The sequence below is a fragment of the Ovis aries genome, chromosome 12 (assembly GCF_016772045.2).
Source record: "Ovis aries strain OAR_USU_Benz2616 breed Rambouillet chromosome 12, ARS-UI_Ramb_v3.0, whole genome shotgun sequence".
NCBI classification, from domain to species: Eukaryota; Metazoa; Chordata; class Mammalia; order Artiodactyla; family Bovidae; genus Ovis; species Ovis aries.
The window spans coordinates 69153205-69225293 of NC_056065.1; the positions used below are offsets into that span (position 1 = coordinate 69153205).

The following is a 72089-nucleotide window of genomic DNA, read 5'->3' on the forward strand; positions in this document are numbered from 1 at the left end:
AAATCAGCTCACACAACGGGTGGTAGCAGAATTTAAAAGGATGCTAATCATCATCATAACTGCAGTGTATTTATTGAGTATCTCCTATGTGCAAGTGTGTGCCTGGCATGCGCAAATGCCTCTTGCATTTACGCTTAATAACCTGGAAGGGTAGATATCATGATCCTCACTTACAAACGAGAAAAATAAGGCACAGGGAACCGAAAGGATCTGAAGGTCACACAGTTAATAAATTATCAGATTTGGGAGGCTACTTTCTTGCCCTAATTCTGAAGTACATAGATTTTCATGATGCTAGCTACTCAATTTTTAGCCAATTTAGTACCAAATTCTCCCATAAGTCAAATATTCTAGTTAACAAAATGTTCTAGACATTCTAAGTATGAATTAGCAGTTTTCATAAAATAGGAATCATTACTCAGTGGTTAAAAAGCAGCCACTATTTAATTTGTATGAGTGATCCGCAAAAGCATTTAGGGTTTATAGTCCTCAAAGCATCTTTATGAACCTCCATTTTTACTGGTCTGAGAATTTGGAAGTACTTGTGTACAGAGGGCTCTGGCTGACAAAATGCTAGTAAAATTGGCTTTTTCTGTAGAAAGGAACTAGCAAAGAAAAGCAGAGAAGCTTCCGTTTCTTTCTGGCTTACTTCTTGGTTTCCACTGGCTCAGGGCCTATTTTTCCTTATGTCCAAAGGAATGGGCCATTTTTAGTCTTTTCCCCAACTTCAGAAAGCCCACCATAATTGTCCTACCACGTGCTTCATCCATTCTCCCCAGGATGTGATGCCTTCGTATGAAACTGCATTTTTAAAGTGTGTTTTGGAGACCTGCGATCTCTCCCCAGGTGGCCCTGCAGGCTGCTGTGTTCCAGGGGTCAAGATGCCTTACCGTCTCGTCCTACATGCTTCTTTCAGTGTCTAGGGGAACACGTGGGTGTCTGAAGGCACCTGGGCCAGGCTGAGGGGCCCAGCCACTAGGTGCCACACTCCTGACTTCTCAAGACAATGACCCTTCAGACCAGGAGCCTGAGAAGCTGAGAATCCAGAGAAACAATTTGGGTGTTTCTTTAAAGAATGAATGTGCTAATTGGAGGGACTGCAAACATAGTGGTCAGAGAGAAAAAAATACATCCTTCCATCTGGCACCAAAACTGGAAACTTGGGTGGGAAAAGCAAGACCCCCATCCTAAGAGGGAAGATAGCCTGTGCTGCTGGTCTTCAGTAAGGTCCGATAAAGTCCAAGGTTGGTACTTTGAAGTTGAAGAGTCCATTTCCAGAGAACAGGAGGCATCAGCTCTGTCCCCTGGGTGTGCAGCCCTTAGGCAGGTGTCTGTGTGACCTGCTGGGCAGAGGGGCGGAGTCCCTGGACCATGTGGGCAAGCAGCAAGTGTCCTGCCTTAGTCACGCAACCGCTTGCCAGTTCTAGCTCTGACCTTCTAGGCTCGGTGACCTTGGACAAATAGAGTTTGATTTATTCATCAGTCTCAGTTTCCTCATCAGGAACATGGGGACAATGATGGTTTGAGGAGTACGAAAAATAGTGAGTGTGTGTAAAGTGCCTGACAACACATGGCCTATGATGTCTTTCCTATAAATTTCTGTCCTGTTATCTTTCTAAATGCCAAATAAAGATTCACCGCACAGCTAATGTGAGCAACTTTGTGTTCTCTATAATCTCTCTGCAGATGGTAAGGAAATAGCATTTCTTGGATGAAGATGTAGTGACTAAATCCCACCCCCTCTTTGGACTTATGATGTGAGAAACTTTTTAGTAATTTACTAATAGATGAAAAATCTTACAAAGCTATACAAGCTAAATGACATTACACTTATTTCTATCCAAACTGCATTCTACGATTTAAAGCAGGGAGAGGGCCTCTGGGCATTTTGACCAGCGACTTCGCGTCATTAATACAGTCTGGGGTTAAAAATCACATGCATTACACTTAGCTGAGTTAAAAGCATAGAGCATTTCATATTTTCAATGTAATCTCTCATCTTGCTCTTACCTCATCTCTCTCTCATAGGGAAGTGAAGAGAGACTTCTTGTTGACAACTAAAGACAGCCCCATCTCTTGTTAACATCAGCCTCTCTGGGGTAGGAGCCCAGTCTTCCTGGCATTCACTTCTTTCCTCCTACTTGTCAGCTGGGTAGGCTCTGGGCCTGGGAGGAGACTTATCTACTCCCACGGGGGTGAGGGTGGGGAAGAGGACCTTGGCTGGGCTTGTTACCTCTGATTCCTGGCTGCTTTTTGCTGTAGGATGACTGGTCCATTTCCTGGGCACCTTGGGCTGGTAGGCCCAGAGGAGTGGCTCCTTCGCCTGGTCTGGGTGAGGGTGGGGAAGGGGACCTTGGCTGGGCTTGTTACCTGGCTGCTTTTTGCTGTAGGATGACTGGTCCATTTCCTGGACACCTTGGGCTGGTAGGCCCAGAGGAGTGGCTCCTTCGCCTGGTCTTCTGGGGTTTGTGTTTAATCCCACCCATGGTCCCGGCCATTGGCCTCTGGAGGTGGAGACCTTGTACTCCGTGGCCGTCTTGTTCTAACTCCAGGCCCCTGCACAACCTCTGCCCTCTCAGTACCATGATATCCTCCCGCTGGAATATATGGAAACTTCCAGATTCCGTGTGTACCAAGTGAAGGCCTTGAGAGGTCAGAAGCTCTACTTTAAAGGCACCTAAACAGCACCCCCAGCCGAGGTGACCTGCCTGGCAATGGTACCATATTGCTGAAGTTTCAATATAAGTGCAGGCTTCTAGAAGGAGGGGCGTTGGGATTGACACCCTCCTGGTACATTCACAGGAAAGCAGAGAGCGAGTCCCACTGCTCTGGGGGACCCCTGGTGTGGGCAGCATGGGTGGGCAGACACACACTTAACTGGCTATTCCTTTTTTCCTTGTTTTTTCCATTTCTTCCTCGTCCTAGTTCCCGGACAACTTTCAACTTTCGCTCCAGACAGGTGAAAATGCCCCTTATGTCATATTCTAAATTCTCTATATGTATAAACTTCTATACAGTCATTCAATGTATTGGTGTACTTACATAAAGAGAAGTTTTGAAGTTTAGAAATCCCTTTTTCTTGAAGCTTAGTTTTCAAGATTAACATTTGATTAAGCCCTCAAAAATAGTAACTTGCTGGTACAAAGCTGAGCAATGACTTCCTTTTTTCCAGCAGATATTTACTCATCACTTGAAGATCGACAGACATTGATTTGATGGATAGAAACCATAAGGACTCACAGTTTAAAGGAAAAGGGAGATTATTTCACTTTAAAAAATGATATCTGTTACGAATAGTTTGGAGATTATGCTACCTTGGTTATAGACTATGTAAGTGGAGTTTATGGATAGCATTGGGGAAGGAAGGTCCTTGGCTGAAGGGCCTGTCAAAGCTATTACTAGTGTATTACCAGTTTGTGCTGAGGCTGGGAAGTGGCACTTAGACTATGCCTATGCTGAAACTTCCAAAGGTGGGACTTTGCTGTGCTGCCTGCCTTTTCTGCTATGTCTCACCTTTAGAAGCATCTGCTAATTTCCTTTCCTTAAGGATTCATATAAACTCATTGTTAGAGTTGATTAGCAGTCTTCTTTGTCTTTGTTTTTAGGAGGTGACTTTCTACTCACTTTGCTTGATTTGAAGAAAACAAGAAGCTACAGTCCCTTGCCAAGTAGAACTTAATCAGTACTTTACTGAATCCAATTCGCAAATATTCATTGGGTGCCTATGTCCCAAACCACCATTCTGGGCACTTGGCATGTCTCTGTTATAGTACCAAGTACAGATGAGTAGAAAAAGAGGACATTGCAGGAGAAGGGGAATAGAAAGTCAGGGATTCATTGCCTTAGAAAAGCACCAAACACACCTTACATCATCAAAATCATGATGATGCACGATTTTGCCTCTCTGCAAAAGTTTCGTGGTTAGTGAAATCTGTTATGCATGCATGCTAAGTCACTTCAGTCGTGTCCATCTATTTGCAGCTCTATGGACTGTAGCCCACCAGGCTCCTCTGTCCATGGGATTCTCCAGGCAAGAATACTGGAGGGGGTTGCCATGCCTTCCACCAGGGGATCTTCCCGACCCAGGGATCGAACCAGCATCTCTTACATTAAACTACATTACCTGCATCTCCTGCATTGGCAGATGAGTTCTTTACAACTAGCACCACCTGGGAACCCCAGAATATGTTAGAGCCATATCCATATCAGTACCCTCTGGAAATACAACAGATCTTCAATAACTGGAATATTGTTCCTTTTAATTCATAAAATGAAGTATCATTTTACTTAGAATGAATTTGTAGCACTGGTGATAAAGTTCATTTATCTTCTTCAATTGCTTTTCTCTCCAGTCTGGCTGATCTCCTCAGCATTTTCTACTTTACCAAGTTTTGTGCTAAAATGTTTCCCCTGCCCTGACCATCTGCAGCTTGGTGTCCTCCAAACTCATGGGGTTACCTTCTTCATAGAGACGTCTTTGGCTCCTCCAGCCAATGCTGACATGAGTTCTCTCTCTGAATCTCTGTCATATCTCTAGTTCAATTCACATAGTTGGCCTCAACACTAGATTGATGGCAGGATCTAGGTCTTAAATTTTCTTTGCGTTTTCTATAATGCCTAGAAAATTATATACAGATCGGCCTAAATAAATGTGTAGGTAGGTATATACTTATTGAGTACTTTTAGGGATGATGGCAAAATAGTTAATACCTAGTACAGCATGAACACTGACCATTGAGAGTACTCTGACCAATTCATATTGTCTGAATATCAGACTCACACACACACACACACGTATATGGAATACTTACAATATTACATGGAGTGCATACATTACCTTTCATTTCATAGAAGAGAGATGAGGGAACCGAGTTTCAGAGAAGCTCAGTACTTGCTCGGGACCCACAACCAATGGAAGACCCTAGGTTTGTTCACCCAGCACCTGCGTTCTTTCCACTGAGCTGCCATGCTGATTACTACTTGGTGGTGGGTCAGGTCCTCTCTCTCCCTGGGCTGAGTTGTGCCTTTCAGAGGAGAGGGAGTTGGGTGACTGTCCAGTCTGCCTAGAGCACACAGATGATCAGCTCACTTAGACTGAGCTGTCGGCACTGTGGGGACCTGCATGGTCATGCTTAACATTTACGGCCAGTTTGCACGCTGTTTTGCCTGTGTTGTGAAGATTTGGTCAGAGGCAGTTATTTTACAAAGCCAGAGATCTGGTGGCTTGTGCAATGATTCTTAGCAGGTCCCTTCAAATCTCTCAGTATTTCCATTTTATCTTGTTTCAGTTCAGTTCAGTTCAGTTGCTCAGTCATGTCCGACTCTTTGCGACCCCATGAATCGCAGCACGCCAGGCCTCCCTGTCCATCACCAGCTCCTGGAGTTCACTCAGACTCATGTCCATCGAGTCGGTGATGCCATCCAGCCATCTCATCCTCTGTCGTCCCCTTCTCCTCCTGCCCCCAATCCCTCCCAGCATCAGAGTCTTTTCCAATGAGTCAACTCTTTGCATGAGATGGCCAAAGTACTGGAGTTTCAGCTTTAGCATCATTCCTTCCAAAGAAATCCCAGGGCTGATCTCTTTCAGAAGGGATTGGTTGGGTCTCCTTTATCTTGTTTAAGTGGTAAAATATTGTACTTGCCCTAAATTTCTCATAAATTATTTTAAAATCTTTAATCTGCATTTTTAATATAAAAATTAAATGTCATTATTATCCAATAATCTAATTGGTGATTAAGAAAACAGGTCATCCCTTCTCAGTTTGGCCAGTCAGTAGTGAAAAGTGAAGTGAATGATACTTTCTATTACAGGATTGAGAGCCATAAGCTCCTCAGTCGCATCCCATTTCCTGTTCCTGAGCACACAGGATCACTTCTCCTTGTTGGCTTGGGGTCATGTGACAGGGCTCTGGCCAAAACAGTTAGGACTGAGGGATATAAGCCACCTCTAGTTCTGCCCCTTAAAAGCATGTTCTGGCTTTTGCGTTCCCATCCACAGTGAGTTTAGATGCCTCTGATTTGTGACTGCAACATCACGAAAGGGAAGGAGTTTGGGTTCCTGAATATCCACTTGGAAGAGAGCCTCCAAAGAGAGCTGCCAGACTTTCCATGGACAGTGACATGAGGGAGAAATACACCTAGCGGTGTGAGACCACTGAGGTAGCAACCGGTATGTGTTGCTCTGATACAGAGATTGGTACTGGAAGTGCGGTACTGGCATAACTAAATTGCATTCCTTGACTGTTACACTAGCCTAAGTGTGTTATCACTCATTTAGGAGTTCAGCAACAGGCTGAAAAGAAGCTAATACCAGAATCTGGAAAGATGGAAATTCAGTTTATGCAGTGATAAATTTGGTAGAGTTATTGCCTCCTATTGATTAGAAGGTAGTCACATCACAGTTTTTATCATGAGGGTAAATGGTTAGAAAACAGAATCCTAGCAGTGTTTCGGGCTTATCTAGACTATATGATGACTCAGGAAAGAATTCATGAGTTTGCTAGCAAAATAGAATCAGTTCAGTTCAGTTCAGTGGCTCAGTTGTGTCTAACTCTCTGCAACCCCATGAATCACAGCACTCCAAGCCTCCCTGTCCATCACCAACTCCCAGAGTTCACTCAGACTCATGTCCATCAAGTCGGCGATACCATCCAGCCATCTCATCCTCGGTCGTCCCCTTTTCCTCCTGCCCCCAATCCCTCCCAGCATCAGGGTCTTTACCAATGAGTCAACTCTTCGCATGAAGTGGCCAAAGTATTGGAGTTTTAGCTTTAGCACCAGTCCTTCCAATGAACACCCAGGACTGATCTCCTTTAGAATAGACTGGTTGGCTCTCCTTGCAGTCCAAGGGACTCTCAAGAGTCTTCTCCAACACCACAGTTCAAAAGCATCAATTCTTCGGCGCTCAGCTTTCTTCACAGTCCAACTCTCACATCCATACATGACCACTGGAAAAACCACAGCCTTGACTAGATGAACCTCTGTTGGCAAAGTAATATGTCTGCTTTTCAATATGCTATCTAAGTTAGTCATAACTTTCCTTCCAAGGAGTAACTGTCTTTTAATTTCATGGCTGCAGTCACCATCTGCAGTGATTTTGAAGCCCGAAAAAATAAAGTCTGCCACTGTTTCCACTGTTTCCCATCTATTTTCCATGAAGTGATGGGACCAGATGCCATGATCTTTGTTTTCTGAATGTTGAGCTTTAAGCCAACTTTTTCTACTCTCCTCTTTCACTTTCTTCAAGAGGCTCTTTAGTTCCTTTTCACTTTCTGCCATAAGGGTGGTGTCATCTGCATATCTGAGGTTATTGATATTTCTCCCGGCAATCTTGATTCCAGCTTGTGCTTCTTCCAGCCCAGCATTTCTCATGATGTACTCTGCCATCGAAGTTAAATAAGCAGGGTGACAATATACAGCCTTGACGTACTCCTTTTCCTATTTGGAACCAGTCTGTTGTTCCATGTCCAGTTCTAACTGTTGCTTCCTGACCTGCATATAGGTTTCTGAAGAGGCAGTTCAGGTGGTCTGGTATTCCCATCTCTTGAAGAATTTTCCACAGTTTATTGTGATCCACACAGTCAAAAATAGAATACAGAGTCCAAAAGTTAGGGCTGTAGGATTAGAAAAAAATAAGCCTACTTTAGATTCCAACAGTATGACATGCTACCAGAATAATGTCTTTTGGTGACAAATATCGAGTAAAAGTTCTCATGTGACGTGTGAATGAAGTTGTTTGAGGCAAAAATAAAATCAGCAGTATGGCCTTCTCACCTATTGTTTTTGATAGCCTCAATGCATTTAGGTAATTATTTTGAGAGAGAAAATGGCATGGAGGGGAAGAAGCAAAAAGAAAAAGAAAAAAAAAGTAATTTGATAACAAGGTTTAAAAAATAACTCTGAGTGTGGTCACTGGCACAAGGACCTGACTGAAGCAAATATATCATATGTTTTCTAAGTTTAAAATTGCATTGCCAAAGAAAGCAGAGGCTTGAACTTGAAACGCTCTTGCCTGTTCAAGATTTAAAGCAATTCTCTAGCTGCCAACCCATTCCAGACTGAGTGGAAGTCAAGCTTTTCAGGTGCACTGTTCGAAAGGGAGGGTGTCCCCACTAAGCCAATTTCAGATGTGTCCAAGAAGAGCAAACAATGGAGTCCTTCCTAGAGCTATTCCGCACACATAGCCACCATGCCCAGAAGGTATGGGCTATACATGCTGACTCAGAGGGGCTCAGCTTGGCCGTGGACCATGATGTGGAGTGTTACCTATTATTTTCGTACATAAACAGATTATTTTCCTGTATTTTCCCCATTATTATAAATGGATTGTGATGATGGGGAAGTAGGGTGCAGATTACTTGTCTTTTTAATATGTAGGCTACCTACATAGGTCCTGCGTGTAGAACCTACCTAGAGGTCCTACATCAGACTTATGGAGAAGATGCTGCCCTCCTCAAGTGTTCTGGACATTGATATGGTGGTGGTGACTGGATGGGACTTTGCATTGTCCCCTGTGGGGTGAGGTGAGTGTGATCTGTGAGTAAGAGGAAAGTAAAATGAATATTCGATGTTCAGAAATTCAGACTATGGTAAAACTTTTAGTGATCATCATTTCTGCGTCTCTTCTTGGACATGTGGGAAGTCTCTTCCGGGCCACCCTGAAGTTAAATGTGCCATGTGATCCCAAGGGCTGGCCAATGGAACGGGAGCAGAAGTGATGACTGTTACTTTAAGGGCAAATGTGTTACAATCTCATGTGTCTTCTTTACATTTTCTCCCATCTAAATAGCTGCAAGCAAAGGACTCTAAGATAAACCTGTCACACGTACACGATGGAAGGAGGCCAACTGACAGCAGAAATTTCTGAGTAAGTAATAACTTTGTATTGAGGATAGCACTTATATTTGGAAATTGTGTTTTATAGCAGCTGCGTTGATCACCTTGACCAATACGCTATTCTAAACTGAAGACTAGATCATAAAGCTGGGAAAGCTCTTTATTTTTCTTGAAAGGAGTGAAATCATCCTCCTGCCCTGTCATCTTCATCACATTTGGTTCAAAAAGTCCTTTTTTAGGATTGTTCTGATAGATAGGAACAAGTCAGGATGTAGAATGTAAGAGAATTGGGACAAGTGGTTCAGAGCTAAAGTTTTCATCAGTGAAGGCATTGAAGGTCCACCCTTCACGGTGGTCCTTTTTCTGTGGCCTGGATAGCACACTGGGGCTTCGCATATCTTTCTATGGCAGGATAGCACATTTTTATACATAGGCATCTAGGACATGACAGCTATATAAAGCTCAGTCAATAACTGAACACCGTTGCCCAGGTCTTGGGATATGAGAACACCAGGTTAAATAAACCCATGGGCAGTTGTTTCTGGCCATACGTCTTCCTCCTCATTTCTGGGTATGGATTGCACTTGAAAACTCCAGCACAGCAATCCCTCTTGACCTATCGGTGACACCCAGCAAGGCCAGGCAGCAAGCGTGTGGATGCTGCTGGCATTCATAACTGGAAATAAGTCCCTAAAACACCCATTTTCTCATGGTGGTCCAGTATAGAACTGTGATCCAGGAATCTCTTTAAAACCCTCTTAAGCCTATTAAGATTATCATAATCTATAACCTTGCAAGGACACAAGTCCTGCATAGTCAGCTACTTTGTAACATGGTATTTCCATGTCTTTGAGATCCTAAACCTGATTCGTCAAAGCGTGACGGCTCCTAGTATTTTGAGATTGGGTAAAGCACTTCATGTTTATCTGCTGAGATCTTAAAAGGCTGTGACTGAGGTCTAGAGCTTTCTCTTTGTCATCTAGGACTATATGACAGTACCTCACCAAGTCACTCCTCACGCATCTAGACAGTAAAGAAGCTCAGGCCAACAATACCCAGCCTAGAGACCTGGAGGACATCACAGCCCATCCAAGCCATCAGTAAATCCTTGAAGCTTTAACCCTGGCCTCCTCCTCCCTCCACTCCCACCCCCAATTTACAATACCCTCTCTTTTAGGAGAAGGGTGGTGGAATTGCTTTGCATTGGAATTATTGGTATAAAGAGCTACCTTCTCATCTGAGTAATGCTAATTCATTCCCATCCATGGTCACTCACTACCTATTAGAAATATCCTGACAGCCTGCATCTCATTACCATCGCAGCAGGTCCAGCTCCCAAGAATAACCTTCTAAGGAGGATGAAATGTACGCCAGTGGCATCTAATACCAGGACATTCACATTCATATTTTTAGCAGCGTATATCAGTTAGCCCAACCTTTAGTGTACTCTATGTACTTTTAATAATCTCCATAAAAGCCTGATTTCCAATCCCTAGGCTCAAGCTGACAGTGTAAATAAAATCACCCAAATCCACAGGGTAAGAGAAATGAAAATGACAAGGATTAAAATTTGGTCAAACCTCTTTCTTTTTAAAAATTCTGCTTCCCTTCCAATTGGATCACGACCCTCTGTGTGCTCAGCTTAAGACCAGACGGTATGCTTTCACTTTTATTCCTCTGCAGCAGGCTTACAGTATTTAGTGAGAGTCTGTGAAGACTGTGTGCTGGGTAGAGAGTTAATACCATAATCCCCTATCGTTGGGGTCAAATGCTGAATAGAGCAAAAGAATTAGAAAACATGTTACATACAATGGCCGGAAAAAACGCATCAGCATGCTGTTCTGCGAACACTAGCATCCTTCACCCCCAGGTAGTGGCCACGAGGTAACAGAGTGGATGAAGAGACGTGTACCTGAAGTCCAGGGTGTACTCAGAAGCAGGGGTGGGAGACCTGAGCACAAGTCTTAATCCCCATATGAAAAGTGAAAGTGAAAGTGAAGTCACTCAGTTGTGCCTGACTCTTTGCGACCCCATGGACTGTAGCCTACCAGGCTCCTCTGTCCATGGGATTTTCTAGGCAATAGTACTGGAGTGGGGTGCCATTGCTGTCTCCAGGGGATCTTCCCAACCCAGGGACTGAACCCAGGTCTCCCGCATTGTAGACAGACGCTTTGCTGTCTGAGCCACCAGGGAGGTCCCTAATCCCCATATACTCTGGGCCACATTTGTCACCGTTTTTAATTGCTTCTATCCCAGTACTTGCTCCGTGGTTAGTTGGTAAGTAACGCATGTGGGCACTAAATTGTTTCCCAGAGCTGAACGCTGATCTCTCCCTTTTCCCTCTTCAGCGGTGGGTGTGAATATTGTTCTCAAAGTGCTGCCATACATCTATCTCTGGAGAATTCTCTCAGTGAACAAGTAGAAATTTGAGGCACCGAAGGCAAAAAGAGTTGGACAGCCACCTTCCATTGTATCTTGGGAAAGTCAACTGAACTTCCTTGGAGTAAGATTACGAGCAAGGAAAAAACTTTATGTGGAAGTTCTATAAAGAGAAGAGAGTATGTGTGTCAGTGGTTTGGCCGTAAAGTGACAAGCTGGATTTATTTGAAACAATGTCCTTTGAAGTAGCAACTATTACAGATTCAGCATTTAAATTTCTAAAGTTTATTTTAAAATTGACATGTAGTCAAATTTGGGGCTGTAGAGTTCTGTAGTGTTGACAAATGCAGAATTGTGTAAGCACTACCACAGTCAAGATACTTACATAAGATACCTAGGACAGTCGAATTCACAGAGTTAGAAAACGCACTGGCAGATGCCAGGGTGGCGGGTGGAGGTGGTCAGAGTTGGGGGGGCGGGGGAGGGGGAGTTCGCGTTTAGTGGGGACAGGGTTTCAGTTTAGGAAGGTGAATAATTCAAGAGATGGGTGATGGTGAGAGTTGCCAGGCAATGTGAATGTACTTAGTGCCACTGAATTGTACAGTTAAATATGGTTAAAATATTGTGTTTTTACATTATGTGACTTGTACCACAATAATTCTTATGCACACAATATCACATATGTACAATGTATACATGTTGTATATGTTGACCAGAATGATAATCCTGATAATCCAGAAGCCATATATGTAACAAAATAACAAAGACAACATCATCTATGCATTGTGAATATACATATATACTTTAACATATATAAATAACTAGAGAGCCAACTTTTGTGCAGTGAGTGTAGAAACAATCACCTAACCTGCTATTGTATCAACATGAACAAAAGAGCTTATTAAACGCACATTGATCTGAATATTAACCTGGCTTCCCTGGTGGCTGACAGTAAAGAATATGCTCGCAATGTAGGAGACCTGGGTTAGATTCCTGGGTCTGGAAGATCTCCTGGAAAAGGGAATGGACTTGTCTAGAGAATTCCATGGACAGAGGAGCCTGGTGGGTTACAGTCCATGGGGTCGCAAAGAGTCAGACACGGACACGACTGAGTGACTGAAACACAAAACGCACTGGAGATGGAGAAACTTTGACTTAAAATTTTAAAATCTCATGACAACTGTAACTAGAGACACGGCACTCTACGCGTTGCAAGTGTATCTTTAAACTCAAAGAGAGATGAGGTTGTAGGAAGTAGGGAAAAGATTGTGTTTATGCGTGTGTGTACATGTGCATCTGTGAGATTACATTACAAATCCGTTAGCCCCTTAGACGGGGGAAAATTGACTTGTTTTTGCATATGACCAATCCTGTGTGTTTATGCAGAAGATAAGATGGTTAGATAGCATCGCCAACTCAATGGACATGAATCTGAGCAAACCCTGGGAGATAGTGAAGGACAGGGAAGCCTGGCATGCTGCAGCCCATGCGGTTGCAGAGTCGGACATGACTTGGTGACTGAACAACAAATATGACTAAATGAGCAAAAGCTCATGGCCTTAAGGAGAAAACCATTAGAAAAAGTATTGTTATTATGTTTGGCATGTTGTACAGCTTATGGATTCTTAGTTTCCCAATCAGGGATCAAACTTGGGTCCATAGCAGTGAAAGCACCATGTCCTAGTCCCTAGACCACCAGGGAAGTCCCTAGAAAGATGATTAACTAGGGTTTTAGCATTATGTTTGTGAGGACAATCTTTTCTTCACTTAGTAAGATACCATCACTCATATGAAAACATAAGGTTTGATTTCCCCAGGAAGTATAGACATATTATGAGTAATTCAGCATATCATCTCGTTCCTGCAAGGTATACTGACCAAATTACTAAAAGAATCTGATTTCAAGCAAACAAATCACTGTTGTTTAATAAAAGGAATATCCTTAATTTTATGTTTTATCTTTATCCCCACAGTAAGCCTCTGAATCTTCTTTACTGGTTCCTCCTCATCTTTTCCTCATACTTCACTCATATTCACAGAGAAATCATTTATGCCTATGATTGGTCATTGATCTACACCTCCAACCCAGGTTTCCCTCATGAGTTCTGCATGTTCCAGTTTTCTACTTGATCTCTCTCCCTGGATATTCCACAAACCCAAACTTAAATTGTCCAAAATGGACCTCAGTATCTGTCAAACCAAATGGCTCCCCCTCCATAGAATTTTCCATGCACTTCGATGAGCTCTTATCTCACTTCCTGTTTCTTTCACAGGACTGCAGGCAATGAGCATGTGTCTTTTCCCCAGTGCCTGGCATGGTGCCTGGCATCTGGTAGGCATTTATAAATATTTGTGGAAGGCATGAGTGCATATGACACTCATATGCATATAAATAGAAATTTATTTCCACCTCAGACCCCAATGTTTATGAATAGTTTTTAAATGGATGAGTAGCTCTGATACACATATAGATATAAGCATTCATTCCCACACCAACCACCAACTACCGTATCTACATAATGTCTAGAGATCAAATAAAGTCTGCTTTGTGCAGCAAGGAAATTAATTAGCACATTTCAGTTTCTCTCCTATTCTCTTTTCTCATTGAAATCATATTCTTTTTTATTCAACATTATAACATAAGCATTTTTCCGTTTCTTAAAAAGTCTCAGACCTTACTTCCACCAATTGAATTAATACTACCTCAGAAAGAAGTTCTTGCGGTGCACTGGAAGTTCCGTTGGAAGCATCATTTGGAAGCATCAGCACCTGGAAGCGAGCACCTCCTCTAGAAGCAACTCCTCTTCAGCGTCTGTGTTCTACAAAGCGTGGCCCCCGGACCAGCAGCATCGGCCGCATCTAGAAACTTGTTGAAAATTTTTGGTCTCCACCCCCTCGTTTCTGCATCAGAGATGCTGGTGTGGAGCCTGAGATGTGTACTTTAACAGGCTCTCCAGGTGATAGAAGTTTGAGAACTACTGTTAAACACTCTTCTGTGAACCGTATATCCGCAACATGCGAATCTTGCTGCGTGAATTCACTTTCCACTCACCCTCATCAGTTCCATATCATATTCATACGGAAAAAAAAAAAAGCCTTCTATATTTGGCAATAAGTCTTTAAAACAAGGCCTAGTTTCTTGCTGTACATAAAACATAAATAAATAGAAGTACAGTATAAGGCAGTATTTTTTAAACTTAGTTTTAGGAACAGAAATTTGCTTCAAATGAAGTATTGTGCAAAAGTCGTGTGTGTGTGTGTGTGTGTGTGTGTGTGTGTGTGTGTGTAGGGGAGACAACAGAGAATGACTATGTTTGAACGTGGTTGAAGGGGTTGGAAATCAGAATCTGCTCACTGGACTGGGCTTTCTTCCACCCTTTTCTCCAGGATGCCTCCAGGGAACCCAATCTGAAAACCTCCGAGAAGGTGGAAAGGGAGTGAGGTGGGAGTCAGGAGACCTGGTCTCTGTTTTATTTCTTTGGGTCACTCATTAATAATGCATCTCTGAGCTACATGTTCCTTATCTGAAAATAAGTAACCTAAAATTTCTCTTCCAGCTTGGAGTTTCTTCTTTCTCTCACTTATTGGCTAGCTTTTTGTAGAAAAAGATCCGAGCTATTTCGCAAGTTCTCTTTTCCTTGGAGACTCAGGCAGACATGTTGGCTATGCCATTTGCAAGTCCCCTGTCTTTTCTTTCAGTGTCAACCAACAGGCATTAATAAATAGACAGGCACCTGGCCAGGCACACTGGTGCTTTTGAACTGTGGTGTTGGAGAAGACTCTTGAGAGTCCTTTGGACTGCAAGGAGATCCAACCAGTCCATCCTAAAGGAGATCAGTCCCGAATATTCATTGGAAGGACTGATGCTGAAGCTGACGCTGAAGCTCCAATACTTTGGCCACCTGATGCAAAGAACTGACTCATTGGAAAAGACCCTGATGTTGGGAAAGACTGAAAGCAGGAGGAGAAGGGGACGGCAGAGGATGAGATGGCTGGATGACATCACTGATGCAATGGCCATGAGTTTGAGCAAGCTCCGGGAGTTGGTGATGGACAGGGAAGCCTGGCGTGCTGCAGTTCATAGGGTTGCAAAGAGTCGCACATGACTGAGTGACTGAAATGAACTGAGGCAGGCACCATTTGGCGTGCCACGAAAGAAATCTCCCACTAAATTCCCATTAGCACTGAACAGATTTTCAACCCCAGCATTTGACTGGGACTATGGCCTGATGATAACTAAGCCTGCTGGCTTAGTGGTAAGGAATCCACCTGCAATGCAGGAGACCTGGGTTTAATCCCTGGGTCAGGAAGATCCTCTGGAGAAGGAAATGGCAACCCACTCCAGTATTCTTGCGTGGAGAATCCTATGGACAGAGGAGCCTGCTGGGCTATAGTCCATGGCATCACAAAGAGTCAGACTCAACTGAATGAGCACACACAGGCCGATGCTGTGGGGATATGAGAAGGTTTCAGGGAGCAGCAGCACACAGTGGCATTGGCCTTTTCTGCAGCCTCCTCACATTCTTTCCCCTCAAGGGTCATGAGTATCACTTTGCGTCTCCTTCTTGCAGGGACCTCTGCATTTTCTGCATTTCCATCTTCTGTTTCTCCCTGACTTTTTCTTCTTATCAGTTCCCGTGACTCTGCTGATGCCACTATTATTTTTTTATTGGCTGTGCTGGGTCTTCGTGGCTGCACAGGCTTTTCTCTAGTGGCGAGCGGGAGCTTGTCTCTAGCCGCGGCGCACGGGTTTCTCATTGCGGTGGCTTCACTTGCCGCAGAGCCCAGGCGCCAGGGAGCGCGGGCTTCCGTAGTCGCGGCTCCCGGGCTTCAGAGCACAGCCTCAATAGTTGTGCTTCAAGAGCTTAGTTGCTCCACGGCCTGTGGGATCTTCCCGGATCAGGCATCAGACCCATGTCTCCTGCACCGGCAGGCGGATTCGTTACTACTGAGCCACCAGGGAAGGCCGAGGCCGCTTCTCAGAGACATCTCTAAGCCTGCTGGTGGCCGTCAGAGGGAAGGTGGGAGAGAGCCCAGGTCAGAACTGTGTTATCCCATTGCTGTGGACTGAATGCTTGTATTCCTCTCCCGCCACCCCTTCCGATTCACATGTTGAAACCTAAGGCCTAACGTGATGGTGTTTGAAGTGAAGCCTTTGGGAGGTGATTGGTCATGAGGACAGAGCCCCATCGGAGGGATTCCTGCCCTTGTAGAGGAGGCTCCAGAGAGACCCTTCTGCCGTGAACGTGCAGAGGACGGCCATGTGTGAATCAGGAGGCCAGCCAGTCGCCAGAACTGGGAGAAATCAACTGTCATCCGTAAGTCACCCCATCTATGGTATTTTTATAGCCAGAACAGACTAAGACGGCTATCCTTATGTAAAACAGTTGCATCTGTGTGTGTGTGTGTGTGTGTGTGTGTGTGTGTGTGTGTGTGTGTGAGTGCGTGGAGGGTAGCAGTAGTGGGGCAGTGGGGGAACCTGAGGGGCAAGTTGAGCGTGATCTTACACTTTTGGCACTTTGCTCCCATAAAGTCTCCTCTGAAGCCTCTGGAAAGAAGGTCATTGAGACCGTAGCGCCTCAAATGGCAAGGAGCATATTCTCTGAGATGCAGAGACCTTGCTCTAGCAGAGACACATTTCTGATGTGTCAGAGGTTTTGACAGAAATACCAGACGCTCTTTAATTAAATTTGTGGACCAAAAATGGCCTGGCAGGGAAAGGACACTGATAAAAATCTCTGTTATACCTTATATTTTACATTAGACTGTACTAGTTATGCACATATAATTATTTTTTCAAGTGGGGTTTTTAAAATGCAATCTACACATCTATGTTTTTGTGTGCTTTCATCATATGGAGAACTAAAGCATGGACTGCTTGGCTGGGGCAGCTGGCAGTGTTACCTAGCCCCTTTTTTCCTCTCCAGTGTTTTTAGCATCCCCCCAAGCTTTAGGCTCTGTGTCTTCTGCGTGTAAATGGGAGCCAATCTCACTCATCTTTTCCTTTGTATCCCCTTTACCCTCTGGTCACCTTCTCTTTTTCTCTCAGTCAAGCTCATTGAGACAAGAGTTAATGCTTAGGGCCTACAACGAGGCCCCTGCCTTTTTCCTCACAATTGCTCACGATTTCTCCAGCTTCCAATTGCCCCTCGACTTCCATCCGCACTCTGCTGGAACTGCTCTTGCTAAGTTACCCGTCTCAAATCCCCTGACAACTTTTTTGTCACTGTTACACTTGACTTCTATGAGAAAACTCCATCATTTCCTTCTTGACTTCTTCCTCCTTCGAAGTCCAAGCCCCTCTTTCTCCTAGTTTTCCTCAGAGCTCGTGAAGCCATTCTTCTCAGCCTATGCTGGTCCTCCCTGAGGATCTGTCTTCTGCCCTCAGCTTTTCTAGGCTACTTACTCCTCCTGAGCAAAACCATCCACACCCGAGGGGTTCAGCCCTCACCTGTGTGCCGATAGTATCCAAAGCAATACCTTCAGCCCAGATCTGCCCCTCGTGAGCTCTCAACATTCATTTTAGACGGTCTCCATTTAATAGCGACCTTAAATTAAAATTATCATCTTAACTTTTAAACTCTGCTCCTTTTGCTCGGTGAATATCACCATCCAACCACCCAAGTAAGAAACCGAGATTCATCGTAGACTTGCCTACGTTCAATCAATCAAATCCTCCCAGTACGGCACCCTCTCTAATCTCTCTACAGTTGTCATCACTGCTGCCTGGGTTTGAGTTCAGATAGTGTTCATGTATCATCTAGGCAGGTGCCTTCTGGGTTCCCTGCCCTTAGTTTCTCATAAATTATCTACAAATCACCTTCAATCCATCCTCCAGATGATCGTCCCAGAACAGTGTCATTCAGTATGGTAGCCACTAGCCACTTAGAGCTATTTACGTTTAAATAAAACTAAGTGAAACTGGAAAATTTAGCTCCTCAGTTACCCTGGCTACATTTTAAGTGCTCAGCAGACCACGTGGCTCATGGTGGCCCCCTGAAGAGTGCAGATACAGAGTATTTGCCTCATTGCAGAAAGTTCTATCAGATAGTGCTGTTCTAGAGCATGATTGTGTCATACCCTCAACTTGCTTCCCAAGTGATTTCACACATCCCTCAGATTAAATTCCAGAATCCTTTAGCATGGCATGTGGGACCTTGCCCTCCAGTCCACTCTCCGTTTCATTGTCTCCTGAGCTTGAAACCTATGCTTCCATCGTATCAGGCCCCAGCCCCTGTTCCCATGCTTTTGGTTATGCTGTTTTTTCCACTTGGAAGGGCTGCCTTCATTTGTCCCTTTAAAACGCCTGTGTATGTTTCAAACTCAATTCAAGCACTATTCTCTCACTGAGGCTTTTCCTTGATTTCTAGGCAGAGTTTAGACTCCCCTTTGTATAACTTTCCCTGGCAGCTTATACTACTATGATACTCCTTGGTTTTTTTTTTTTTTTAATCTATTGATTCACTGTTGAAAGCTGAATAATGACTCCCATCCCAAGACATTGACATCCTCATCTCCAAAACTGATGAATATCGTTACCTTACATGGTAAGAGGAACTTTGCATATGATTGAATTGTAGCACGGGAGATGGGGAGATTATTATGATTATCCAGAGATGCTTTATGATATAATCACAGAGGTCTTTATAAAAAGGGTACAGGAGTGTTATAGCTAGAGATCTAGAGAGAAGGATATAGGATGATAGAAGCCGAGTTTTGGAGAAGGAAATGGCAACCCACTCCAGTAGTCTTGCCTGGAGAATTCCATGCACAGAGGAGCCTGGTGGGCTACAGTCCAGAGGGTCGCACAGAGTCGGACACGACTGAAGAGGCTTAGCAGAAGCAGCAAGCAGAGTTTAGAGTGGTGTGAAGAGAGAGGAAGGGGCTGCAAGTCAAGGAATGCAGGTGGCCCCTGGAAGCTGGAAGGGACAAGGAAACGGGTCCTTCCTTGGAACTCCCAGAATGCAACCTGTTGACCCACTTTAGACTTCTGACTTTTAGAGCTAAAATATAATAACTCAGTGTTGCTTCAAACCACTAAATTTGTGGTAACTTTTTACAGCTGCAGTAGTAAATGAATACATTTACTTTTTCATCCATACACCTATGCCACATATCATTTGACATACATTTGCTAAGCGCCTGCTTTGTGCCAGACCTAGCATTATACACTAAGAATAATGAATGAGACTCAATTGTTGCTGGGGGAGATATGATGGAGGTAAGGGAGATGACAGGTGCTCTGAAAAAAGTTGGATCGTAAAGGTAATGAGGGGCCAGACTGTGAAGCGCTCTTCATGTTGCTGTCTAACGTTGGGGCCATTTTCTGTAGATAATGCAGAACATCATTGGTTCATGATCAGATCTTTGGCTGCACGAGTGTGGAAGGGGATGATGCTGGAGGCAGGAAGATACATCAGGCGACTGCATTCTTCTGGGTAAGAAATGATGAAGACCCAAAGGAGTGTGGGAGGACAGTAAGGAAGTAGAGCTAGTGATACTGGGGTGATATTTCAGAGGTAGAAATGATGGCATTTTGGATCAGTTAAATACTGTGCATGAAAGGGCAGAGTCCAAGATGACTCTGCTCTAAGATGACCCCGAGAACGGATGACTCTAAGTCAGTGCCTGGCACACTGTGGATAAGAAACAATTGTCTTGAATTGGATTGTGTGGCAAGAAGACAATGGAGTAAATCATCACTGAGAGGAAAGGATGATGCCAGTGAATCTGAATAGTGGAGGAAAATAAATAGAAGAATAAGTGTGTGTGTGTGTGTGTGTGTGTGTGTGTGTGTGTACGCGCGTGTGTGCGCATGTGCGCAGGGCACTGGGAAAAAAGGATGTGAAACCTGTGTCCATTACCCCATGCGATTTTTTACTTCTTAATTAAACTTTTGCTAGAACCATGTTCAGAGAGTGAGTTTAGCAAACTGTATAGCCACCTTTAAGATGCCAGATTTCTCTCAATGGTAAGTTTAGCTCTGCTGTTTGGATCTGAAACAGCTTTGAGCAGGGGAGGGAGAGCAGGGGGTGTGGGTGGACTTTCAGTGCATTTGCTCTATCGTTTCGGAATGAGGGCAGTGCCTTGGGTTTCTCCCTCCCCATATCCCTCTTTGCTCATGCCTGCATCTGAGAATGAAACGTTCTCTGGCACTGGATGGGGCTACATATGTGTCCCTTGCCCAAGACCCTCTGCAGTGGCTCTGTGGAGGTGAATATTTGCTATGTTGAAATATACATCTATAACCTCTGCTCCTCCAAGAGACATCCTGTTTCCACAACACTGGGAGAATATGCACAGTTTTCCAGCAAAGGTCTTGAAGCTGTTTCTCACCAACCTTGTTCTGTGGCAGACTGTCTGTGGCCATGGGACAGCAGAGTGGGGTCCATGGTGGGGGGACAGATCTCTCCTTGCATTTATATTTGTACAGCACATTGTTCTAGCAGCTATGAATTGTGACTTTGCAAAGGAAAGGGGGAAAGTCTTATGGTCGAATTAGTTGGGGAAATTCTGAGTTAAACAAATGTGCTTCATTCTGCAAGACCTCTCAGAAGCTTTACTCTACCAATATGTGCTATGAATATCTGAGACAGGGGTGAAGATTTTCCTAAACATAGCTGACTCCAGAGCACTATAAACTTTCTGTGGAAAAGTGCTCCCTGCATCAGTTTGGAAAGAGTTGTGCTACTGAAGTAGAATGGCCAAGGTGTTTTTAGTTTCGTGCACACTCAGCTGCTGCTGCTGCTGCTGCTAAGTCGCTTCAGTCGTGTCTGACTCTGTGCGACCCCATAGATGGCAGCCCACCAGGCTCTGCCATCCCTGGGATTCTCCAGGCAAGAACACTGGAGTGGGTTGCCATTTCCTTTTCCAATGCATGAAAGTGAAAAGTGAAAGGGAAGTCACTGAGTTGTGTCCAACTCTCAGCGACCCCCTGGACTGCAGCCTACCAGGTTCCTCCATCCATGGGTTTTTCCAGGCAAGAGTACTGGAGGGGGGGTGTACACTCAGCAGGAGTTTATAAAAAAGACCTCTAGCCATTACCCATCTTCGTATGGTTTTCAGTGAGCATGAAGCACTCAAGATTGACTGAAATTGGACCAATCTCCCTATTCTGACACGTCTGGTTTGGATCGGAACTCGCTTTACAGATGAGCCAGGATCTAGGGGTAAATTAGAGCTACTTCTGTCATCAGTCCTCGTCTTATCACACTCGGGGTTTCCTTTCCTCTCCCTACACACCCCTCCAAATGGTTTCTTATAATAAAAAACAATTCATGTTGGTTTCCTTCTTAAAACTTGTTTTAAAAATACTTTGAAAACACTAGACACTTTTCTTTGGATAATACAATAGTAACTAGATACTGGATTGGCCAGAAAGTTTATTTGGGTTTTTCCATAAGACTATGGAACTTCCTCACCAACCCAGTATTTATGTTCTGCTTCTCTTGTTCCCATGTGAATACAAATGCAAGGTGTTTTTCAGTTTTCAGGAACTTTATTGTTTATAATCCAGATTGATCCTTAGAACAACTTGACAAGGAGGAGATGAAACCCCATTGTCTTATTCTGCTATAACAAAACTGCCCAGACCTGGTGGCTTACATACAGTAGAAACTTATTTGGCTCAAGATTCTGGAAGCTGGAAATCCAAGATCAGTGTGCCAGCATGGTTGGGTTCTAGTGAAGTCTTCTTCCAGGTTGCAGAGGGCTGACTTCTCAGCATGTCTTCACAGGGTAGAAGGATTGAGGGAACTTTCTGGAACCTCTTTTATAAGGGTACTAACTCCATTCGTGAATCCTCCACTCTTGTGACCTAATTACCTCCCAAAGCTCCACCTCCTAATACTATCACATTGGGCATAGATTTCAATGTATGAATTTTGCAGGGAATATAAACATTCAGCCTATAACACACATTTTATAGAAATGAAGCAAATAACATATATGGCTGCCTAGTTTATGCAGGTATTTGGCTAAGTGTTTTACATGTATGAGCTCATTTAAAGCTCCTCTCTGAAAGTGAAAGTCTCTCAGTTGTGTCCGACTCTTTGCAACCCCATGGCCTATACATACAGTCCATGGAATCCTCCAGGCTAGAATGCTGGAGTGGATAGCCTTTCCCTTCTCCAGGGAAACTTCCCAACCCAGGGATCAAACCCAGGTCTCCCACACTGCAGGCGGATTCTTGTGAGCCACAAGGGAAGCCCAAGAATACTGGAGTGGGTAGCCTATCCCTTCTCCAGCAAATCTTCCTGACCTAGGAATTGAACTGGGGTCTCCTACATTGCAGGCAGATTCTTCACCAACTGAGCTATGAGGCAAGCCCTTAAAGTTTTATATTAGGATATGCTTTCCTTGTGTTAGAAATGAAGAACTAGAGACTAAGAGTGAATTAACTTGCTCAGTCACATAACATAAAAGCAAGCCGTGGTGTTTAAACTCATGGTTGTTTAACCCCTAGGCCTACTCTCCTTCCATGACGGCACTCTTAAAGAGGAAACCGAAAACAAGGGCAACTCAAGATTTGCCCAAGTTCACATGGCAGGTTGGGGAAAGTGCTGGAATTAGGACCTAATTCACAGGACTTTTCATCCAAGGGTCTGTCTTCTACGTACTTTAGCCAGGTCACTGGAAGGCATTTTCAAGAGTAATTAACGACCTGTGAAATGTCACCGACAGCAACCACAACAATTGCATGAGAGCAACGGGAAGAGAAGACAAAACCAGTGGCTCCGAATCTCCCACCCATCCCTCAGTGACCTCATTGTTGCTAAGCAGAGCAGATCCTCCATCTCTAAGAATGCCACCTCAACTTCATTCTTTTTTGTCACATAAGTAAGGTGCAGTATACTTAAGGAGTTTGGGTTCTCCTTACCTCTTCTTTTCATGACCAAAAAAAAAAAAAAAAAATCAATAAGTCCCTGCATACAAATCTTCAAGTTGTGAGCTTTCAAGGATGAGAACATGCACTCATCAATGTCGGGCATGAGTGAAATTGCAGCTTGCCCTCCATCTCCCATTGCTGATTCTCCTTCAGCTCTACCGTTTCCCACCTCCTCTCCTCCAGTCAGTAACTCTTCTTGCCTTGTATGCCAGCTGTTGTACTGTACTACCCTACTTTTCAAGGTACTGTACTGTAAGGTTAAAAGTTTCCTTTAATTTTTGTGTTTGTTTTTTATGTATTATTCATGTGAAAAATATTATAAACCTATTTCAGTACAGTCCTATATAGCTGATTGCGTTAGTTGGGTACCTACACTAATTTTGTTGGACTTATGAACAAATTAGGCTTATGAATGAGCTCTTGGAATGGAATTCGCTATGTAGGGGATTTACCGCAGAGCAAATTCCACCACCTGCCCTTCAGTGGTACCTACTGTTTCCACTAATCAGATGAACGTGATTCAGTCACATCTCCCAACGTTCCCCTGTGTGAAATCCCTGTGCTGGTATCATGGGGATAGCTATGGAGCTGCACGGGGCACACCCTCCGAGAGCCTGCAGTCTAAACAGAGTGTGAGAAGTACTACTGAAGAGGTCCAAACTGTCAGGAAAGCAAGAGGTGAGACCCTCAGGGAGGTAAGGAAGGAGTCCTGGACATTCAGCGTGGAATGCTCACCCCTGTCTCTCAGAACAATTTCTGGGATGTCCTGCTTGTAGTCACCACATACAGCTCCTCAGGGACATTTACTGGCTAGTTCCTGAAAAGCAATGTCTACAGGGCAAATTTTTGTTGCCATTTTCCCAAACGCACAGTCTTTTTGAAGTTTTCCTTGATACCAGGTTGGGACAAAAGAGTGGTTATGATTTTGTGTCCTGGGTCTCTCCTGAGAGCGCCTTGAGCCACATGAGACACAAGTGTGAAGTGAAGGAGGAGAGGGGTCTGGTCTTTATAGAGTTGCTGGGCTCTAGTCCTCCTCTTGGGAGCTGGGAGTGGCTGTGTTCATCTGCTTTCTCTTTCCCAACTGACCCTTCCCCACTCTTGGATGCGGTGGTGGGCAGAGTCTGAGCTTGGGCCCCCTGTGGGGTTATTGCCTGTGGAAGTGATATAAGAAATCATTCTGCTTTTGTTCCCCCACTCATCCAGGCTCTGATGATTGGGCAGAAATAGAGTCGTCCAAAGGCCAGACCAAATGGATGCAGCCAAAGCGGGGAGTTAAGGTAGCAGAATCTATATCCCATGTTTTGAGGGATTATTTCCTTTAGCTATTGAATGAGGATCTTGAGGTCAGGCCTTACTTCTGTGATTAACAAAACCTTTGAGGATAATGAGGGGAATATGGAAATGGATTTAAGTTTCTCAAAGAAAAAGAGGTGCTTTATAAATCCAAAGCAGTTACATACGGCCTCCTGGGTTCAAAATTCCAGGGGGCTTACATTGGCCAATTTTGTGCATCCCCATGCCCAGTAATGTTCCCTCTTGCCCAGTTAGGCTTCCAGATCATTAGGCTGAGAGAAGTAAGGACTTCCCTTGAGGAAATACAGAGCTGTTATTCCCCTATCCCCTCCACCCCATCGTTGACTCGGGGAATCTCTGAGAATCTCTGGAAGGGACTTCAAAAGTCACGCAGCCCAGCTGCCAGTATATTCCCTTGCTAAGCAGGCAAGTGGGGATAGAAAGTAAAAGTGCAGTTAATTCTCAAGCATTTGGACGTAGATTGTCCACAGACAGAGAGTGAGAGATTTGTGTGTTTGGAGACAGTGCTTGGGGTCTCTTCGTATCTGTTCCTTCTCCAAGCTAAACAATCACAGATCATTTCACTGGTCCTTAGAGGACTGCTTTCAAACTTCTGAAATCGCATAAATTGAAGCCATTTTCATCTAACTAGGTTGATGCTGCCTTCATTTCCATTCCAGAAACTTTTGGCTATTCCCCATTCAGAAGGGACTGACTGCATTTGAAATAGGATGACAGAGGAATTACTCTCACTGAGATTACCCTTCAGCTACATCCCAGAACTGAGAGACTCTGCTAACTGCTACTGCCGTAATGACTAGCAATCACAGCACAATCACGGAAATGAATTAAATTATTAATTTCAATAGCACCCCATGGTGCATTTATAAATTCCACCATCTGGGGAACATAAATATGGAGGTCCACATTCTAAACTCGGAGGCATGGTGCTTGGTGCCAAGGGCTGTATCTTTGAAGGCAGTAAAGATTTTTCAAGATACTATATGTGGAGCAGCAAGCTGTGCATTTGAGAGAAGGATCTGTCCCTGAGTCTCTATTAGCTTTACTATTTATTTAAGGATCTCTTCTCCTTTATTTTTTAACCAGTTCATATCGATAGATGCAATGTATAAAAATCTTGGTTTAGGAAAAGTACACGATGGGAAATAAAGTCAAACTCATATTTGAACTATTTATTTATTCTCTCCCTTTTCCCTTTATCCCATTTCTTCCTCCCAGAGTCTCTTCTCATACTGACTTGCTTCACTTATGTAAATCTCTGGTTAATAAGTTCTTTCTACTGAGATAGCTATTCTTGGGTTTTGAATGGGTTCAAAAATCTCTCTAAAACTTTAAGAGCATTGTTCCTGAAGCAGAGAGGATAGAGGCCCTGGAGGAGTGTGTAACCTACTCGAATCAAGGAGATTTAACTTTCTTTCCTTACGTGGAACCATTTGGCCAGATGTTGGGGTTCCCTGAGCCTTCTCTGTTTGCCATCTGTCTTGTCCCCAAGGGCTGGTGAGAGAGGGACACTTCTAAAGACCATATGTAAATGACTTCCATGGAGCCTTCAGGGGCTCCCTAGGCTACCTTCTTCCCACTGTGGATCACCAATGCAAAGCCAAGCAACAGCCCAGGCCCCTGCCATTGTGTACCACAATGTCCTAATATCCAAAACAGCTAGATTTCTAGCCAATGAGTTCACTTAAGACCCACAAGAAAAATACATAGCTTCCTGCAGGATAAATGGTTCTAAAGCATCCAGGGTGTTGTGTAGCTCTTGACTTCCTTGGTCTCTGTATCCAGGGCTTTAATGCAATTTGTGTGTTGACTGGCTGATGATGAAGGCGACTATTGAGAACTCCTTTTAGAACTTCTACATATGCGCATCTAACCATACAGAGCTTAATCAGCCCTGCAGGCCAGTGTGATTTCTAATTGAGACTGAGGGAAAACTCCAAAGGTCGCCTGTCCCCTTTGCTGCCACCAACAATTGATGATGCTCAACTGGCCATTCAATGAAACAACTTTCATATATAAGGTTAAGTGAAAATATTGTGGGAGGGGCTATTTTTAGCAACTGTGTTTTAGGTTGATTCCTTTCAATTTTCTGTAGAGCCAAACATCAGGGTAACTTGAGATCTGGGGATCTACAACTTTGGGAAGAGGGGGATTGTACCTGAATAGAATTTCACTTCTTCATTGTTTTAGATGTCATTCTCATAACTTAGTCAAATCAGCTGATCATTAGCCAGTTGACAACAAGAGAATAAACAGAACCTGCAATCATGATAGATTAAATGAAACTTCTGATCTTCATGGCAAAGTCCTTGCCAGTAGCTTCTGTTTCTGTCCCTGGATGGTAAACATAAGCGTTCATGAAATTTGAGGAGCTGGACCTCTAGGGACTCCCATGTCCTGCGTTTATTAATGACAATGAAGGACCCAAAATCAGTGATTTATGCAATTTAGCCACGGTTATCCCCAACCTCTGTGGGAGTTAGTAGACTGGAATAATTACAGACTAAATAGTGATGATAAGGAGGAAATGTACTGTAGTTGGAGTTAGTGGGCTGAGAAAACAAATGTTTCCGGTCTCAGGAGAATCTGCTTGCTGTTATAAAGGAGAAAAGTAAAAGCAAAGAGACCTTGTCCTGATCTGTACAAGTTCAGTAGCTGGGAAAGACCACATAAAGTTATCATAAAAAACAAGAGGTGATAAACACAGAAGACCCTTTAGCATCCTGCTCCCCGCTCAGCCTGCCTCCCAGCAGCGGGAAGACAAACAATCGACGCACTGGTTTTGAGATGAAAATCTGGAATAGTCAGTTTTGCCCTCAGAGCCAATGCTGGTAAGACTGGAGGAACCAGTGTAACTTTGCCTGTATTTGCTTCTGACTCAAACACCAGAGAAAACTCACACAAAGAAGTGAGAAACTTCCTATTCCGAGTTGAGGAGTTCCGTGTGAGCCTGTCACAGCATCCGTTCTGGGTAATCACAAGGCTTCTTTTCTCTTTGGGTATCAGAATAGCTCACCCTAAGCCACCAGCCACTCTACATTAGTGACTGAATCCCTCTGAGGCCCAGGTCAAGTGGCCTGCCCGAGGCCATGACGGAGGACCCAGTAGACCACAAGCTCAGCAAGCGTGGCTTCCTGCCAGAAGCAATGCCTCTCCCTACAGTCTCCTTGAGTCTTACTCCCTGGATAGACGTGCTATCTGACACTACCCTGCAGTGAACAAAGGGAAAGGAAAAAAAAAAAAAAAAACAACAACAACCAGCATTTCTTTCTAAGATGAAAGCATATGGTACCATCAAGGGGGGTGGGTGGGAAGAAGGATGCCTGGGAAGATTCAAGAGTATGTTAGTTATACCTCAAGGGCAAATAGTATAAGAGAGAAGAAGAAGTTTTCTCATTTGTTGGGCACAATAGCCCTTCACCCCAGCAAGGGAGGATGCCTGCCTGAGTGAGGACCAGCTCTAAACTGACTCAGCACTTCTGCTCAAGTATCATCACTTAGCCAGGTGACCCTCTTTCTGGTGAATTTTTCCTTATAGTAAGATCTGATGGCCAATTTCATTGGCCATGGAAAAGAGAAACAATACAGTTCTATAGAGAATTATGTAAGGAAATCTAAATAAAATCCAGAGAATTCACACATTGATCCATTCACGCATAAGTCAGCAGCATCAAAACAAGACTCATCTGGCTTTCTATACCCTCCCTTCTTCCATTCAGATGCTTGTCGAGTTTTTCAGGAGGGTAACCTAATGAGGGGAGAAGGCGATGGCACCCCACTCCAGCACTCTTGCCTGGAAAATCCCATGGATGGAGGAGCCTGGTAGGCTGCCGTCCATGGTGTTTCGAAGAGTCGGACATGACTGAGAGACTTAGCAGCAGCAGCAGCAACCTAATGAGGAGATCTGGAAAAGGCTGCTTTTTGCTGGAGGTTCTCTCTGGCTGCCGCAGATCCCACCCAGCTGCCCTCAGGCTCAAGGAGCAAGATCCCCTCCCTGCACACCTGTATAACCCATTCAGGAGCCTGTGAGGAAGCCCTGATCTTCTTTTCCCAAGTGTGCTTGTCGGGAGGCTCTCTAAAAGGAGAGGGACCCAGGCGTCCTCATACTTCTGAATATCTGACTGCAAGCCTGTCTCTAATGCTCCTTTAGGGCTGTCTTCAAAGCTCCCAGGGCTTTCCTGGTGGCGCAGAGGTTAAAGCGTCTGCCTCCAATGCGGGAGAGCCGGGTTCAATCCCTGGGTCGGGAAGATCCCCTGGAGAAGGAAATGGTAACCCACTCCAGTATTCTTGCATGGAGAATCCCATGGACGGAGAAGCCTGGTAGGCTACAGTCCACAGGGTCGCAAGAGTCGGACACGACTGAGCGACTTCACCTTCAAAGCTCCCAAGAAATTAATCACAAGAGACTTCTACTCTAGGGAAATTCAGTTACATGTGGATTCCTCAGGGACTTGCCTGACATTATTGGTTATTCCTGGGTATCACTGGACATTGCTGGGAATCACTGGATAACCTATGTGATTATCAGGTGAGTCTCTGGTCCAAAGCTGGAGACCCCTCCCTCTCTCTGGGAACCATGACTTCTAGCCCCATGAAACCTAAAGTTCTGGAGATGGAGAATTCAGATTTCTCAAGTGGGCCACTGGGAGTGATGGTGAGCAGGGCCACTCCACCTTCCACTTCTTGGTCCCCAACAACAGCATATGATGGTTGTTAATTAAAGACGTATGTCTTATCCTGGAGGATGGTACCTGATTCTTGCAGGTTTCATCTCTAAACTAGCACTTTCACTGTGCCCTCAAAAAAGCCATTTCATTGCTTGATCAGGTCTATAGATTCTGTGTGTGATGATATTTAATGTATCCTTTGGTTGTATGCCCACTGCCAAACCTCTTTTTCTATAAACTGGGTCCCAAAGTCAGAGGTAACATTCAGTGGACTTTAAGTGGATAATAAGTGACATATTACATGACTGTCAGTAGATTAAACATCTATAGTCAACTGGTCAAAGCCTTGCAAATAGGATATATGTTGATTTCAGTCAAGAATTGCCACATCCAGGGTGAAAGGGATCCCCTTTGATCAATTTACCACCGAGTGGCTGGTTGGACTCCTTGAGGGATGGGTTCAGCCCTGGTCTTTGTGCATCAAATTAGACATTTGGCAGTGGCAATAACTAAGTTGGCTTTGGTGAGTAGGAACCCAAGTATGGAGAAGGCAGTGGCACCCCACTCCAGTACTCTTGCCTGGAAAATCCCATGGACGGAAGAGCCTGGTAGGCTGCAGTCGCTGAGAGTCGGACATGACTGAGTGACTCCACTTTCACTTTTTACTTTCATGCATTGGAGAAGGAAATGGCAACCCACTCCAGTGTTCTTGCCTGGAGAATCTCAGGGACGGGGGAGCCTGGTGGGCTGCTGTCTATGGGGTCACACAGAGTCGGACACAACTGAAGTGACTTAGTAGTAGTAGTAGTAGTAACCCAAGTATGCCCTCTATCACTGTCACAGTGGCTATTTTATTCATGAGCCCGTCACACCAGGATTAGAGTGGCTAATGACAGAGGCTGGCTGATATCAACTGGCTCAGTTATTATGAATAGTTGGTTGTTTAGTTGTCTATTTATTCCATGGTGTTTACTCTCTTATGGGCATTAATACGAAAAGATTTTCATCCATCAACATGCTCCTTTCTCAGATTTTTTTTTTTTTTTTGTCTCTGATATTGCAAACATCTTGGTGTTACATCCCTGTCCATCCACGCCATTCACTGTTACTGAGGAGTCTAGAAAATTCTTACCTTGGCTGACTTCTCTTTCCATACGCAGTTAATGATCAGATATACCACCTAAAGCTTTGCCCATTAGCAGGATTTCCCCTCTTGCTGCAGGCCACCGCTTCATATGACTGCAGCTCATTAGGAGTCCATCTTCAACTTGTACCCCAACACCAAGCCATCCGTAAATCAAGCTTGGCTCTTTCCTGCCTTCATCAGGTAGCCATAAGGGGCCTCCCATCTGGTCAGAGATGTTAGTTAAGGTCAAGTACAACAGTGGTGGGTGGCACGGGCTTCTGTAGTTTTCACCTTCTGGCCCTGCCCATGCCTGACCCTGGATGTCCTATTTCTGTCTTGCAACTGATGGCTTGTGTGCCTGACCAACCTTGTGATTTGGGGGTCTGATAGACCCTCCATAATGGGGAGCTCTGGCTGCATGATCCCTTAGTATCATGATCAGCTGATCCATCTCTACCAGGGTCCAACAGCTTGCAAGAAGTCCTCTTTCAAATTGTGTTTAGTTCTCTGCCATGGATGGCATGCCCTTGCTCCAAAAGCTTAGAGTTCTATATTATGATTTTCCTGTGGGGTTGCCATATATTCTGCACAACATCCTTTTCGAGTATAAGATCCTCTGGGTCAACTAGATTAGGTGGCAGGCTGCTCATACCACACTCTGAACCTGCTGCATGTCCTTCCCTCTGAGCCCCGCTCACAGCTGGCAGCCTTCCATGTCACTTGTGTATTCTCAAATTAGGGATGTGCTCTTCTCCCCAAAACCCAAAGACTCTTATCACGCATGGAGCTTTCTTCTCGGTTGTGAGAGGTATAAGATATAGTAGTATCTCTAAGGGGTGGGATGTCCTGAAATGCCCTGATTGCTTGGTATTGACAGAAGGTTTTATATTCCATCCTCTCAAGATCTTTCTCACTAGCTAGTTTGCCTCTCTCCTCTCCCTCCTTTAGCTAGTATTCTCGTCCTTGCTCCATCTCTACCTATCAGTAGGCTGATCTTTCTTCCCACAAAGTCTCCAATGTCCTTGCTATTCAGGGGATGCTCATCCAAGTGGATGAACACGACACTGTGGACATAGTGAACGTACATGTTCTGTAGACTGCTTAGAGGGTCCTGGTCTTTTCAGACTCTACTGAGAGGACGGGAAGTATGCATCAATTGAGGCAAGACTATAAATGTATATTGCTGTCAGTTCCATTTGAATTGCTTCTAATTCTCCTTGTTGATAGAAACAGAAACGAGTTAATTCATTATTAGGTCAATGCCCTTATACCATGCACCCAAAACCTGTGTTTTCACCCAGCAGAGCTAACTAAGATCATTAAGCAAGGTGTTAGTATGCTCTAGAAAGACATTACTTCTACTTTAATGGTTCCAACTGGGGCTATAACTTGGTGGAGTTTTGAGGATCATCCAACCTGATCGCTCTGGTTTTTGTAGAAATCACACTGGAGAATAAAGTGAGGGTGTGATGGAGACCCCTACCTCGTGTATGCTTTAGGTTTTAGGGGTGACTTTACTCTTTGCCATTCCCACATAGAAAACCGCATCATTTGGCATTGACTGTCTTGGTCGGGGGCCTTCCCCACGGCAATAGCTCCTATTCTGTATAGTCCAAGGAGCACCTGTATGGGGGTTCTTCCAACTGCCAAGTGTGTCCCTTCCAATTATACAATCAGCAGTCAAGGAAATGGCCACAGGGTGGATCCAATGGCCCAGCAGACCTACTGTGAGCCAAGCCTGACTGGAGCTCCATTTATTACCTGGCCTCCATATGCTCCCATTCTAACAGGGGCCACGATGACCCCAACATATCAATATCACCACTTTGGGCCCCCAAGTATTAATATCACCACAGACTTTCTGTCCAGCAGTCCTTAAATATCTGGGTGTTCCCCTTTCTCTACTTGAATCATGATGGGAGTTACCTTTAGGGAAGGGCTGGGGAATAATCATTTCAACCTTTGCCATGCTGTTTTAGGGTCCTTTTCATAGGTCCTGGCCTCTCCTTCAGGCAATGGGCTCAGATCTAGAAACTGAGCAAGGAGTCATACTTCTGTTGAGGCAACTGTGCTCAATCTCTTGATTGATCATCCTTGATTCTCTTGTCTATAAACTTAGCAACGCCCTGCTGGCTGCTCGCACAGTGTGGGAAGCCTGGGAACTCTACTAGTCAGCTCACAGCTCTCTGTCCTGGTTGCCTTGCTGACTTGCATGCTCATTATTATTAGACCAGCTCTTCTAATCGTTACATATGACCAGCAGACTTTGATTCGCTAGCCAAGCTAGCATCCCCATTGCTAACAGGGAGTGCAGTTTAAAGCAGCGATTCCCGTCATGTCCTCTGGTCAGCAGAGAACAGCTGGTACTGATTTCTCAGTGATGCGGGTGCCCCTTGCATTAATGTATTCCTCATGGTTCTGGTGGCCCTCAGGTGGGGCAGGCCCTTCTAAGTTGTCCTCAGTTGGATCAAGAGAGGCCAGTTCCTATCACGGTCACTGTATGCAGACTGCCCCTGGGAAGGAAGGGGCCCAGCCCTGAGAAAGACAGCTCTGTTCCACTTTGGGCAGTTCTAGAAAGAACAGACAATTGGGGGCAGTCAACTGCTCACACTCCAAGCAGCTTGGGAATAAGCCCTTCTTTGCTGAAGAGGGGTCTGGGAGGTACATCCCAGCCTTCACCATACCTAGGAGAGTTACTTGAACATTCCCAGCTCTCTGAACCTTCTGTCCCTTCATCCACCATCTGCCACCACGGTCTGGGATTTCTACTTCACAAATTTGCAGGAAATTTTAGATCAAAATATTTCTAAAGACATTCAGATATTTGCAAATTGGCAATAGAAGGCAATGGCACCCCACTGCAGTACTCTTGCCTGGAAAATCCCATGGATGGAGGAGCGTGGTAGGCTGCAGTCCATGGGGTCACTAAGAATCAGACACGACTGAGGGACTTTACTTTCACTTTTCACTTTCATGCATTGGAAAAGGAAAGGGCAACCCACTCCAGTGTTCTTGCCTAGAGTATCCCAGGGACGGGGGAGCCTGGTGTGCTGCCGTCTATGGGGTTGCACAGAGTCGGACACGACTGAAGCGACTTAGCAGCAGCAGCAGCAGCAAAGATTAATTCGCCAAGAAATTGTTTGATTCTTCCACTTTAACTCTTAGATTATCTGATGTCTAGCACATAAAGCATTCATGAACTAGAGCTTAGATAGGTATGTTTTAGAGATCATAGGCTTGAATCAGCAAACCAAAGAACTTCACAACAAATTGAGGCAGATTCTCACTTGAAAAGTGCTCAGGGCCCCGTGTAATTCTGGTCCTATAGGCTAGTATGGATTCCTTCTGCCTGCTTTCTGAAAGCAAGAAGCAAAAGGAGGACCTGGGCTGCCCTGGGGCTCCAAATAATGGTGGAAAGGTGACTCTAGGTGTCCAGGAATAGGGGCCCAGAGTTAACAAGGTGAGAATATGCTTCCGACCTGTTGAAGCCTCAGTATCGGGATGCAGTCACTCCGCTCAGACCAGGGGATGGTGTCAGAGTGTAGGTGACAGGAGGTGCCCACGGACACATGGCTGGTGACGTTGCAGAGAGGCTCGAGAGGTCTGGGCAAGAATGAAAGGACCGTGGGTTCAAACGCTGAAAACCCAGGTCTGCTCTCAGTCCACAGGCAGCGTGACCTCTGGAATTGCTAACCGTTTTCAGGAGGCTGGTGTCTAAGTTGAGACTGGACTTTCAGCAGATGTTTATTTCACAGCATGTCTTCTGGGTGAATTTTCTAGGGATTTTCAGTTTCTCCCCCAGCAAGTGTAAATTCCTCTGCTTGCCAAGTTTTGCTCCTTTCTAGACAACCCCTCACCCCTCAACCTCAAATTATTTTTACTGCTCAACACCCTATTCTCTCATTGGCTGACTTCCTGCTAACACCACTCCCTCTTGTTACCTTTGCTCACTCTTTTTCTATTCTTTCCTTTACTCTGTCCAATTTCCACCCTTCCTTTAAGCTCCATATAAAAATTTACCTTCTGTGTGAAAATTGTTCGACTTTCCCCAGCGATTCATCTTTCTCTTCTCTGCAATCCTATGGTAGCTAGAGGCACATCGATGGAAGCTGACAATGAAGTACCTATTGTTTAATAATGCTTGCAGAGTGTTTCATGTATATTAACTCTTCTTACCCTAAACATAAGGGCTTCTTACAGAAAGAGTCCAAATCTTCCTACATTTTTGGTAGGCACACACAGTTCTTGGTGAACGCTGGCTGATGCAGCTGTTCTTTCCTTATCCTTCAGCCAGAATCATCGAAGCTAGTAGCCCGGCCCCATACATACCCCGAGGGCTGAGGATATAGCAAAGTCCACACTTATCTCTCCTTCTGATCAATCCAGAAAAGTTATATGCATCACAAACCATGTCAACCTTTAGGCAAGATCCTGAGTTGTCATTTATTCCATCAGATGGTTTCAATTTGGAAATTTTTACTTTCTGCTTTGCACAGTGGTCTGGCTATGCTACCAATGTACTTCACTTATGAAGACGGTCAGCTCCTGCTTTGTTCTCAGCCTCTTTGTCTCATATCAAGTGTTCTTAAGCCCACTAATTGATCGCAGTGTAATGGAGACTTTGATCGTGATGTTATGGAGAGTCCAAGAGAGCCAGGCTACTGAAGAGTCAGGTCACTACTCAGAGGGGAAACTGAGGCATGAACCCAGTAACACAGGCAAGGCCAGTATTGTAGGAAGTGCCTAGTGAGCACTTTGATTCTTGGGATGCTTGCCAAGACTTCAGATAGCCAACTCCTGAAACTTGTTATCTTTCTGGAAAGATAAAGCCTGGAAAGGCTGAGGTGCCGGAACACTGAAACTTTGTCTAGCGAGGCGGTCAGGGTATCTTGGGGAAAGCAACAGCCTCAAACTGTCAATGGCTTAAAATGGCACAGGTTGATTTCTTGCTTACCTGCCAGCTAGAGATGGAGGTGTAGGGTGAGGAGTAGGTCTGCTGCACAGAGACATCAGTCAGGATCACAGGCTGACAAGATGCTATTGATTCTGGTGCTGGTATCTCACCAGAAGGTTCCGGTTTGCCTCTGTGTTTGCTGCCTTGAGTACAAGCAGTTCAATATTTTGGACTCTTGTGCTCATATTTCATTGGTCCAAATTACTCATGTGGATACACCTAACTTCAAAGAGTAGGGCTATGTCATCTTCTTTATACCTGGAAGGAGAGGAGAATGAGATGTTGGGACACTAGCGAAGCCTATCAAACAGAGTCAGAATTGACTCAAACTGGGTTTTCGATGGCTATACAGGCAGACCTCGTTTTATTGTGCTTTATATTTTTGCACTATGCAGACTGTTTTTTGCAAATGGAAATTTATGTAAGATTTGGTAGTTGGAGGTGATAAAAAACCCGCCTGCCAGTGCAGGAGATGCAAGAGAGTTGGGTTCAATCCCTGGAGTAGGAAATGGCAACCCACTCCAGTAATCTTGCCTGGAAAATCCCACGGACAGAGGAGCCTGGCAGGCTATACAGTCCATGGGGTCGCAGAGAGTCAGATACAACTGAGCATGCACACACACATACACTAAGTTGTGGCAACCCTGCATCAGGCAAGTCTATTGGTACCATTTTTCCAATAGCATTTGCTCACTTCTTATTTCTGTGTAACATTTATGCCATAATCCCAATATTTCAATGAAACTTTTTCACATTATGAGATTTGTTATGGTGACTGTGATCAGTGATCCATGATGTTACTATAGTGATGTTTGGAACACCATTAATCTCTCCCATATGAGACACTAACTTAACTGCTAATTGTTATATATGTTCTGACTGGTCCACCAACCAGCCATCCCCTCATCTCTCTCCCTCTCCTCAGGCCTTTCTATTCCCTAAGATACAGCAGTATTGAAATGAAGCCAGTTAATAGCCCTACAATGGCCTCTAAGTGTTCAAACAAAAGGAAGGGTCACATGTCTCTTATCTTAAATAAAAATCTAGAAATAAGATTAAACTTAGTGAGGAATGGAGGCATGTCCAAAGCCAGGATAAGCTGAAAGCAAGTCCTGTTTTGCAAATCAGCCAAGTTGGGCGTGCAAAGGGAAAGTTCTTAGTTCAGATCAGTCGCTCAGTCGTGTCCGACTCTTTGCGACCCCATGAATCGCAGCACGCCAGGCCTCCCTGTCCATCACCATCTCCCGGAGTTCACTCAGACTCACGTCCATCGAGTCAGTGATGCCATCCAACCATCTCATCCTGGGTCGTCCCCTTCTCCTTCTGCCCCCAATCCCTCCCAGCATCAGAGTCTTTTCCAATGAGTCAACTCTTTGGATCAGGTGGCCAAAGTACTGGAGCTTCAGCTTTAGCATCATTCCTTCCAAAGAAATCCCAGGGTTGATCTCCTTCAGAATGGACTGGTTGGATCTCCTTGCAGTCCAAGGGACTCTCAAGAGTCTCCTCCAACACCGCATTTCAAACGCATCAATTCTTCGGTGCTCAGCCTTCTTCACAGTCCAACTCTCACATCCATACATGACTACTGGAAGAACCATAGCCTTGACTAGACGAAACTTAGTTGGCAAAGTAATGTCTCTGCTTTTGAATATATTATCTAGGTTGGTCATAACTTTTCTTCCAAGGAGTAAGCGTCTTTTAATTTCATGGCTGCAATCAGCATCTGAAGTGATTTTGGAGTCCCAAAAAATAAAGTCTGACACTGTTTCTACTGTTTCCCCATCTATTTCCCATGAAGTGATGGGACCAGATGCCATGATCTTCGTTTTCTGAATGTTGAGCTTTAACCCAATTTTTTCACTCTCCTCTTTCACTTTCCTCAAGAGGCTTTTTAGTTCCTCTTCACTCTCTGCCATAAGGGTGGTGTCATCTGCATATCTGAGGTTATTGATATTTCTCCCGGCAATCCTGATTCCAGCTTGTGCTTCTTCCAGTCCAGCGTTTCTCATGATGTACTCTGCATAGAAGTTAGATAAGCAGGGTGACAATATACAGCCTTGATGTACTCCTTTTCCAATTTGGAACCAGTCTGTTGTTCCATGTCCAGTTCTAACTGTTGCTTCCTGACCTGCATACAGATTTCTCAAGAGGCAGGTCAGGTGGTCTGGTATGCCCATCTCTTTCAGAATTTTCCACAGTTTATTGTGATCCACACAGTCAAAGGCTTTGGCATAGTCAATAAAGCAGAAATAGATGTTTTTCTGGAACTCTCTTGCTTCTTCCATGATCCAGTGGATGTTGGCAATTTGATCTCTGGTTCCTCTGCCTTTTCTAAAACCAGCTTGAACATCAGGGAGTTCACGGTTCACGTGTTGCTGAAGTCTGGCTTGGAGAATTTTGAGCATTGCTTTACTAGCATATGAGATGAGTGCAATTGTATGGTAGTTTGAGCATTCTTTTGCATTGTCTTTCTTTGGAACTGGAATGAAAAGTGACCTTTTCCAGTCCTGTGGCCACTGCTGAGTTTTCCAAACTTGCTGGCATATTGAGTGCAGCACTTTCACAGCATCATCTTTCAGGATTTGAAACAGCTCCACTGGAAATCCATCACCTCCACCAGCTTTGTTCATAGTGCTACCTCAGTGAACACATCAATGCTAAGAAAGCAAAACAGCCTTATATGGAGGAGGTTTTAGTGGTCTTGATAGAAGGTCCAGTCAGCCACAACATTTGCTTATAAAGCTTAATCCAGAGCAAGGCTCTAATTCTCTTCAATTCTGCAAAGTTGAGAGAGGTGAGGGAGCTGCAGAAGGAGAGTTTAAAATTAGGAGACGCTGGTTCATGAGGTTTCAGGAAAGCTGCTATTTCCAGCAAGCGCTGATATAGAGGGCTCAATGAGTTATCCAGGAGAGCTAACAAAGATCATCAAGGGGGCGACCAATTTTTCTATGTCTTCTTTTGGAAGAAGACTCCACGTAGGACTTCCGTAGTTACAGAGGAGAAGTCAATGCTTGGCTTCAAAAAGCCCAGCTGATACTCTGGTCTGCGGCTATTGTAACTGGTGACCTGAAGGTGAAGTCATTGTTCATTTCCCATTCTGAAATTCTGGGGCCCTTAAGAGTCATGCTGATCTACTCTGCCTATGCTCTATAAGGGGAGCAACAGGGTCTAGATGACCCACTGCTCAGAAAAAAAGATGGATGTCTAATGGAGACATACTCTGCAAGATGCTATAGAAAAATCCAAACACATGTTTTTGGTCAACCACCCCAAACTTCATCAACCACCATTCTGATCAGTTAGCAGCCGTCAACATGGAGGCAAAGACCCTCCACCAGCAAAAAGATTGATTTGCTACAGGCTCAGATGATAGTTAGCAATTAGGTATTTTTAATTAAGGTATGTACATTGCTTTTTAGACGTAATGCTATTGCGTGCTTCATAGACCACAGTATATATAAGTGTAACTTTGTATGCGCTGGGAAATTTAAAAATTGGTGTGTTATTTTATTGCAGTATTTGCTTTATTGTGGTGGTCTGGAACTGAGCTCACAATATCTTTGAGATACACTTTAAGTCATTGCATGAGCTTGGTAGGAAATGAGTTGTTGTCTGGTACTAGGAAGAATAGAGCAGAAGGAAGAGCTAGCAGTCAAATCCATAGGATCAAAAAGTCTTCTATAAAGTAAAAAATGTTCTGAAATATAACCACAACTTAGAGTCTAGAACTACAATTCATCTTTGAGTGGGTCAATGCTAGCTTCTGGACATATGTCTTCTAATTCATTAAGTGGTACCACCCTTGTATATGAGAACAATATAAGGCTAAACCAACTACCATCAGAATTGGCTCTTTTTTTTTTTCCCCCAGTAAAAAAGATGTGTTTCCACAATGAATTATCATGCCTTTTCTCCTTGTTCTCATTATGAAAATCACATCGTGTATGAGCTGGTTGTCTCTGCCTGGAGTTGTGGCCCATGACTATAAAAAAGACCTATAGCTGGTCAGGGAATTGAGCCATCTTCTTTGATTTTATTATCATCATGCCTTGACTGACCTACTCAGTCATTGCATTCCAGGAGATTATAGGAGTAACTTTAGTTTTCAAAAAATGAAATACAACTAATTAGATATAACTCAACTTATACTCTAAAAAATTCCTAAATAATTATATGTGCACATAAACTCATATACAGAGACACAAATCTTACAAATTCACTACCTTTCAGAACAAGGAAGTTGTAATTAACAATTTAAGAACCACTTTGAAGAACCTCTGTGGTGCCGTAGAGTAACAAGATTCATTTCAATTGAAAAGTCAACTGTGGAAATATCTCTGGCATAGATCCCTCAGTGGACACTCAAAAGAAGTGTTCTGTTTATAGGCAGGGCTTCAAGTGTGAAGACTAACCGTAGGGAAGGGTTTCAAAGTGAGGAATAAGAATGGGGGATTACAGCTGCAGATGATTTAAGTTGGCTTAGAGTTGAGAGTCTTTTAAGAAGGTACACCCTCTATACTCCAGCACATCTGTCGTAAGGTGATGGTCCTAAAACTTTAGTCACCTCTCAGACTGGAAACCACATTGGCAGCAATTCTTGTTAGACTGAGCCCTGCAAGATTGGAAGAAGCTTAGAAATTGCTATGGATGTTCATGCTGTGGTTATTTGTCTGGAGAAGCACTCCCTTCTTAACAACCAGCCGTCGTACGCTTTTCTTGGCTCCAGGTGAAGAGGTGACTTCCCTCTTTGATTCAGTGTTCATAATTGGGCTGTCTGTTAGCAGAGGTGGTGAGAAAACAATGCTAATGAGGTCAAGGGTTCAATGCCCACGTGGGTCAGTTAGCTTTCTTTTGTTCTCTGGCCAAAAGTCTACGTCCTTTCACTGTGTCCAGCTACTGTGATGACAACAGAGATTGGGAGAGAGTAAGAGAATGTGGATGAGCCTCTAATTCTACTCTTCCTATGGTGGAAAACAATTCCAAATCATGTCCTTTTGCAGCAAAGTAATCTTCAAGGTTGAAGGACTGCCCCTTAAGAAGCAGTAAGGAAAATGAAAGATACAGTTTCACAGTGGTGGTAAAGAGGTTGAAACTACAGGATCAGAGCTCACAGGGGCAGCATTGCTTGGTCATTTATACTGATAAGAAGATAGCAGTTGTAAAGATGATGATTATTCACAGCCAATTTTCAATTTCTTGTTAGCCAAAGTTTCAACATTTCTAGACATCTGTGTGGGAATTCCCTGGTGGCTCAGTGGTAAAGAATTTTCCTGCCAATGCAAGGAGACATGGCTTTGATCCCTGGGTCCGGAAGATTCCCCCGGAGAAGGAAATGGCAATCCACTTCGGTATTCTTGCCTGGGAAATCCCATGGACAGAGGAGCTTGGCAGGCTACAGTCCATGGGGTCATGAAAGAGTCAGATATGACTTACTAAACAGCATCAGTGTAAGGAGTAAAGTGAGTTGGTTTGAGTTTCATATCTTTTTTTTTTTTTTCCTCAGCCACTATCCGTTGAAGATTCTAATGAACAATGAAACACCCTTAGATAGAAAGAGAAGAGAAGAGAGAAGGCCAAAGCAATCCCACAAACAGGGCTCAGCCCTGGAGTGTCTCAGATCTGGCTTATTAATCACGATTCATAATTCCTCATGCTATGTCCTGTTTTCTCAGGATTGCTATATCTTCTGTAAAGTTATGTAGCAATAGAAATCAAAGTAGGCACTAACCAACCACGATGGAAAAACTATCGGCTTCTACATTGGCCTTCTGACTGCTTAGCTTTGTGTATGGGTATATGTCTGTGTGTGTGTCTGTGAGTGCACTTGTGCTCACATACGTGGAGAAGCTTCTTACCTGCTTTGAACCTCAGATTCCTTGCTTGTAAAATGGGGATATTAAGGTTTATCTCATAGATCTGTTGGAAGATTAGATGACCAAAGAAGAAATCTTGGCAAGTCTAGTGTGGTACCTGGAATGTTATATTTTCCCTAATGACTAGAGTTCCATTTATCAACATTGCATAGATTTATTCTAGTTGGTTGTGTATATTAGTTCATTCCTTTTCATGGCTGAGCAGTATTCCATTGTGTGAAAGTAAGACAGTTTGCCAGTTCATTTGCTGAAGGATATTTGCATTGTTTCTAGTTTTCAAAGATTGTGAATAACTGTGCTCCAAATATTCACATAGGTTTTCATTTCTCTAGGAGTGGGTTTGCTGGATTATATGGTAAGCATATGTTTAACTTTATAAGAAACTACCAAAATTTTCCAGAGTGGATGTACATTCTTGCACTCCCATCAGCAATGTATAGGAGTTCCAGTTGCTCCACACCCTTGATAGTACTTGGTATTGTCATGATTTTTTAATTGTTATTTTAGCCATTCTAATAGGAACATAATGATATTTTTTTGTGGTTTTAATGCTCATTTCCCTAATGGCTAATGATGGTAAGCATTTTTTCATATGCTTATTTAGCATTACATTTTTTCTTTGGAGAAGTATCTGTTAGATCTTTTGCTCAGCTACTTAACCGGGTGATTTATTTTCTTACCATTGAGTTTTGAGAGTTCTTTATATATATATGGATAAGTCCTGTATTAGATATGTGATTTGCAAATATGTTTTCCTACTCTGTAGCTTGTCTTTCTGGAGAAGGCAATGGCACCCCACTCCAGTACTTTTGCCTGGAAAATCCCATGGATGGAGGAGCCTGGTAGGCTGCAGTCCATGGAGTTGCAAAGAGTCGGACACGACTGAGCGACCTCTTTCACTTTTCACTTTCCTGCACTGGAGAAGGAAATGGCAACCCACTCCAGTGTTCTTGCCTGGAGAATCCCAGGGATGGCGGAGTCTGGTGGGCTGCCATCTCTGGGGTCGCACAGGGTCAGACACGACTGAAGCGACTTAGCAGCAGCAGCAGCAGCTTGTCTTTTCTTAATAATAGGGTTTTAACAGGGACTGATGAGTCTATACACTAAGTTCTTTAAAAACTAAATAGATTTGGCTCTTCCTATCAGTTGGGAGAAGGCAATATGAAAAAAAGTTTGATTTGAGATGCAGACAAACCTGGGTTTGAATCCTGTTAGTTTCCTCATCTGTAAAGGGTAGACCATAGTACTTAGCACATAGGGTTGCTGGGAGAATTAAATGAGATAATATGTATCAAGGGCTTAGCCTAGTGCCGGGATGTTGTAAATGTTCAGTAAGTATAAAGATCATATTCTTATTACAAAACTCTCACCTCCAAACCTTTGCATAATCTGCTCCCTCTGCTTGGACTGTCCTTACCCCTTGCTCCCTTGTTTTCTTCCTGCTTAAACTGACTCCTATTCAGGGGATTTCGCTGGACATCACCGGTTTGGACCTGATACCCCTTTTTGCTCCTATGGTACCCTTTAATCACCTTCCTTCACTCTGTATTTTAAGCATAATAAGCTGTGAGTAAGTCTAGGGCAGGGCCAATGTCTTTATCATCTAAAATTATTCCAGGTCGCGTTTGATGAATGAATGAATAAATAAATGAATGAGTTCATCTCATGCTTTGTCTGGGAGTTCCAATTAAACATCCCTCAGAGTATTGCCAAATTCAGTCCCTTTAAGACAGCCTTAAACATCCCAAATGGATGTCTATGACTTAACACCAGGACCAGGCTTACAATCAGCCAAACAGACACTGCATCTTTGACAAGTTGGATGCCTACTGGAGAAACTTGAATGCTTTGCATCTATTTACTTTTACCACATGCCATAAAAATTAAAAATACATTGTGCCACAAGTGCAGTGTTTAGTATCTCACTTTAATTACATTCAAGTGTGTTGCTAAATAGTCTTGAGAAAACCTTAATGACCAGCTGTTCTACCCTTTTCCCATATGTCAGAAATGGTTTCTGAAATCACATTCTGGGACAGTAAGGTTGTATAATTAGACAGTGTATAGTTAACACTTCTAGATTTTCCGCTTAAACTGTGGACCCTTTATACTAACATATTGTGCGATTCTGCCGGTTTGGCGCAATACAATTAAATGACATGCCAAACAGCAACGGAGATATGCAAACTCTATCAGACTTGTTATCACCGCATCATTATTTCCTCATATCTTTTTCATCGTCGGGATGGCATGCTTTTGTGTGTGTGTGTGTGCTATGCAATATTCAGCATGTTTGGCTGACAAATAAACTTAGTAAAGGGGGCTGTAAATTTTTAATATTCCCTTCATAATGCCATTTATCTCACTAGAATTAGATGTGAGAGTAGCTTTTGCATCCTTTTGAACAAAGAGCTATCACTCAGATACAGAGCAACCATTTAAAGAAACAAAACTAAAATTCCAAGGTGGTAATAGAAGCCAGCATTTTACTTTGCTTTTGGTAGGGAAGTGGGGATTTTCACCTACCCCCAAACTGAGTTTAGGAGGTAAAAAAAGTTGAATTTAGACAGTAGGTTGTTGTGAAAATAAGTCATTAGTTACTTTCAGTTGCTTGACTCTCAGTTTAATGAGTTGTTTTGGAACCATAATAGCTCATTTGATTAAATTTGTTTAATTGTTTGGTTTTTGAGTATAGACATGAGGCTGAAATAGAAATATAAAATGAGGAAATGGGAAATTCTATCAACTATTAATATTCTTTGGCTCTCCCTTTCCTTCTCCCTCAAAAGAAAATCTCCTTGACATTGTCCCAAATCTCAAGAAAAAAACAGAACTCTGATTTCTGATTGAGAGTTGCCCAGATAAATATAGTAAGACCAAGTCACAGCTGAAGCTTTCCCGAGTCCTAAAGCAGCAAATTCATTTTTGAAAAAGGCTGAGAGAGCTTCACCGTTCTAAGAAAGATTTACACCATTTTTTTTCTTCTAAGCTTGAATTTCCAATGACTTATTTAGATGTAAGCACTGACAGCTGTAATCATGCTTTAAATCTTGCTTTGTATCCTTAGTTATAATGTTGTTCAATTAATATTCAGAATAATGGAAGTGATGTGCCGTTTTGAAAAAGACTTGAATACAGTCCAATGCTTTGGGAAACTGACTCTCGAGAGGATTAATCAGCATTTAAAACTTGCATTAATAAAAATCTGATCTTCCGCCATGCGGCGTGCATAATACTTTTCATTTTAAACATTTTAGTTTAATAATGTGGCATCCTTTGTCCTGATTTTAAAAATGATTTTAAAATTGAGCTCCTTCAGATCAATTTTGTCTTGACCCTTGTACATAATTGGACACTTGCAATTTAAAAATACAAGGATGCTCTTTTGCGTGGTGTGCTAAACTGTGTTTCCATTATTAAAGATAAGGGCAATAGTGGACTACGAGTTAGTACTTAACATTTCAGATTTTCCCCCTCCATTTATATGGAAAGAGTTTTCAATCTTTCTTCAGAGTTAAATTATCCAAACCCAGTTCTTGAGAGAAAAAGAGCTAAAAACTACATTTTAATACCAAAAAATGATCAGTGGGAAAAGGATCTTTTGCTGTAAATGGTATATATCAAACAATCGATGATTAGCGGTCTCTTTTTGTTTTTAAATCAGCATAAGTAACCCTGAGTTATTTACGTGTAAACAAAGGTTCAGGTTCTAAAGCTAAAATAAAATGACACGATGGAAAATGAACTGGGAGATGGTGGATGCAGGGCTCTGTTTGGCTTATAGCTAAATGGGAATGAAATCAATTTTAGTAACAGGGAAGAAAGATGATTTTGAGAGCAGAATAGTTAAAAAAAAAATTGCTGTTTTATCCTAGTAAAGTGATCGGATGCTTTATGACCAGAAGTGAAGTCAAGTTAGCACATGCTCTGTGGGTTTCTCTCTCCTTAGACCGGAGGCTTGCTTACCGGCCCAGGACCCACTGCTTTTCCTCTGCTGAGACCACGTTCCACGCTACTGACCATGGTGCTAAATGTGACCTGGAAGGATCTTTTCTTCCCTTTGCAGGATTTTAGGAAAATATGTTGGTTTCCATGATAAAGCAGTGGGCACCTCTGTGCAAATTCATATTGCTGCTGGGCCATATTAGGATTTTGTAGCAGGTGCAGCAAATGGTCAATGAATGCTCGTTGGAAGACTCTCTTTAAAAGCCCCAGTTAAGTGCCTGCCTGCCTGCCGTGGTTGCACGGGTTTCTGCTCAGAACTTTACTCACCTGGTCCTCTTTCCCAGCAGAGGTTTCTCGGCTTTCGCAGCTTCTTTGAGTCCCATGACTGCTCTGAGATGAGAGTGAGGGGGTGTACAGAGAGTGATGGAGACCCTCAGAAAAGTGGGGGGCAGCTGCCCTGCTGAAGGAGCTGAAGGTTCCACATGTGGGGGGAAATGGGTGTCAGGGCCCTCAGCTTCTGAGTCCAGGGGCTGAACACAGGCAGGGCAAATAGTCAGAAGAACAAGAGCATTTCTGTAAGACTCCACTGAAGACTTGGAGAAGGCAATGGCACCCTACTCCAGTACTCTTGCCTGGAAAATCTCCTGGATGGAGGAGCCTGGTGGGCTTCCGTCTATGGGGTCGCACAGAGTTGGACACGACTGAAGCAATTTAACAGCAGCAGCAGCCACTGAAGACTTCCTGGTAGTTCAGTGGATAAGACTGCACTTCCCCTGCCGGGGTCCTGGGTTCAATTCCTGCTCAGGGAACTAAGATCCCACATGCTGTGTGGCACAGCAAAGGAAAAAAAAAAAAAAAGATACCAGTGCAGTGCTTGCATCATACCAACAGCAAAGGGCGTGTTATATTAATGAGGGTATTAAAAACATAAAGCTTGAAAAACACTGAAGCCTGTGCCTGACAAGCGTTGGTAGCAAAAGCGTTTTCATCTGCAAACTGACTACATTTGTGGAGGTGGTTGGGTCTGGGTTTGAAAGGAGAGAAAACAGGGACCACAGCCTCTGTCCTTCTCATAGGGAAGAGTCTTGTGTTTGAAAATTCTCTTTCTTGGCGTACAGAAAAGGTTTTTGCCAGTTGGTTTACTTGTTTTCCTTGCTTTGTAACATTTTTCTCCACCTGTGGCTGCTGGGGAGGTAGGCAACAGAGCTGGGCCCTGGGCCCAAGTGGGTACCCTGCCCTCTACTGAGGGGGAGGGTGGGGGCCTGCTCCCCGAATGCAATTCCCCAGCCTCCTGGCATTTGGGAAATTTGTTTAACCTCCTGGGGAAAGATTCCACCACCCCTATTTTGGGGGCAAATTACGAACATTTTGACAGCCTCAAGGCCTACTCTGTTTAGCCCAGTATATCCTTTCTAAAACTCAAATAAGATTAGGTCAGTGCCTTGCTTTAAAATGTAAACAAACGATTTCCCCATGCCTATTAAAAGAAATCCCAAGCCTTTAACATTACCAACTCTGCCTTCACTCTCTGACCCCAGACCAGCCCCCGGGCTATATCTTCTTTTCTTCCACTATTTTCAGACATCTTGGTCTCATGTCAGAGTAGCCTAGACATCACTCCTTGAACAGAAGTGCTTTTCCTCTCCCTGTTTCCTTGCTCCAAGAACATCCCCTCCTTTGCCCTTTGCCTGCATGGAGAGCTCCTACTCATCTTTCAGTGCCCAACTCAAATGCCCTCGTCTCTGGGGCTTCTCCTGAACTCCCTGGTGTTTTCTCCTCCATCCTCCACCCTGTCCCCCTCAAGAAGAGTGGGGCTCATCCCTCCTCTAGCTGTGGCTCCTTGGCTATCACAACTATCACTCCATCTACAGGTGTTTTTTGTTATTTCTCCCACAGAATTGTGTGTTATGCAAGAGTTAGAAGATTAACTCCAAAGTCGTTGGGACTTCCCGGGTGGCTCATTGGTGAAGAATCTGCCTGCTAGTGCAGAGAAGCAGGAGATGCAGGTTTGACCCCTGGGCCAGGAATATTCCTGGAGGAGGGCATGGCAACATGATACAGAGATCAAACAAAGCAATGAAAGTGAAAGTTGCTCAGTTGTGTCAGACCCTTTGCGACCCTATGGACTGTAGCCTGCCAAGCTCCTCTGTCCGTGAAATTCTTCAGACAAGAATACTAGAGTGGGTTGCTATTCCTTTCTCCAGGGGATCTTCCAGACCCAGGGATCGAACCTGGGTGTCCTGCATTGCAGACAGATTCTTTACCATCTGAGTCAACAGATAAATCCCATGGGTAGAGGAGCCGGGCAGGCTATAGTCTATGAGGTGCAAAAGAGTCAGACATGATATTAATGACTAAACGACAACAATACTTTTGTTAAGTGAATAAGTGAATGGGCAAGTTGAAGAGTCTTAGATTGCAGATGTAACTAGAGTCCTCTGAAAATCACAGTACATGACAAGTGCCTTTTCAGGCCCCAGACATTTGCCCTATACTTTCTAGTGAGATTTCTTTCTTCTAACTTCAATCTTACCTATAAAAATATAAATGCTATTGATTCTCTGTGGATCTGAAAATTTTTTTAAATCTTGGTCTGCATAAACACGGTCATCTTCTCGCTGCTTGGGACTTGCAGGGGGAGAAAAAAAAAACTCATCATGAGAAATGGTGCAGATGGTATATTTGGCATCACCAGCCCGCGTCGATCAGAGATGCATTTATTTACATGACTTTGTTTGCATTGTGACCATTTATCTGGGTCCTTGCTCACATTTAACCTTTTGGAGGATCGGCAGGGACTGAGCCGTTTTGCCCTGGGGATCAGATGAAGCGAGCCCCCTGTAAGGGCTGATGTTTGCCTTTCTTCCTACCTGCAAAGCATGCATTTCTTACAGTCTCAGAAAACATTTGGTTATGTTATCTCGTGGGTCCAGGAGGAGTGTGGCGTGTGCCAAATTTAAGAGCCATTGCCAAACGCCATGGTTCGCATTATGTAGACAGCGTGCCAGTGGAACTGGCGCTTCTCATTGTAGATTGGAGCTCTTGCCTCAGAGGCAAAGGATCCCCATTAGTCGTTTCCAACTGGGATCGTGCCCTTTGCCTTCACTTTTGAGATATCTTTGTGTGAGTGTTCAAACCATGGCTTACAGGCACAGCTGATAGACCACTGTGACTGATCTCTTCCAGGCTGGGATGGTGAGCCCCCTAAAGGGCACCAAAATGGTCTCAGCCCCCAAGGGTGACTTGGAGATGCTGAGAAACAGCATGGTGCCTTGGAAAGGGTCTTAGAAAGCTGGGTTCTGGATCTGTAAAATGGGGACAATTTACTTACTTTTTCTGAGCTTTGGTTTCCTCATCTTTCAATAGGAATAGTCAGAGTTATTGTCATAACAATTGACCTAATTCATACCAAGCATTTGGTGTAGTAACAGACACCAAATCAGCCCTCAATAAAAGTTTTTATTATTAATATTGTCATGATTATTGATATGTCTTGCTTGGTGGCTCTGAAGATTAAATAACTGATTTTGAAGGGCTCTGTGAAGTTGCAGAGCTCAGCAGATGTGAGGAATGCTTGCTTCAGCAGGGGGGAAGGGTAATTGCTTATAAAGGCTCTGTCAAAACATGTTTCAACATGATTCTCTGGCCAAGAGTCCCCAATATTTTTTAAATAAGAAGCTACTGAGTCAGACAGAGAAAGACAAACACTGTACAACATCATTTATATGTGGAATCTAAAAAAGAAACTAGTGAATAAAACAGAAAGAAGTAGACTCACAGTTAATAGAAAACAAACTAGTGGTTACCAGAGGGAGAAGGAAGAAGGAGGGGTAACTTAAGGGGAGGGATAAAAGGGTTGTTATGGGATTATATGAAATCTTTTTTTTTTTTTCATTTAAAAACACTTTTTTATTATATGTTTCAGGTTTTCAGCATTAAAATTTAACATCTGTATGTACTACAAAGTGATTATCACCTGAAGTCCAGCTACCAACCCATTTTAACCTTCATGTTAAAGAAAAGGAACTCCCCTAAAGTGCTTTGAAGCACAAGAAAAGTTATTTTCAACCTACTGAGTAGCAGAAGGAGTAGTGGTTGATGATACAACTTGCTAATTCTTTTTCATAATTAATTTCTGCCAATGGGTAATGAAGTTAGAAATGGATATTTGTTGTGAGTTTCTGTCTGTTTTCACTTTATAGTATTGGGGAAGGGTCCTATAGACAGAATTGTGTTTCCCCAAAGTCTTATGTTGAAACCCTAATCCCCCAATGTGACTATATTTGGAATAAGAAAGCAATTAACATGAAGTAAAATCATAAGGGTGGATGGAGCCCTGATCCATCCAAGGGGATTAGCGTCCTAATAAGACCATACGAGAGAGCCCATGCCCTTTCTTTCTTCTCCGTGTGAGAACATGGCACGAGGCAGACGTCTACTAGCCCAGAGAGAGCTCAGCAGAAACCAGCACCTTGACCTTGGACTTCCCAGCCTCCAACGTCTGAGAATATAAACTCCTGTTTTTAAGCCACACAGGGCGTGGTATTTTGTTATGGCAGCTCCCCACCTTTGCAGACTACGATACGGGCAGGGGCGCTGAGGATAAGGCGCCTTGAACATCTACCTGCTCAGTCTCTTGTAAAACGTGCTCAGATAAGTCTGTCAAGTCAGAGACTGTTTGTAAAACGTTGTCTCTCTGTATGGTACTGAGAAGTTATCCCCCAATGATGCATCTGAGTCCCAGGGTTTGTATCTGGGGAACCAACATTCATCCTGAAAAGTCTGTAACATTTTTGAGGATGAAAAGTTTGGTATGAAAAGTAGTACTTTGAAAGCAGAGGGTGAATAAAAATGAGAGGAAGAAAGCAAAGAATGAGGGGGAAAACAGGCTTATATTGGCCTATACAGAACAGAACACTTAGACCAATTGTAGTACTAAATGTTTCCTTTAAAAAAAAAAAAAAGTCTCCTAAAACTAACTCTAAATGGAGTCATATAAACCCAAATACTAGAATCAGGGGAATTTTCCAGTGAGGGAGAATGTTTTGGTATATTAGTAGTTTAGTTTTCTTGTAAGGAAATAAAAAGGAAATTAATTCAGTGATTTGTTCAGAATAGTTACAAAAATGCACACTCTCAGAGATCAGTGGGGAATACAGTTCCTGCTGGAGGCAGCAATTGTCTGGTCTCCTAGAGGAGATAAGTTATTTTATTTGTGTTGAGGTGGAGGAGAGGAAGGGGCAGTTTTTTGGTTTCTTTTCCCTTGTCCTGGAAAAAGTGCAGACTTTCATGAAATATATCTCATGCTTTCTTGCCCTATTCTTTCTCTTTTCTTTTATCCTTGTTCATATTTGCTTGAATTTAACCACTTTTATCATGATATAACTGACATATTGTATAAGTTTAAGGTGTACATGTGATGGTTTGATATCTGGGTATATTTCAGAATGATTATAATAATAAAGTTGGCTAATACATCCATCGCCTCACAGTTACCTTTTATGCACGTGTGTGTGTGTGTGTGTGTGTGTGTAGAACTTTAAAGATTTATTCTTTGCAACTTTCATGTATATAACAATACTGTTAACTATTGTCACCCTCCTGTACATTGAATCCCCAGAAATCATTCATTTCAAAACTGGAAGTTTGTACCCTTTGACCACCTTCGTCCGTTCCAGTCCACCCCCCTCAACCCCTGGGCAACCGCCAAACTACTCTGTTTCCGTGAGTTTGCTTTTTAGATTCCACATATAAGTGAGATCACCTATTAATAGTATTATCTTTGTCTAACTTATTTCACTCAACGTAATACCCTCAAGGTTCACATCCATGCTGTCACGAATGTCAAGATTTCCTTTCTGTTATGGCTGAATAATATTCCTGTATGTGTGTGTCTCTATATCTGTCTATCTATCTGTATCACATTTTTTAAATTCATTCATCCATTTACAAACAACTTGGGTTGCTTCCATACCTTGGCTTTTGTGAATAACACTGCTTTGAACATGGAATGCAGGTATCTATTCAAGATAGTGATTTCCCTTGGATATATACCTGAAATTGAAGTTGCTGGATCATATGACAGTTTTATTTCTAACTTTCTGAGGAAATTTGCACTCTTTTCCATAGTGACTGCAGTAGTTTACACTCCCAGCAACAGTGTACAAGGATTCCCTGTCCCCCATATCCTTGCGAGCCTTATATCTTGTATTTTTGATGATAGCCATTCTAACAGGTGTGAGGTAATATCTCATTGTGGATTTTGTTTGCATTTCCCTGATGATTAGTGATGTCGTGTACCTTTCAATGTGCCAGTTGGCCATTTGTATGGCTTCTTTGGGAAAATCTATATTCAGGTCTTTTGCCTACATTTAATTGGGTTTTGCTTTGGTTTGGGGTTGGGTTTTTTTTTTTTTTTTTTTTTTTTTGCTGTTAAGTTTTATGAGCTTCTACTATACTTTGGATATTAACCCCTTATCAGATATACAGTTTGCAAATATTTCTCCCATTCTGTAGGCTACCTTTTCATCTTACTAATTCTTTTGCTGTGCAGAGGCTTTTTAGTTTGATATAGTCCTACTTGTTTATTTTTGCTTCTGTTGCTTGTACTTTAAGTATCAAATCCAAACAAACACACAGACAAAAAACATTATTGTCAAAACCAGTGTCAAGGAGCTTACCCCCATGGTTTCATCTAGGACTTTTGTAGTTTCTTGTATTACAGTTAAGTCATAATCCATTTCAAGTTAATTTTTGTGAGTAGTGTAAGATACGGGTCCAGTTTCATTATTGAAGAGACTATCGTATCCTCTGAATATTCTTGGTTCCCGTAACAAATACTGGTTGACCACATATGAATGGTGTATTTGGGGGTTCTCAGTTCTGTTCCATTGGTCTACTGTTTTTATGCCAGTACCATACTATTTTGATTACTATAACCTTGTAAAATAGTTTGAAATCAGTAAGTGTGAAGCATCCAGCTTCTGTTCTTCTTTCTCAAGGTTGCTTTGGTTATTCAGAGTCTCTCATGTGGTTCCAAATTACAAGGTTTTTTTCCCCCCTATTTTTCAAAAGACAGATTTCAGGGTTTTTTATTTCTATTTTTGAAAATTTTCCTGTTTTTTTTTTTAGTTCTATTTTTTAAAAGACATAAAAATCTTGGTACAGATTACATTCCATCTGTAGATTGCTTTCAGTAGTATGAACATTTTATCAGTATTAATTCTCTCAGTCCAAGAACATGAACTATCTTTTTATTTATTTTTGTTTTCAATTTCTTACATCAATGTTTTATACTTTTCAGTGTACAGATCTTTCACCTTCAGTTCAGTTCAGTTCAGTCGCTCAGTCGTGTCTGACTCTTTGCGACCCCATGAATCGCAGCACGCCAGGCCTCCCTGTCCATCACCAACTCCCGGAGTTCACTCAGACTCACGTCCATTGAGTCAGTGATGCCATCCAGCCATCTCATCCTCTGTCGTCCCCTTCTCCTCCTGCCCCCAATCCCTCCCAGCATCAGAGTCTTTTCCAATGAGTCAACTCTTCGCATGAGGTGGCCAAAGTATGGTTAAATTTACTCCTAAGTATTTTTATCCTTTTTGATTCTATTATAGGTGGGATTGTTTTCTTTCTTTTTCATGTAGTTTGTTGTTAATATATAGAAATGTAACTAATTTTTGCATGTTGATTTTGTTGGCTAAGAAAGGAAATTAGAGTTGCTAACAGGCAAGCTTGAAACATTCAAGGAGAAACAGAAAAACCAAGACTATTTGTGAAACACGCTGCTAAGAAGGCTCAGAGGGCTATCTGTGTAGTTCTGGCCATGGAGGTGAGGAGGTCAAGGAAGGTTGTGAGCAAGTTTTATGCATCCCAGGCTCACATGAACTCTGTACTCATGGGGATGAAGAAAAAGTTAGCAGTCTTACAAGTGACTGGTTCTTGCAGAAGAGCACAGCAGTGATGAAGGCTATTTAGATTCTTGTTCAGTTCAGTTCAGTTCAGTCACTCAGTCGTGTCCGACTCTTTGCGACCCCATGAATCGCAGCACGCCAGGCCTCCCTGTCCATCACCTACTCCCAGAGTTCACCCAGACTCACGTCCATCAAGTCGGGGATGCCATCCAGCCATCTCGTCCTCTGTCGTCCCCTTCTCCTCCTGCCCCCAATCCCTCCTAGCATCAGAGTCTTTTCCAGTGAGTCAACTCTTCGTATGAGATGGCCAAAGTACTGGAGCTTCAGCATTAGCATCATTCCTTCCAAAGAAATCCTAGGACTGATCTACCTCAGAATGGATTGGTTGGATCTCCTTGCAGTCCAAGGGACTCTCAAGAGTCTTCTCCAGCACCACAGCTCAAAAGCATCAATTCTTCTGCACTCAGCCTTCTTCACAGTCCAACTCTCACATCCATACATGACCACAGGAAAAACCATTGCCTTGACTAGACGGACCTTAGTCGGCAAAGTAATGTCTCTACTTTTGAATATACTATCTAGGTTGGTCATCACTTTTCTTCCAAGGAGTAAGCGTCTTTTAATTTCATGGCTGCAATCACCATCTGCAGTGATTTTGGAGCCCCCCAAAATAAAGTCTGACATTGTTTCCACTGTTTCCCATCTATTTCCCATGAAGTGATGGGACTGGATGCCATCATCTTCGTTTTCTGAATGTTGAGCTTTAAGCCAACTTTTTCACTCTCCTCTTTCACTTTCATCAAGAGGCTTTTTAGCTCCTCTTCACTTTCTGCCATAAGAGTGGTGTCATCTGCCTATCTGAGATTATTGATATTTCTCCCACCAATCTTGATTCCAGCTTGTGTTTCTTCCAGTCCAGCGTTTCTCATGATGTACTCTGCATAGAAGTTAAATAAGCAGGGTGACAATATACAGCCTTGATGTACTCCTTTTCCTATTTGGAACCAGTCTGTTGTTCCATGTCCAGTTCTAACTGTTGCTTCCTGACCTGCATACAGATTTCTCAAGAGGCAGGTCAGGTGGTCTGTATTCCCATCTCTTTCAGAATTTTCCACAGTTTATTGTGATCCACACAGTCAAAGGCTTTGGCATAGTCAATAAAGCAGAAATAGATGGTTTTCTGGAACTCTCTTGCTTTTTCCATGATCCAGCGGATGTTGGCAATTTGATCTCTGGTTCCTCTGCCTTTTCTAAAACCAGCTTGAACATCAGGGAGTTCACGGTTCACGTGTTGCTGAAGCCTGGCTTGGAGAATTTTGAGCATTACTTTACTAGCATGTGAGATGAGTACAATTGTGCAATAGCTTGAGCATTCTTTGGCATTGCCTTTCTTTGGAATTAAAATGAAAACTGACCTTTTCCAGTCTTGTGGACACTGCTGAGTTTTCCAAACTTGCTGGCGTATTGAGTGCGGTACTTTCACAGCATCATCTTTCAGGATTTGAAATAGATCAACTGGAATTCCATCACCTCCACTAGCTTTGTTTGTAGTGATGCTTTCTAAGGCCCACTTGACTTCACATTCCAGGATGTCTGGCTCTACATGAGTGATCACACCATCATGATTATCTGGGTCATGAAGATCTTTTTTGTACAGTTCTTCTGTGTATTCTTGCCACCTCTTCTTAATATCTTCTGCTTCAGTTAGGTCCATACCATTTCTGTCCTTTATCGAGCCCATCTTTGCATGAAATATTCCCTTGGTATCTCTAATTTCCTTGAAGAGATCTCTAGTCTTACTCATTCTGTTCTTTTCCTCTATTTCTTTACATTGATCACTGAAGAAGGCTTTCTCATCTCTTTTTGCTATTCTTTGGAACTCTGCACTCAGATGCTTATATCTTTCCTTTTCTTCTTTGCTTTTCACCTCTCTTCTTTTCACAGCTATTTGTAAGGCCTCCCCAGACAGCCATTTTGCTTTTTTGCATTTCTTTTCCATGGGGATGGTCTTGATCCCTGTCTCCTGTACAATGTCACGAATCTCATTCCATAGTTCTTCAGGCACTCTATCTATCAGATCTAGGCCCTTAAATCTATTTCTCACTTCCAGTGTATAATCATAAGGGATTTGATTTAGGTCATACCTGAATGGTCTAGTGGTTTTCCTTACTTCAATTTGAGTCTGAATTTGGTAATAAGGAGTTCATGATCTGAGCCACAGTCAGCTCTTGGTCTTGTTTTTGTTGACTGTAGAGAGCTTCTCCATTTTTGGCTGCAAAGAATATAATCAATCTGATTTCAGTGTTGACCATCTGGTGATGTCCATGTGTAGAGTCTTCTCTTGTGTTGTTGGAAGAGGATGTTTGCTATGACCAGTGCATTTTCTTGGCAAAACTCTATTAGTCTTTGCCCTGCTTCATTCTGCATTCCAAGGCCAAATTTGCCTGTTACTCCAGGTGTTTCTTGACTTCCTACTTTTGCATTCCAGTCCCCTATAATGAAAAGGACATCTTTTTTGGGTGTTAGTTCTAAACGTTCTTGTAGGTCTTCATAAAACCGTTCAACTTCAGCTTCTTCAGATTCCATAAATCTAGTTCAAACAAATAGATTATAGAATACAGATAAAATAAATAGATGAAGAAATGCATACATTGTCCAAAGAGCTGATGAAGGCTGAGGACATGGAGGGATGTTAGAGGACACCTTTGAAAGCATGGATGATCAAGGAGAAATGGAAGAAGCAGCAGAAATGGAAATTGACAAACTTCTATTTGAAATTACAGCAGGAGCCTTGAGCAAAGCAAAATTGGTAAACGATCAATGCTGTTTTGGAGCCTGAATCTCCAGAAATGATAGCCACCTCAGAAGATAAAGAATGAGAAGAGGCCCTGGAGGCCATGCCTCCCAGTTGGTTGTGCTTAGCAGCTAGGGGCCACCCTGCTGGACCTCAAGCTTTTCTCATGGCCCACCTGCTGGGCGTACAAACACTCCTCTGATGCAGCTACCGTTTTATGTATCTCTTGCATTATACCTCTGTTGATGAGGCATTGCAGTCTGGAGAAGATGCTCTGCTACTATCACTTCACTCTCTGCAGAAATCTTGTGATCTCAACTGGACTCTTCTTATGAGAAATGGTGTGATAAATGCATCATTTTTAGGAATACAAATAGAAGTATCTTTTTAGAGGACAAGAAAAGAAATCCATCTTCTCATAAAGCACTTTTGAGAATAGAACTCATTGCCTGAATGTTAAGGACTCTATTTTTTTGTATGTGAAACACTGTATGCTGCTGCTGCTGCTAAGTTGCTTCAGTCAGGTCTGACTCTGTGCAACCCCACAGACAGCAGCCCACTAGGCTCCTCCATCCCTGGGATTCTCCAGTCAAGAATACTGGAGTGGGTTGCCATTTCCTTCTCCAATGCATGCATGCATGCTAAGTTGCTTCAGCCATGTCTGACTCCATGAGACCCTATGGACAGCAGCCCGCCAGGCTCTTCCATCCACAGGATTCTCTAGGCAAAAATACAGGAGTGGGTTGCCATTTAAAACACTGTATAAATAGACTTAAATAAATTTTTGCTCTAACACTAGGAAAAAAATTTAGAGTTTTCTATGTACAATCTCCTCATTCATTATTGGTCTGTTTAGATTTTCTGTTTATCCATTGTTTGGTCTCAGTAGGTTGTATGTGTCTGGCAATTTATTTATTTCTTCCAGGTTTTAAAAAGATAAATAAATGTTGGTTTACAAGACAGAGAAAGGGGAGAAGATATCAGAAGCATTGCAGGTAAGGATAAAAAGTTAAGCAAAGGTGTGGATCATGGTGGCATGGAATAGCATGGTAAATGACAGAGATAAGAGGTGTGTAAAGTTTCCTGTGCTGCTGCTGCTGAGTCCCTTCAGTTGTGTCTGACTCTGTGCGACCCCATAGACGGCAGCCCACCAGGCTCCCCCGTCCCTGGGATTCTCCAGGCAAGAATACTGGAGTGGGTTGCCATTTCCTTCTTCAGTGCATGAAAGTGAAGTTGCTGAGTCATGTCCGACTCCTTGCGACCCCATGGACTGCAGCCTACCAGGCTCCTCCATCCATGGGATTTTCCAGGCAAGAGTACTGGAGTGGGGTGCCATTGCCTTCTCCAAAAGTTTCCTGTGAGGAGGACATACAAGTGTGGACAGAAGTTTGGTGAGAGAAAGGTCTAGAGAAGAGAATGGTTATACCAGTTAAGAGGTTTGAACTTTATCTCAAGGGCAATGGACGTTTGTTAGAGGGTTTTAAGCACAAAAGAGGTTTAAATAGAACTACTTTTTGTGTTGTTGTTAAGGAAGATCTCAGTTGATGATTGTATTCGGGAATTTTTGACGCGATCAATATCAGAGTAGGCGGTGTTTCAAGGAGAGGAAAACAGTGGGAAGAATGTGGGACAGCTAGAGATCAGAAGGAGCGTGGTTCACAGAAAACTGCTTCGAGCAGAGCGGCCACACCAGGAGTTCCAAAGAGAAACGATTAGGGTCAAGCTGCAGCAGGGGGCACAGAGAGGGGAAGAGACACAGAGAACTTGAAAAGACAGAGTGCCCGCGCTGGCTGGATATGTGGGTGAGTGCGGGGGGTCCGTGACTCCCAGTTCAGCCGGGGTGACTGGAGGGTGCTTATACCACTCCTGACAATAAAAGAGCTGGCACACGAAGCAGATTTTGTCAGGGGAATTTGATCGGAGCAATTTGGTATAGGTTGTTTGGAGATGCTTGTGGAACACTAGGCTGAGATGGTTCAGCAGGCAAAATGCAATTTAGAAATGAGGTTTGATATAGAAATGGCAACGCTCTCCTCAATAGCACAGAGACCAGAAGTTCAGGGAGTAAAAGCTATTACCTGGGGAAAATCTCACTCAATGTATGGTGAAATAAAAGCAGTACTAAAAAATAAAAATCCTGGGATAGAGGGAGGGTGTCAGTACTTACAAATCAGTCAGGAGAAAAGAGTCAGAAAAAACTGCTAGAATTCTACGTGTTTGACTGGAGACTTAAAGGAATGAAAAGTCAACAGAGAGGGGGAGAGGTGAGAAGTCCAGCAGAGGTGAATACTGTATGTGAAGAGTGGATGGAATCCTGTATGGAACTGGACGAAGAATAGTTGGAGGGGTTGAGCTCAGACTGAAGGACAGACTGTGAATCCCAGGAAACTGGAGGGAAAGGAGCAAATCATGGAGGGGACAGGGAAGACTCCAGAATGAATTATAGACTCAAGGCTAAGAATTCCCACCTGTTAACCTTGGTTTTCTCAGTAGAGATAAATTGATTTGCTGAAAGAGGAAGGTTGATGGTGGCAAAGAAATAAGCAAATGGGTAAAGGGGAAGAATAGCAACTTTGGGAATTGGGAGAGGACTTGACCGTATATAAGACTAACAGAGAAATGGAGGGATTTAAAAGAGTCCTGTGTCCCTCCTAATTTCCTGAGGCAAAACATGTTTCTAACTGTCAGAAAAAGAATAAAAATTTCCAACATACGTGAAATCAGCTAAATAAATTGTGAAACAGTGATTATATTTTATTTTAATGAAGTATGAATGCTTACTGAGTTTTTAATATCAAAATAAAAATAAATAAGTAAAAGCCAAGCCGACGAAGCGTTGGGACTAGAATTGCTAGGGTTCAAAGGTCAAAGATGAGGGAAAGGACTTGCATAGTCCATGAATCAAAATCAATGTTATGGTATCCCTCTGACAAATAAACAGGCAAAAAATACCTCATGCCCAAAGTTAAACAGACTGCACTGCTATGCTTGCAGCAAGATAGATTTGCAAGCCACAGATTTGAGGTGACATACATTTAAACAGTCGTGGGAGGGTTTAGCAGCTCAGCCCATAAGAGCAGTGTCAGATGGTAGATGGCCAATCTGACCCAAAGCAGAGGAGTTTTGTGCCCTGTGTAGCAGAAGGACAGAGCAGAGGGCCCTTCCCTGGAGAAGCAGCTGAGCCCTAAGTGGAAGGCCAGTGTCCAACTAAGAAGAGCTTTGGATCAAAATCTCCAACTTCTTTTTCCTAGTAAAACAGACAATGTTCTGGTCAGTCTAATCAAGATGAAAAGATAGAAATTAAACATCAGTCATCAATTTAAGAAACTCTTTGTAACCTTGTTATAGACATGCACTACACAAACTCTGGGAGATGGCGAGGGACAGGGAGGCCTGGCATGCTGCATTCCATGGGGTTGTGAATGTGAAGGAGGTCACTCAGCCATGTCCGAGTCTTTGTGACCCCATGGGCTGTATAGTCCATGGAATTCTCCATGCCAGAATACTGGAATGGTAGACTCTCCCTTCTCCAGGGGGTCTTCCCAACCCAGGGATCGAACCCAGGTGTCCTGCATCGCAGGTGAATTCTTTACCAGCTGAGCCACAAGGGGTCGTGAATAATTGGACACAACTTGGTGACTGAGTAACAACAATGGTATGATTTAAGATTTCTCTCTGAAACCAACAGCCAATACTTAGCAATACTTAAAAGTAAAACAGCGACATCCCCAGTGGCTCAGCGGTGAAGAATCTGCCTGCAGTGCAGGAGACGCAGGAGACAGGGGTTTGATCCCTGGGTCAGGAAGATTCCCTGGAGGCGGGCATGGCAACCCACTCCAGTATTCTTGTTTGGAGAATCCCATGGGCAGAGGAGCCTGGTGGGCTGCATAGGGTCGCAAATAGTCAGAAGCAACTGACCAACCATGCTTGCAAAAGTAAAATAGCAGCAGAAATATTCTTCTTAAAGGTAAGACCAAGAAGGATAACATTATAGCTATTGATTTTATGCTACTCAGAAGTTACAGCCAATGGAAAAGGGCAGAAAAGAGAAATAAGAAATACAATTATTGGAGAAGAAAGAAAAATTATTATTTATAGACAGTATTTCTATCTAGAAAACTCATGAGAATAAATTTTAAAGTTATTTGAGCTAGTTGGAGAGTTTAAAAAGATGGTCAGTAACAAAAATTAACATAGAAAAATTTACTAGATTCCAGAAATTATCAGTTTAAAAAGCACAATGGAAAAAGCTCTGCCCACCAGAGTAGCAGAAGTTATAATATCTAGGAATAAATTTAATAAAAGCTCTGTTAGAACTACATGAAAAACAATTGGAAAATTTTACTGAGAGATGTTAAAAAGACTTAAATAAGTTGATGCTGCTGCTGTTTTCATGAGTAGTGAAATGAGTGAAGTCGCTCAGTTGTGTCCAACTCTTTGCGACCCCATGGACTGTAGCCTACCAGGCTCCTCTGTCCATGGGATTTTCCAGGCAATAGTCCTGGAGTGGATTGCCATTTCCTTCTCCAGGGGATCTTCCCAACCCAGGGATCGAAGCTGGATCTCCCATATTGTAGACAGACGCTTTACTGTCTGAGCCACCAGAGAAGTCACTAGAAGAGCATAAAAATATCAATAGTCCCCAATACGATGTATTTATACACAAATCCCCAATTATGTTCCAAATCTAGTTAAAATTATGACCTTACCTACATACATGAGCTTATTCTTATAAAAGTCAAGGGGCAGGGCGGGGCAGGGGGGGGGACTGAAAAAAAATGAGAGGGAATTTGTACCATCAGAAAGCTATAACTTATAAATGTACGTTTGTATATTCATAGATAGAGATAGAACCAGAAATAAACTCTAGTACAATTAAGAACTTAGAATATGGTAAAGTTGACATTTAAATGGGTGAGAAAATGGTGGATTACCCACTAGATGAGACAAGATAAATGGCTGACTACTGGATTTACAGCCTCTACTAGACCAGTGTTAAGTGCCTGCTGCGTTTGCCAGGCTCCCCTTCCTCCTGAGCTGCTGTCCCTCATCTAACAGTCCAGCTCCCCCAGGCTTCCAGGCACAGCCTCCATTGCTCTTTCTGCTGCACAAAACCATACAGGTTCTAGCAGCCACGTAAGACTTAGCTGAGTCCATGGAGCCCAGACTTCCCAGCAGCTGCCCGGAATGTCTGCATAATGCAACTCAGAAGCACAAACCTCGACCATCAAAAGAAAGGAGCCGGAGAATTAACAGATCAGGTCCTTTCCCCCCCCCCCCCCCCCCCCCCCCGCCCCCGCCACACACGCACACTGGACTCATAGACAGCTGCATCAGCCTCTCTGCTGACATCCTGCATCTGGAATATGGCAGTGTTTTCCTCTGAAACTGTTGCTGTCCTGGTAACAAGGCACCACCTTTGATTTTCTTTCTTCTTTCCCCTCTTCACTTCCTTATTTTCCTTTTCTCACTCTTGATGCCCTGGGATCCCTCTCCCCGCAAACCTTGAATATGTAAGCTTTTCCTCAGGCTCTGCTTGGCAAGGAACTGGGACTCAGACACATTCCTTCTTCACATGTCATCCTAAAATACATCCTAGATGGATTAGAGCACGACAACATAAAAATAGTGCATAAAAGATAAAACAGAAAACTTTAGTGTATCTGCCTATAAAGATGTAAGTTATGGAGGTATGGAAAATCTTTCTAATCTAAGAATATGATAGATTTGACTTTATAGAGTCTTAAACCTTTGCAGAAGTATTGCAAACAAACAAACAAGAAAATATTAATGCCTTAAGCAGAAATAGGTTAACATGTATTAATAGATTGGTATAGGTTAAAATGTAAAAAACAGTAACTACATTTTGAAAATCTTATCAGGAAAAAATAGACTAAGAATTTGAACAAGTAATCCACAAAGAAACACAAAGGATTGAAAAGCATATTAAAAAAAATTCAGGCTTACTTAAATCAAGGAAATACAGATGAAAACAACAATAATTTATTATATTCCTCTAACAGATTTGCTAAGATTAAAACCAAAGGCAGTGGCCCAAATCGGGGAGGGTGCAATCATGCTTTCACAAACTACTGGGAGGTCTGTAATTCGGTACATTCTTTTTGGAAATACATATCAAAAGCTTTAAATTTGTTCTTATCCTTTAAACTAATAAATCCACATATAAAAGTTTATCTTAAGGAAATGATCAGAGGTCCAAGACTTATGTTGAAAGACATTTAGAGCAATATGACTTTTTATTGTTGTCGTAAATAGTTGGAAACAAGACAAATACCAAAAAAAGGGACTGGATAAATAGATTTTTGAGTGTTAATAAAATGGAATTCTCTTCACTTATTTCATATTTTCATATATGAAAAGTTTGTGGGAAAATGCCCTCCACATACACTGAAATATGAAAAACTGCTTATAAAATAATGTAAAATAAAGATTTAAGTACTTAGAAAAACCCAAAGAATTTACACAGCAACATCTTCTCCAAGACAAAGCAAAACTAAACTCAACAGGATCTTTGGAATGTTTAGAAGCACAAACATTAAAAAAATTAATGAATGAATCACTAAGTGTGTTTTTTCTAGAATAATTTTTGCTAATTTCTTAATCATAAAATATTATTTTAAAATTATTTTGAGCCATAGACCTAAATGTAAAACATGAAACTATAAAAATTCTAGAATAAAACATGAGATAAAATCTATAGGAACTTGAGACAAGAGAAGATTTCTTAGGACATAAAAATCTCAAACCACTTTACAATTTTAGAATAAAAAATGACAACTGGACTTTATTAAAATTTTGCTCTTCAAAATATACTTTTAAGAAATAAAGAAAGCAAGCCACAATGAAAGAAAATATTTTCAATGCATATTTCTCACAAAAAGTTTATCTACAATAGATGAAGAATCCTTATACCTCAATAAGAAGATAATCCAGTTTTGAAAATAGGCAAAATATTTAAACATACAGTTTAAAGAAGAAGATATACAAATGGCCTAAGCAGTGAAAATAAGATCAAAACCATCAGTTATCATGGAAATGCAAATTAAACCACATACCCACTAGAACGGGGCTTCCCTGGTGGCTCAGTTGGTAAAGAATCTGCCTGCAATACAAGAGACCTGGGTTTGATCCCTGGGTCAGGAAGATCCCCTGGAGAAGGAAATGGCAACCCACTCCAGTATTCTTGCCTGGAGAATCCCATGAAGAGAGGAACCTGAGGAGGCTGACAGGCTACAGTCCATGGGGTCAAGAGTCAGACACGACTGAGCTATTAAACCACCACCACCAGCAGCCATTAGAATTGTTGGCAAGTGTGTGGAACAGGCAAAACTCACATGCATCGCTGTGAGAATATAAAATGATGTCACCACTTTGAAAAACTGTCCATTTGTTTAAAAGCTAAACATATTTCTACCATACCACCAGCCATTCTACTCCTAAGAAGTAATTTAGAAGTATTTACCCAAAAGAAGTAAAAATATATATCCATACAAAATATTGTGTGCAATGTTCCTAGCACTTTATTTGAAATAAAGCCCCAGACTGGAAATAATCCAATATCCATCGACAGGTGAATAAATAAGCAAATAGATGTATATTTATACAATAATGGTCAAGTGGACCTTAGGAAGCATTACTGTAAATAAAGCTAGTGAAGGTGATGGAATTCCAGCTGAGCTATTTCCAATCTTAAAAGATGATGCTGTTAAAGTGCTGCACTCAATATACCAGCAAATTTGAAAAACTCAGCAGTGGCCACAGGACTGAAAAAGGTGAGTTTTCATTCCAGTCTCAAAGAAAGGCGATGCTGAAGAATGTTCAAATTACTGTACAACTGCACTCATTTCACATGCAAGCAGTTTCATGGATACATATATTTGTCAAAACTCATAAAATTATACACTTTAAATGAATTTAGTTAATAACATGTAAATTATCAGTCAATAAAGTTACTTAAAGATTCTTTCTGCATTCCTAGCTGACTGAGATCTATTCAATCTTGATTACTCCTTTGCTTATTACCTCTTCTCCTACTTATTGTATTGCTAGAATAGACTTAGGGATACAGTTACAAATGCTTCTGTGCATGTGTGTGTGTGTGAGAGAGAGAGAGGCAGAGACAGAGATGAGAAAGAAGAGACTGAAGATTCCAAAATGCTGGGGGGAGAGGGGTTGGTAAAGAGAAAGTTCCAGAGGTGTGGAATCCAGAGGACAGGTAGAGGTATGGGACTTAGCAAGCGAAGATAGGATACTGGGAAATTTGAACTGAACTCATGAGAGTCTCAAGTAGCCTTGTCCAGTAACCTCAGATGTTCTACAAATGAAGAATAATATCTTCTGAGAGATGGTCCTGGATGGGCTGAGAGTTGAGGAGCGTGCTTGCACTATAGAAGTCAGTAAGAAACGAATAAAACATTAAACTGAAATAGGGGAGGGTCAGTGGGAGTGCAGGTAACTCCAGGACGAGGGGAAGCCTCTTCTACTCTCTGTGGGCTTTCAGACCCTGTCTTCTACGATGTCCATTAGGGAGAGTGCAGTGCTGACCGTTGATTACCATCCCACCTTAACTTCTCAAATCCGAACTTCACAAATATTCATCAACTTTCTTGACTTTCAAAGTGAAGAAATTAGGAAATGGAGTTTCTTCTGCCCTGATTATTGATAGGTCTTTGTCTGATTTTCTTAAGAATCACCATATGTGGTCTCTTTCCAGCTGATGGAGGTATGATACTCATGATGTAGGTCCATCTCCAGTAAGTAGCATGCTCGATCTTTCCTTGTAAAAGGAATGCGTTATTTTGCATATAACAAGTCTACTGACATCCTTTGCTTTCTACTGGCATGGTGAAGATGTAGTCCTAGTCCTACTAAGGACTACATTTTCACCTACTAATTTGGTTGTGAGTTTGGAACTGTAGCTAAGAAGATCCGTGCCAAGTAAATGTATTATAATGACTTTGGTCTGTATCATCAGTCTTAGATAATTGTACCACAGCTGACATGACTTCCTTCCAGAGGCAGACTGTTGGAATGAATGACATAATAATGCCATGATTAATCTGACCTAGCCCTCATGGGAGGGTGAAGAGGTGCAAATCCACAGGCTGTATAACTAACGTCAAATGATCCATCAACAAGGCATTTGTGGGTAAAGCATCAATCCTAAAACAGGCGTTAAAATAACGCCTGGTGGAAATAAGTATGTAGCCCTCTAGACCCTGATAAAGAGGGCAATTAACATTATAAGCAGGGCACACTTCTGATATTTTAATTTGGGATTTCAGAATTGAGATTGCTGATACTCATCATTGCATCATTCTTGAGAATACAGAAAGACCCCCCGCACCTTATATTTTTCAAACCTATGTTGAAACTTACATATGATATTGCTGAATGATACTTTGCAAATATTAGTAACTGATCTCTGTGCGGTCAGTTGTGTACTTGATTAACCTTAGTTGCCAAGATAGCAATGAAAAGAGCACTCTTACTATTTTTTGATGTTTTATTTCTGATCATGGTTGTAGAAGAACTGAAAAAAATGGCTCAGGAGAGAATAATTAGGAGGCTAATTAATTAACGTCTGTTTATAGTTTTGTGTTCAAGGCATTTATTGGTCTTAACTATAAGATTCTATTTTCATTGAAGATATTAGTGATGATGAAGGGATAGTGAGGCAAGCAAGTAAACGCACACTTTGATAGCTGGGAGAGCAGGAGTATGGGGCCCTGCCAAGCTGACTGTACTCTATCCTTCTTTCAAAACTAAGAATGAGATTGAAAATTCCGAAATACTAGGGATTAATAGGAAAAATATCCCAAGGGTCCCTAGAGGCATAGGATTAAGACACACATGGGAGAATAAGGCTTGGAAAGCTCTGTTTGGAGGGTTTTAAATGCATTACATTTATTCTCACAGCTCTATAAGACAGTATTACTATTGCCTCTGTTTTTTAGGTAAGAACATTGAGGCCCAGAGAGAAAATATGGGCATATTCACAAAGCTAGTAAATGGAGGAAGAAGAATTTTCATCTGTACAATGTGAGTTGGAACTCTCTTAGGTATGTTATGCTTCAGTTCAGTTCAGTTCAGTCACTCAGTCATGTCCGACTCTTTGCGACCTCATGAAACGCAGCATGCCAGGCCTCCCTGTCCATCACCAACTTCCGGAGTTCACTCAGACTCACGTCCATCGAGTTGGTGAAGCCATCCAGCCATCTCATCCTCTGTTGTCCTCTTCTCCTCCTGCCCCCAATCCCTCCCAGCATCCAAGTCTTTTCCAGTGAGTCAATTTTTTGAATGAGGTGGCCAAAGTACTGGAATTTCAGCTTCAGCATCATTCCTTCCAAAGAAATCCCAGGGTTGATCTCCTTCAGAATGGACTGGTTGGATCTCCTTGCTGTCCAAGGGACTCTCAAGAGTCTTCTCCAACACCACAGTTCAAAAGCATCAATTCTTCTGTGCTCAGCCTTCTTCACAGTCCAACTCTCACATCCATACATGACTACTGGAAAAACCATAGCCTTGACTAGACGGACCTTAGTCGGCAAAGTAATGTCTCTGCTTTTGAATATACTATCTAGGTTGGTCATAACTTGTCTTCCAAGGAGTAAGCGTCTTTTAATTTCATGGCTGCAATCACCATCTGCAGTGATTTTGGAGCCCAAAAAAAGAAAGTCTGACACTGTTTCCACTGTTTCTCCATCTATTTCCCATGAAGTGATGGGACCGGATGCAATGATCTTCGTTTTCTGAGTGTTGAGCTTTAAGCCAACTTTTTCGCTCTCCTCTTTTACTTTCATCAAGAGGCTTTTGAGTTCCTCTTCACTTTCTGCCATAAGGGTGGTGTCATCTGCATATCAGGTTATTGATATTTCTCCCGGCAATCTTGATTCCAGCTGGTCCCATCACTTCATGGCAAATAGATGGGGAAACAGTGGCAGACTTTATTTTGGGGGGCTCCAAAATCACTGCAGATGGTGATTGCAGCCATTAAATTTAAAAGACACTTACTCCTTGGAAGGAAAGTTATGACCAATATGATAGCATATTGAAAAGCAGAGACATTACTTTGGCAACAAATGTCTGTCTAGTCAAGGCTATGGTTTTCCTGTGGTCATGTATGGATGTGAGAGTTGTACTGTGAAGAAAGCTGAGTGCCGAAGAATTGATGCTTTTGAACTGTGGTGTTGGAGAAGACTCTTGAGAGTCCCTTGGACTGCAAGGAGATTCAACTAGTCCATTCTAAAGGAGATCAGTCCTGGGTATTCTTTGGAAGGAATGATGCTGAAGCTGAAATTCCAGTACTTTGGCCACCTCATTCAAAAAATTGACTCACTGGAGAAGACTTGGATGCTGGGAGGGATTGGGGGCAGGAGGAGAAGAGGACAACAGAGGATGAGATGGCTGGATGGCTTCACCAACTCAATGGATGTGAGTTTGAGTGAACTCCGGGAGTTGGTGATGGACAGGGAGGCCTGGCGTGCTGCAATTCATGGGGTCGCAAAAAGTTGGACATGACTGAGCAACTGAACTGAACTGAACTGAAAGGGGAAATTAACATGCATACTCTGTTCTTCCTGTTCTGTGCAGTCAGTGTGGTTGATATAAGACCCTACTCAGCAAAAAAGTTACACAGTGTGTTTGTTGGAGATCCCGGATGGGTAAGGAGGGCAAGAAAGAGGAGACTGCTTTCATCAGTCAAATAGAGTTCTTTGCTTTACCCTCACCATTTTAAAACAACCAGTTAAATCAATAAGTCTGACGTGGAAGTGGGAAGATTCAAACTTGTTAGGCAACACATGGAAAAAAACAATCAAATTAGTTGGTGGATAGCCTCCAATCAATGACTGCAAAATTAAGAAAGGAACTCCAACCTGTTGCTTATTTCTTGCAGACTCTAAAGTCCTAGCTATTTTATTGAAGGAATTTTACATAAAAACATATGCGGAGGTTTGGCCCATTAATTGTTCTGTTTTAGTCAAAGAGTGTCATGAGGAGGTGGTGTGGGGTGTAAAGGTGGGTAAGGTGCTCACTTGACTTCATACTTTTTGGTACATCTTGCTGGATTAACCTCCAAAAAACCATACTTAATCGTGTATTTGCTTAATGAATACTTGCAAATTTATATCCTTTTTCCAGTCACATAAAATGAAGAAATTTTCAGTATTCTCTTCATTAAATTTGACATCTTATATACCATAAGGAAGTTAGTTCCATGAGAGCAGATTTGTGTTTTAATTTGGGTGTTTTTTTTTTTTTTTTTTTTTGCCTTTTAGCATGTTTGTCTCTTGCTTGGAACTTTGGGAAGACCATCTGAGGGCTTCAATAGTTGATAAAAGCAAGCTAAAGCAAATAATCACCTTCTGGTACTTCTTTCCACATATTCTAATTTTTTAATGGAGAAAATGCATTCTTAAATTAAATATGCATAATAAGGAATACTAATAATAAGAATAAAGTGGAATATGTGAGAATGAATCTAGTGTTGTAAGCAAAATGCATTTGATTTGCAAAGGATAAAAGCTGGCTTGAATTAGTAAGAATCAGTGCAAAAAAAAAAGCCTCGTAATGTTCATAAATTGTCCATAATTGTATGGATTTTAAATATAAAAGTTGGCAGTGGCAAAAGCTAAAAGCCATTAGGAGAGATACCATTGTGCAATGTACTAGGAGCAGCAAGTCACAATCTTATGAAAAAAAAAAAAATGCTCCCTAGAGTTTTCTAAAATTTTGATAACCATACTTGAGACTTATCTTGATGTTTACTACAATGCCTGCATTGTTCAGCATAGCATGGCCTAATGCATATATGAATCATATTTGAAAAGAGCTACTAATTAACATGAATAGTCTTCTTCTGTGAAGGTCGTTTATTGCAAAGTTCATCCCCGCCCCCCCCCACCACTGTTTTTTTCCCCAGCTGACTATCACCAAAGGAGTCCTCAACAACAGCCATTAGTTTAAGAGACTAGTCTGCTTTCTCTCTGACATTGGGTCATAGTTTTAAAGAGTCTTTTTCTCCTGCCAAGGAGCTATAAAAAGTAGTAGTTAAAAGTAAGAGAGGTAGAAAAGAGAAAACAATCTTTCTGTTACTGAGCAGTACATCCACTCCTTAAGTTTTATTTTCTCATCAACTTCTTGTTATAGTGTTGAAAGATTATCTAGCAAAACTGTTAGACATAATCTCAGATGAAATCAGTGAATTGTTCTTTGAAAATTGACTTGCCGGTTCTTCTCTAGGATTCACTGGGATGGTCCCTGAACTGTTTTCCAAATAAATAAAAGCGTTTGGGGACTTTGTTCTACTGTTCTGCCCGGGAGGAGCTTCCAGAACGTTTCACCACTCACTGCAGTAGGTGTTTTAAGCAACTTAGCCAAGATGCAGGGATTCCCAGTGGCTGTTGGGAATATTACCCAATGCTGAAAATGTCTCTAAGTTAAATACTTCTGTGTGGAGCTTTGTCTCCATTTGTGATGGTTAATTTTACATATCACCTTGGCTAGGTTATGGTTGCCGTCGTTCAGTTGCTCAGTTGTGTCCAACTCTTTGCAACCTCATGGACCTCCACACGCCAGGCTTCCCTGTTGTTCATCATCTCCCCGACCTTGCTCAAATTCATGTCCATTGAATTAATGATGCCATCCAACCATCTTGTCCTCTGTCATCCCCTTCTCCTCCTGCCTTCAAACTATGCCAGCATCAGGGTCTTTTCTAATGAGCTGGCTCTTCATATCAGGTGACCAAATTATTGGAGCTTCAGCTTCAACATCAGTCCTTCTAATGAATATTCAGGACTGATTCCTGTAGGACTGACTGGTTTGATTGATTCCTTTAGGTTTTGCTACCCAGTTTGTTTGGTCAAACTCCAGTCTAAATGTTGCCATGATGAATTTTGTAAATGTGATTTGTATTTAAGTCAGTAGATTTTGAGTAAAGCAGATTATCCTTAAAAATGAGGGTAGGCCTCATCCAATCAGTTGAAGGTCTTCAGAGCAAAGACTGAGGTTTCCCAAAGAAGTTCTCCCCCAATATTAAAACATGGAAACTCTGTCTGATTTCAAAACTTGCCAATTTTGAGCTCAAGACTGTAATACTTAAGTTCAGTCACTCAGTCGTGTCCGACTCTTTGCGACCCCATGAATCCCAGCACGCCAGGCCTCCCTGTCCATCACCAACTCCCGGAGTTCCCTCAGACTCACGTCCATCAAGTCCATGATGCCATCCAGGCATCTCATCCTCGGTTGTCCCCTTCTCCTCCTGCCCCCAATCCCTCCCAGCATCAGAGTCTTTTCCAATGAGTCAACTCTTCGCATGAGGTGGCCAAAGTACTGGAGTTTCAGCTTTAGCATCATTCCTTCCAAAGAAATCCCAGGGCTGATCTCCTTCAGAATGGACTGGTTGGATCTCCTTGCAGTCCAAGGGACTCTCAAGAGTCTTCTCCAATACCACAGCTCAAAAGCAACAATTCTTCGGCATTCAGCCTTCTTCACAGTCCAATTCTCACATCCATACATGACCACAGGAAAAACCATAGCCTTGACTAGACGGACCTTAGTCGGCAAAGTAATGTCTCTGCTTTTGAATATGCTATCTAGGTTGGTCATAACTTTTCTTCCAAGGAGTAAGCGTCTTTTAATTTCATGGCTGCAGTCACCATCTGCAGTGATTTTGGAGCCCCCAAAAATAAAGTCTGACACTGTTTCCACTGTTTCCCCATCTATTTGCCATGAAGTGATGGGACCAGATGCCATGATCTTCGTTTTCTGAATGTTGAGCTTTAAGCCAACTTTTTCGCCCTCCTCTTTCACGTTCATCAAGAAGCTTTTTAGCTCCTCTTCACTTTCTGCCATAAGGGTGGTGTCATCTGCATATCTGAGGTGATTGATATTTCTCCCAGCAATCTTGATTCCAGCTTGTGTTTCTTCCAGTCCAGCGTTTCTCATGATGTACTCTGCATATAAGTTAAATAAGCAGGGTGACAATATACAGCCTTGACACACTCCTTTTCCTATTTGGAACCAGTCTGTTGTTCCATGTCCAGTTCTAACTGTTGCTTCCTGACCTGCATACATACAGGTATGTAATACTTATTCCTCCCTAAATTTCCGTGATGACCTGTTCTACTGACTTGCCAGCCCCCGCAAACAAGTGGGTCAATTCCTTAAAATAAATTTATCTATCTATCTCTATCCTAATGGTTCTCTTTCTGTGGAGAACCCTGAATAATCCTATACATCATTCAAGTAAAATTAGTAGTAAGTTTATAGTATAAAACATGTTCTCTTAGCTGCTTGACCTGTAAGATAGAACTGGATTTTAAGCCAGGTTTTCATGATGTAACAAAGTGATTAAAGAGCTTTAATCAAAGTGATTAAAGTGATCACAATCACCACATTGTGATTTTGTCTACATGATACCAGACACCCTATTTGATAAATACGTAAGTCATTTTTACTCATAAATCTGGTTTGAGTAAATCTGTAAGAATTTGTCAACTGTGTGCAGTTTTTGGTATCTGAAGAGGCCAGGGAAGCCTCTTTCAGATAAAGCATTGTGTAGCTTTATTGGAAAGGGATGGATCACCCCAGTGAAGCTTGGTTTTTGAAAAGAAGCTGTTCTTACACTGCATTTGTAACACATACCTTTTTATGTTAAATTTTGAACTGTGTGTTTTAAAAGTTGAAATTAAGTAAAAGGCATCTAAATAGTCCCTTTAGCCCACACTTCATTGCCACTCTCCTACTACCAGTTAGCCACTGAAAGGGGTAAGATATGGTCAGTAGAGGGGATGCAACCCTTCAGATACCACCTTCCCCATTCATGGAGTCAGTCTTCAAAATCATTGTTTATTGATGGCTCATCACATATGAATGAATGTCTTACTCAGCTCAACAACAGAAATTTGTTTGCTCACAGTTCTGGAAACTGGAAAGTTCAAGAGCAAGGACCCGCAGGGTTTGTTTTCTTTTGAGGACTCTCTTTCTGGCTTGCAGATGGCCACCTTTTTGCTGTGTTCTCATATGGTTTTTCTTCAGTGCGTGTATGTGGAAAGACCCCACCCTTATGATCTCATTTCACCTTAATTACCTGCTAAAGGTGCTGTCTCCAAATACAGTCATACTGGGGCTTGGTACTTCAACACATGAATTTGGTGCAGCAGGTTTACAGTTCAGTCCATAGCAACAAGGCTCTCTGTTTTGTACTCAAGGTATTTCTTTATCAAGCACTCTTCTGAGACTACAGTGTTGTAGGGGGGATTGAGCAAGTGTACAGAGGTCTGTACCACGAGTCTGAATGTGATGCTCAAAGCAAGAGTCTACAACACTGTAAGGGATGGGGCGGTCACATCCAGCTGAACGATCAGGAGAAGCTCCTGCCCTT

At 42.6% G+C, this 72089-nt stretch overlaps 1 long non-coding RNA gene across 1 annotated transcript; it reads left to right on the forward strand.

The window, feature by feature from the left end:
• The first annotated feature begins 8340 nt into the window (after positions 1-8340).
• On the forward strand, positions 8341-50459 carry LOC105616575 (uncharacterized). The gene is made up of 4 exons (XR_009595751.1): positions 8341-8522; positions 8789-8866; positions 11184-19652; positions 46877-50459. It is a non-coding gene; the product is annotated as an uncharacterized LOC105616575 (long non-coding RNA).
• Positions 50460-72089: the final 21630 nt, after the last annotated feature.